Source organism: Jaculus jaculus, chromosome 5, assembly GCF_020740685.1.
Source record: "Jaculus jaculus isolate mJacJac1 chromosome 5, mJacJac1.mat.Y.cur, whole genome shotgun sequence".
Lineage (NCBI taxonomy): Eukaryota > Metazoa > Chordata > Mammalia > Rodentia > Dipodidae > Jaculus > Jaculus jaculus.
The window spans coordinates 55,257,844-55,313,663 of NC_059106.1; the positions used below are offsets into that span (position 1 = coordinate 55,257,844).

Here is a 55,820-nt window from a genome sequence, read left to right on the forward strand (position 1 = left end):
CCCCCGCGCGGCGTGGGTGCCGCGGGTGCGGGCGTGCCGGAGGCGGTGGCTCACGGGCGGGGGTCCTCCCGGGGAAACCCCGGCGGGTCCGGGGCGTCCCGGCGCTGCGGGCGGGCGGGCGGGTGGGCGGGGCGGGGGGGGGCCCGTCCACGTGCGGCGCCCCCAGGCGCGAGCGAGCGAGCGTGCGCACGTGCGGCGGCGGGCCGGGGACCCCGGTGCGGGCTCCGCGTCCCTCCCCGCCCGGGCTCTGATTGGCTCGGCGCCGTGACGGGCCGGCCCTCGCCCGGGGCGGCGGCGGCGGCGGCGGTGGCGGTGGCGGCGGCGGCGGGCGCGGGTGCCCGCGTGCGGCTGTGCCGCGTGTGCGCCGGGCGGCCGGGCTGCGGGAGAGGCAGGAGCGCGCCACGCGCGGCCGCCGCGGCCGAGCCCGAGCCCGAGGTGCGCGGCGCCGCCCGGCCATGGCCCCCGCCCGGGGCCGCCTGCCCCCCGCGCTCTGGCTCGTCACGGCCGCGGCGGCGGCGGCCACCTGCGTGTCCGCGGCGCGCGGCGAAGGTGAGCGGAGGAGGCGCGGTGGCGGGCGGGGCGGCGGCGGCGGGGGGGGGGGGCTCGGGGCGCGGCGCGGCGCTCTGCCCGAGGATCGCAACTTCCCGGCGGCGACCCTCAGCTCCGGGGGAGCGGGAGACAGCCCCTCCGGCTTGGGGACAGGGTGGCCTGGGGCGTGGGGCCACGGCCCGAGCGATCGGGGATGGGGAACCTGAGGGCTGGGGAGAAGGGACGTTGCACGGGGACTTGGGGACAGACAAAAAAACTGAGGATCGACGACGCTTGGAGCCGAGGGGACAGGACTGGAGGAAAGACAAGAGGTATGCAGGATAGAGGGGGACCGAGAAAAAAGGCAGGGCATAGGCTGGGGGACAGAGTGGAAGGCCCTGGGGGACGGGCAGGTACAAAGAATTGGGGATAAGGTTCAGAGGGCTGAAGGAAAAAGGGCTGGGGGGAGAGAGTGCCAAGAACCGAAAGTCAGGGGCCAGAACACAGGATAGATCTTTGGGGGAGATGGGAATGAGGAGCTCTCTTGGAGAAGTAAGGATAGCAATGGAGAGTCATCTGCCGACAGGACGGAGGGGAGGCTCTGGGAGATTTAGGCACGCAGGCCCCAGAAAGCAGGGTCTTGTCTGGGGTCAGAGGCAGGAGGCTCCATCCCTCAGTGTCCTGGAGGAGATGGCAGTGGGTCCGGGATGGACTGAGTCATCAGTTCCAAAAGGGTCCTGGGAGTGACTGCTGGTGAGCAGGGAACAGGAGAGCTAAGAGGGATAGGATACCAGGGGATGCCTGCTCACTCCGCCTTAGCCCCACTGGACACTCAGGTCAGCTCAGGAAGCCACGGGGTTCAAGCGCCCTCGCCCCTGGCCTAGACTCTACTGAGGAAGCCCTTCTGGCACCTGTGCCCCAGAGACTGGAGCTGCTTTCTGAGGCTGGAGCTGGTTTTCACCAGGCACGGTAAACTTCCAGTGGCAGGAGCTCTGGAATGAGCCAGGCTGCTCTCCCTTCTAAGCCCAGAAATCCCTCACACTCAGCTTAGGGAGTCCACCCTGCCCAGAAGCACTGGTGTGTAATCTCCAGGACTCCCCCACACAGGCCCAGGTCAGCAGAGACTCATATGCATGCATGCTACCTCCCTTTTACCATGACCTCCACTGTCATATACACACATGCTCAGAGAAGTACACACGTGATGCCTGCGATGCATGTAGATGCCACAGCACATACGTGGAGACCTTCATACTTGCGTTCACGCCCACTGAGGTACCTACACGTTCAGAGTCAGGTCAAATCCTAGTCTCCAAGCAAACCAGGGACAGAGAGGGGCTGTGACAGGGTGACTAGTGGGCAGGAGAGGTGGTTAGCGGGCAGGAGGGCCAGTTGGCTGGGTACCATGGTGAGATGCAATGTGTTCATCCCGAGGACATCAGGAGAGACGGGCGCGCGGGAAGGGTGAGCGGAGAACAGGGCTAGGCTAGAGTTCCAGAGCCCTGGGTTCCTTGGAGCTGTGGCCTCAGACTGGTTTTCTCAGGGTTGGCAGGGAGCACTATCTGAGGAAGCCCTCAGCAAAGCTCCAAGAGTCAGCTCTCCACCCTAAGTCACTGCCCCAACTTTTTTCTCTGAGGAGAAACCAGCACCTTCCAGAGTTGCTGGCTGTGTACCCCAGAGCCTCATGGGGAGGGAACTTGTCCCAAACTCCCACGCTGTGGACAGACCACAGGCCTCAGGCCTGAGCAAGGGGCTTACATAGTAAAGGGGCCACAGTTGGGGAAGGGACAGGTCTGGAAAGAGGCAGGCAGAAAGTCTGCCTATGGTGAGGGGGCATTTGCTATGGGCACAGCCCATGCCTATCTAAGAACTCCCAGTGCCCAGACAGGCAAAGGTCACTTGGGCCAGGGTTCCACATGGGACACCCAGGAGTCCTTTGTAGCATGTGCCTAAACTAGAGTCGAACCAGAACTGGCTAGGAAGATTGCAGAAACGCAGAGCGAAGACACCATTCCCAGCTAGAGCTCAGCGGAAGTGACAGTGCCCAGCCTGGCCAAGCGCCCATTGCTCACAGTGGCACTGCAGGGTGGTCTTGACACCTGCAGAGAGTGCCTGAACCCCACCAATCTAAAAGCCCCTTATGCTCCCTAGGGTGGATCGGCCTCCACTTTGGGGTGGTCTGCAAGGCAGTCGTGTCCTGGCTGATGATCCCGGCCACCCTGATTCTCTGGCCTCGCCATCACGCGCGGTGTCCTCAGGGAATGTGAATCAATTTAAGTATTAGTCTCAGCGAAATGGAATGGGGGAAGGTGACGGTGCTGGAGAGAAAAGGAATCGCATAACGCCTTCCACGGTCAGGCAGGAGCGGCTTAGGACTTATCCGTGGCTCAGCACGGGGAGGGCCCGCTTGGTTCCCCTGAACAGCCGGGGCAGGCAGGCTGCGAGGAACTGCCCATGGGTATCTTCCACATGAGGAAACAGAGGCCCAAGGGGTTGTGTGAGAGACCATGCCTCCCATTTTGGACCTGGGGGATGGCCCTGGCAAGGGGACTTGACCTTGTGGTCTGGCAGGGTATGAAGCAGGAGATCACCTGTGGTAACCATTCCTCCACTGTCAAGGACCCAGGCTGGGGCCAGGAGGCCCAGTGCTAGAAATCTATCCAGCTCAGATTAAACCTCCCACAGGCCTGACAGTCCCTGTGAGACACACCTCACTCCCACCCATGGAAGGGAAGGAGCCAGAGATGGGCCAGAGGGAAAGAAGGGGAGGAAAGGAACAGAGAAGGGTCTGGAAGGAATTGGAACAAACAGTCCTGGAATCCTATAGCCCTTCCAGAATCTGATGGGATCGACTTTTGGCTTATCTGTGGATTATCTGAGCCCCCAGGATGGCTAATGGGCAGCCAGCCACAAATACGGTGGGGGTTTCCCAGGGGAAGAACGGTCCCAGAAGGTGGTCCTGAAGTCAGGATGTTCCAGGGAGAGCACCCTGAGCGGAAGATACTCACTCAGGGTGCGCCATGGTTGGGGTAGGTCTGAGATGGACAGAGTCTTACATGCTGGAAGAAGGGGACTTGCCCAGAGACCCATATCTGGGATGTTGGCTGGGGTTGGGATGTCCCTAGGTGTCCTTTTCCCCACATCTCTCCAGAAGGGTCCCCGCTGGTCTGGGGGGACCAGCAGTGCAGGCCCCCTTCCCTCCCCCAGCCAGCAGGAGGAAAGAGCTTGCCTGACCCACTTTTCTCTCCATTGCCTGAGAGGAAGGGAGGGAGGGAGGCGGGAAGCCGCCTTCTCTCTGCCTGTGGCCCTGGTGCAGGGCTGGCTCTGGAAGGGGGACATTCCTGCTGTGTCCTCTGATCCCACCTGGCCCTTGGGGACCCCACGTGGAGCATGGAGGCCCCCCTTCTCCCAGGTCTGACAGTGTAGTGGGAGGGAGGAAACCAGCCAGAGCAGCCTCACTCCACAGCCCCAGAGGACACTTGTCTCCATCTTCAAGGGCCAGGCTCAGAGCAGTGCGCATCTCAGGCGAAGGACATCCTGCTGCCCCGGGGCGGGGGGTGGGGGGAAGATACCAGAGGCCCAACTTTAACCCTCTGTGACCTGTCCAGGCCCTGACAAGTGGGGTACGTGGAAGCCCATGGCGGTTACCCAGGGCAGAGAGAAAGGTGGGGAGCTGTGGACTCCAAACCAAAGGCCTCTGGTCCAGCTGTGGCCAGACAGATCTAAAGGACAAAAGGCTCAGAGCAGGAGAGAGATGTACCCCCACATGCAGACAGAGACAGTGGGGACTGGAGCTCTGGCTTCTGAGCAATTGAGTGCGCTTGCTTTGTGAGTGAGCTGGGGGTGGAGGGGGCGACACAAGGACATGGAGAGAGGTCAGAGGATTGGCAGGTACCATCTTGGAATCTGGCACTGCCACTCTCCCCCTTTCTGCCTGTGTAGATGGGTTACTCACCCTCATCCAAACCCCCAGGTCTTACCCATTTCACAGATGAGGAAGTTGAGGGTCAGAGAAGTGAAGGACACTTGCTGATGAGCGACTGTGACCCGAAAGGTGGATCCTTTACCTTGCCATTCAAAGTATGCAGGGTCTCCTGGGTGGGCCTAGGGTCTGATGCAAATTGGCCTCTGAGCCTTTACAGCAGAGCTCTTTCCCCCTGGGGCACTGTTCAGAGTGGCTACTTCTTGGGCCAGCCCTTCTGAGTGCCAACCCTCCCACTTCTAGTTCCCCAATTTCTCTGAATCTTTCCATTATTTGTGTGTGTGTGTGTGTGTGTGTGTGTGTGTGTAAGAGAGGGAGAGAGAGAAAGCCAGCTTGCCAGGGCCTCTTGCTGCAGCAAATGAACTCAAGACACATGTTCCACTCTTTATACCTGGCTTTACATGGGTACTGAGGACTTGAACCTGGGCCATCAGGCTTTGCAAGCAAGTAACTTTAACCACTGAGCCATCTCCCCAGCTCTTCTTGAATCTTTACTTTCTAAAATGGAACTAACTAACTAAGAAGCTGGCTGCTTCTTGGGGCTATGGTGAAGGTACCAGGTTGGTGGCACCAGGAGGCAGCTTCTACAGTCCTCCTCTTACTGTGCTCAGAGGCCCAGTAGGTGCCAGCCTCCATCATGGGGATGTTCAGGCCCATAAAACTGGGGCTGTTCTCAGATGGTAGCACTTGACAGGGTACACGTGGATGCCATCACATCCTTAGAGGTCTTGCTTAGAGTGAGACAGGGTCAGGGCACCTTCATGGAGCCTGGGAATGAACATCATCACCCCAGTCTCCTGAGGAGGAAGTGGAGGCTCAGGGAGAGGAAGGGGCTTGCCTAATAACACCAAGCTTTTAAGTAGCAGAACTGGGATTCCACTCTAGCCTGCAAGAGCCCTGGGCTCACCATCCCAGAGGCCCAACTTTAACCTGGCACATGGGCAGTGTGTGTCCTGGGATGTGAAATGGCTATTGCCCAAGAAGGCAGAGGAGAACTCAGGGAAGAGAGGGACATGGGAACTGATCTTCAAAGGACGGGGGAGCAAAGACTGATGTCCCAGGCAAAAATGGAATGGCCAGACTGGGCTGAGGCATCCTGAGCTGCTTGCTGGGAGCAGATGGCTGAGGGACCAGTGTGGTTGGCTTCAGCTGGAAAGAGGGTTGCTGGCCTGACACCCTCCTGTCGCTTATCTTGCAGTGAACTTGCTGGACACATCGACCATCCACGGGGACTGGGGCTGGCTCACGTATCCCGCTCATGGGGTAAGTGACGGAGCAGCAGCATTCCTTTGAGAGAGAGGCCAAAATTCAGACTCAGCAACAGACAGAGCCAGAGAAAGCAGCTACTCGGAGAGGCAAAGGAATTTACCCAGGGACACGGAGCAATGGGAGACAGGGTGGTTATTTCTTAATATCTTAGTACACTTGGGTCTTTGAGATTAACAGAATCAACCCTGGTGCTAGATTCCTAATACTTATTTGAGACTTTCAATTTGAGGATCCTCATGCCTGTGCCCCAGTCCTACAGATTCATTGGCCTGCCATAGTGCAGCCCCAGGTAGCTGCAAGTAATAAGAAACCAGGGCCAGCAAAGCTCTCGCCAGACCTTTGTCTCTTTGGACCCAGCCCCCTGCCTTTGGCTGCCTGGTTTTACCAGGGACTGTTTGGCCCAGGAGCCCTGGTTGCTCTCCGCTGTTGGAACCACTTGAAGCGTGCCAACTCTTCTGAACCATGTTCCCAGGCCTCATGTGATTGCTCGGATGACCCTGGGCCCAGCCCACCACCTCCTTGGGGCATGGGCCACAGTGACAGGACTGCATGGCCTCCACCCTCTGTTCTCTTTCCCAAATCCCAGGTGAGCCAGGAGCTTCGTGGGGACTGGCTCACCACCTCCCCTCCCCAGGTCTCAGTTTCCTAGTCTGTATAAAGGTAGGGGATGTGGTGACTTCCTGGGTTTGTTGAAGGGGATGGAGGGTGATTTCTGTGGCCTGCACAGGGTCTGGAGCCATCAGCAGCAGTGGCTCTTGACGTCCATGAATATTCCTATGAATGTGTTATGGAGGTTATCGCATTTAAGGAGCTCACAGGTGCACCTCTGTCCCTAGAGCACATGTGTATACTGTTTGTGAACAGGTTTGGCTTCCATGGCTGAAACTCTGGGCAGAGGCTGGTCATTCTAGTACCGCTGTCGGCAGTGGCAGTAGGAATTCATACCTGTGATGGGATTCGGTCTGGGATTTCGGTCGTATTTTTGTCTGGGGGCCTTTTGTGAGGCCTTTTGTGGCTGGGTCAGGATGGAGCCCCTCTTCCCTGTCTAGGGTCAGGTCCCAGACAGCAGTGTGCTGAGCTAAAGGGCTCCAGGATTGGACAGGGCCGACCCCAAGGCACCCAGAGTTCCCGATGAAGAGTTGAAAAGAATCCCTCTTGTGACCATCCAGTGCCACGGGACAGAGGATGTGTCCCTGGGACATCTCTTCTTCTGTTCCTCAGTGTCTGTCCCCAGGGGTGTGGGAAGGCCTGTGGTGGGGGCCCACCCATGGAGAACGTGGATCTCAGATCTGGTCTACACTGACTATACCTCCCCTGGGTCCTCACTGCTTAGAAGAGGCCCTCCTGGCCCCAGCTGGGCTCTCGGTGTCTCTGCCCTGCCCTCGATGCAAGGACTTGGTGTTTAGGGTAACAACTAACTGGAGTTGGGTTTGGGAGGCTCTCACCCCATGATGGAAGGTGCTTTGGTTCCTGAGGTGCTGATGCACGGCTCGGAGTCCTCTTGGGCATTCCAGTTTCTCAGTAAACTGTGACAACTCAGTTCTGTCTGAGCAGTATGTGTGTGTGTGGGGGGGAGGTTGTTTGCAGGGCACATGCAGGGGCCAACCTGGGGTGCCATGCCTTAGCTGTCATCTACCTCTTGTTGAGACAGGGCTGCACACTGGCCTGGAACTCACCGAGTAGGCTACACTGGCTGGCAGGCTCCCCCCCAGAAAGCCAACTGTTTCTGCCTTGCCAGCACTGGGGTTACAAGTGTAAGCTGTCATACCCAGCCTCTTTAACACAGGTCCTGGGGATCAAACTCAGGTCCTTATAATTCTGAGGCAAGTACTTTACGGGCTGAGGCCCTCGCAGAGCTTTTAGTAATTTGCGTCTCACCCCAGCAGCAGTTGTTGGAGGAAGGTAGACCCATTCTGCAGTGAGGCCACGGAGGCTCAGAGCAGTGAGGAGACCTACCGTCTTCAGACAGTGACGGTGAGCCAGGACTGTACCTGGCTCCCTCTGGAACTGGAGTTGCATGGAGTTTCGTGTGCCACCTTGAATAGTAAGGACTTGTGTGTCTACACTGAGGGCCGCAGAGATCCATGTTTGCTGAGCCCGAGAGCGGCTCTCCACGCCTGGGTCTCAAACCCTAAACCTGGAGCCCAGATGGGCCAGCAGGTAGAGAGGGCAAGTGGCCCAATCCAGGGACCCTTCTGCCTAACACAGGTTCCAGGTGACTGTCCAGCAAGGAGAGGAGTCTTTCAAACTGGCACTTGAGGCTCCGGGTAACCATCTGGGCTGTGTCCAGTAGCAGAGAAGCCCCCTCCGGTTGTCCAGCAGTGCACAGCTAAAAGTGTGGTTGCTGGGCACCCAGGACCAGAGCTCTGCTCAGTCTGTCAGAGTGGCTATTCAGGTCACTCCCTCGTCTCCACCTCCTTGGTTAGAACAGGACAATTAGAGCAATGCTTTGTGCAGTTATCTGGGGCCATCCATGGTGGGGTCACTTGGCCAGTGAGAATCTGGAATCTCTGTGAGGTCGTCTCTCTGCTCAGGCTCTGCCTTTCCTTCCTCCCCGCCCCCCCCCCCCTCGGGCTGTCCACCTCTTGCTTGTGAATAAGCAGCTGAGAGCATGCTCACATCCATATCTCCCATGGCCCTCGCTGTCCCCAGGAGTGGTGGACGAAGCCTGCATTCACGCAGGAGATTCGCAAGGCTCCGAGAGGGATTGCCGCAGACCCAGGGCTGCACAGCCCGTTGGATGTATTTTGTGCCAGGAAGAAAACAAGGCTGGGGACAGAGTGCAGGGGTCAGCTGTGGGGCTCCAGAGGCAGCTGGGGTGGAAGTGGACCCAAGTGGAGACAACCAGTTCTGCCCTTGCACGGGCTTCCAGAAATTCTGTTGCTTCTGGCAGAGCCAGGCCGCGGACGCTGGCGGAGTGGCTGAAGGAGACTCAGATCAAGCTGATTAATTTATCCAGGCCCCTGGCAGGGAACAGACAGGGAGCAGCTGGCAGGCTCTTTGGTGTTCCATTAATTGTGACAATGACTTTAACCCCAGATGTGGCATGATGAAGCTCAGGGCTGGGACTGCAGCGTGGGGTGTAAGGCATGAGCTCTTGCAAGCAAGGCTGTGCTCCCCAGGGCCCTGTGGACGGGGACCTCTCCCTGCTGGCTTTGCAGGCTGGGGACATGTTGGCAGCTCATTTGTGCCCCACTGGTTGAGTGTCTCCCCGTGCCAGGCCTGAGCTCAGCACTCTGCAGGCACTTGCTCTGGCATCCTCTCCAGCCTGGTGGAGATGGGCCTGTCCGTGGGTGCTGGCACAGAGACCACATGGCTCGCAGCGACGGGACCAGATGGAGGGGCCTGTGACAGGCAGGAAAGGATCTGGGGCACCCAGGGAAGGCCCCCACCCTAGCCCTTGTGGAGTAAGCTCAGAACCCCACAGACTGTAAGTGCGTCTTGAGGACGGGTCAAGTCGTCCTCCTGCTCTGTAAGCAACAGCTCAGGACAGATGCCCATGGAACAGAGGCCAACATGGACATCTGCCCTTAGCTCCACTAGTTCTTTGGGGCCCTGTGGACTCAGGCCAGTGTCTGCTCCCAGCCGGGGGCCATGCAGTGGTATGAACGAGGGAGTTGGGGGCTCTCCCTGCTCCCTGCCTGTGCCGGGTCCCTGCTTCACCCAGGGCCAGGCTGGCCAGGACACATGAAGGTGCCACACATGTAGGAGGCTTAAGGGGCACCTGGAAATTTTGCCTGTCTGGATTCCTGTTCAGGTACCTCAAAACCTTCCACCACTTTACTTGCGGCTGGGCGGCACTGAGAGGCAGGGAGCATTTCTGGCATCTATAATTCTTTGTGTGTGTGTATGTATGTACGAGTGTGTATGTGCCGACGTGTATTGCCATGGTGCACGTGTGTGTGTGTGTGTGCATACTTGCATGTGTGTGCCATGGTGCATGTGCACAGGTCAGAGGAAACTTCCGGGTCTCTTGCCACTGCAAACAAATTGGTCCGTGGGCTTCAGATTCTCCTGGCTCTGCCTCCCATTGTCATAGGCACATTGGGATCACAGATGCGTGGGCCACTTTGTGTGGGTGCTAGGGGAGGAACTGACCCCAGCAGGCTTTGCAAGCAAGTGTCTTTAACCAATCCCACTCTTTTTGAGACAGGGTCTCTGATTTGGTCTGGAGCTCACCAGTTATGCTAGTCTGATGAGCCAGAGAGCCAGGGGTCTTCCCTGTGTGGGATTATGAGCATGCAGCGCTATGCCCAGTATTTTTATGTGGATTCTGGGCATGGAACTCAGGGCAAGCGCTTTATCAGCTGAACTGTTTCCCTAACCCTTCTTTAACTCTTTTGTGCTGGTGGTAGGATAGAAACCAGGGCCTCACACATGCAGGGCAAGCAGTCCACCACTCTACACCCTGTTCTTTCTTATTGTGGTAAAATAAATGCACCATGAAATTAACCATCGTAACTATCCTAAGTGTACAGTTTGATGTCATTGAGTGTGTTTACATTGCAGTACGGCAATCACCGCCGTCTCATCCATTACCAAAATCTTTTCATGTTGAAAAGCTGAGATTCTGTACTCACTGACGGTGCCCACCCATCCTCCGCTCCCTACAGCCCACGGCCAGCCCCATTCTGGCTCCCGTCTCAGGATCTGACTAACCCAGGGACCTTACGCAAGTGGAATGGAATTATGCAGCGTCTGTCCTTTTGTTTCTGGCTTATTTCATTTAGCATAATGTCTTCAAGACTCGCCCAGGCTGTAACAGAGATCAGTATTCATTCTTTTTTAAGGCTGCGAAAGATAGCACTGAATCATGCCTGCCTATTTGTCTGTTGGTGGACACGTGGGTGGCTGCCATCTTTTAGCCAGTTGTGGGGTTTGCGTGTTTGTGGTATTGGGGCTCAAAGCCTGGGCTCTGCCACCTGCTAGGCAAGCAGTCTACCCTGAGTTGCACACCAAGCTGCCCACATCTGATGTTAGAAATAAGGCTGCTAGAAGGGGGTATAGCTCAGAGGTAGAGCATTTGACTGCAGAAATAAGGCTGCTGTGAATGTGGGCACACAGACCCTCTGCTCTGGGGTGCACACTCAGAATTGCTGGTTTGTGTGGTGACTCTATTGTTGGTTTTTCGAGGCGCCCACCATGCTGTCTGCCATGATGGCTTGTGTGGCTCTCACTGCCACTAGCGACGCATGATGCTTCCATGGTCCTCACACCCACACCAACACTTCTTTTCTTTTTAAAATATTTTATTTATTTATTCATGAGAGAGGAAGAGGGAGAGAATGGGTGCACCAGGGCCTCTCTAGCCACTGCAGACAAACTCCAGACACATGCACCACCATGTGCATCTGGCTTACATGGGTCCTAGGGAGTTCAACCTAGGTCCTTAGGTTTTGCAGACAATGGCCTTAACCACTAAGCCATTTCCCCAGCCCCAACACTTCTATTTCAGGGTGTGTGTGTGTGTGTGTGTGTGTGTATGCGTGTGTATGCATATTAATATGCCCATGTGTAGAAGCCAGAAGCCAACGTTGGGTGTTTTTCTCAGCCACTCTTTCTGCCTTATTTCATTTATTTATTTATTTATTTATTTATTTATTTTGAAGCAGGGTCTCGCTCTGGCCCAGGCTTACCTGGAACTTAGTTTGTAGCCCAGGCTGGCCTCGAACTCACAGTGATCTTCCTACCTCAGCCACCCCAGTCCTGGGATTAAAGGTATATGCCACCACACCTAGCTACCTTATTTTTAAAATTTTAAATTTTAATTTGTTTATTTGCACACGTGTGTGCATGGGGTGGGGTGTGGCTTAGACTTCTTTATACCTGATGTTCGGGCCACTTTTTTTTTTTTCATCTGGCTTACGTGGGTGGCTTAGGCCGGCAGGCTTTGTAAGCAAGCACTTTAACCATCTCCTAGGTCCCTCCATCTTTTTTTTTGTTTGTTTGTTTGTTTTTTTAGGTAGGGTCTCTCTCTAGCCCAGGCTGACCTGGAATTCACTATGGAGTCTCAGGGCTGCCTCAAACTCACAGTGATCCTCCTACCTCTGCCTCCCGAGTGCTGGGATTAAAGGCGTGCGCCACCACGCCCGGCTCCATCTTATTTTTTGAGATGGAGTCTCTACTGAACATGGAGCTCACCATTTCATCTAGACTAGCTGGCCAACAAGCCACAGGGATTCTCCTACCTTTGCCTCCCCAGAGCTGGGGTGATAGGCATGTAGCACTGAGTCCAGACTTGACGCAGGCACCAAGGTCCAAACTCAGGACCTTATGCACACACCACCAGCACCTGACCACTCGTGCTTCAGCTTTAAATATATATATAACAACCATCCGAATAGACATGAAGTGCTGTCTTCCAGTGGCTTTGATTTTATTTCCCCAGCGATTAGCGAGTGGTGTTGAATGTCTTTTCTTTTGTTATTTGACCATGTGTGTATCTTCTTTAGAAAAATGTCCATCCAAGTCCTTTGCTCATTCTTAATTGGACTGTTGGTTTTCTGTTGTTGAGTTGCAGGAGTTCTTATTTACTTACTTTAGATATTAATCCCTTATCAGAGATGCAGTTGGTAAACCCTCCCCCACCCCCCGCCTGCCCCACTTCCCAGCTGCCTTTCTTTCCTCTCTGTGTATAATGCCTGGTTTATTTTGGAATCACCCTTGTCAAGCCGGAGCCAGTGACAGATACCATCACTCTCAGTTTTCCCATGTCTTCGTACTGGCTTAAGTAGGACCCAGGCCAGCCTGAGCCTCCAAGCTTGGGTAGGAGGTTGGCCGACCTGTAGAAACACAGGACAGGTGACCTGTCCATCAAATGGTCACTAAGTAAGCAGCTAGGCAGAACAGGTAGTCAAGGAGTTAGGGTGCAACATACTGCCCCCACTTTCTGCCCTGGACTGGTCCCTCTGAGAGCTTTACTTGGGAGCTGGACTGGCCCACCTCTTGGGGCAAGTCCCCTCACCCTGGGAATTATGGGAAAAGCAGTACATAGGAGTAAAGGTCAGAGCCCAAACACCAGACAGGCCCGATGTGGTGTGAGCTCCAGCTCTGCCAGCAGTGCCCTGCCCCCGCAGGCCTGTCGCACACAGATCTGACCCTCTGCCTCAGACTGTGAGTCAGTACCATCCCCCCCCCCATGGACGGAACTTGAAGCCCATGTGCAGGGTGCCTGGCCTCAGGCAGGAATGCTCGTCCACCAGGGAAGGTCAAGTCTGCTCCCAGGACCTATATGTGACTTGCAGCAGGGGTCGGCAGCAGAGCGATGGGCGGCCTATGCCATAGCACGCTGTGTTCTCTCTGCCACAGTGGGATTCCATCAACGAGGTGGATGAGTCCTTCCGTCCCATTCACACGTACCAGGTGTGCAACGTCATGAGTCCCAACCAGAACAACTGGCTGCGCACGAGCTGGGTGCCCCGTGATGGCGCCCGGCGAGTCTACGCCGAGATCAAGTTCACCCTGCGAGATTGCAACAGCATGCCCGGCGTGCTGGGTACGTGCAAGGAGACCTTCAACCTCTACTACCTGGAGTCCGACCGAGATCTGGGCGCCAGCACGCAGGAAAGCCACTTCCTCAAGATAGACACGATCGCGGCCGATGAAAGCTTCACGGGCGCCGACTTGGGTGTGCGGAGGCTCAAACTGAACACGGAGGTGCGAGGCGTGGGCCCGCTCAGCAAGCGTGGATTCTACCTGGCCTTCCAGGACATCGGCGCCTGCCTGGCCATCCTCTCGCTCCGTGTCTACTACAAGAAGTGCCCTGCCATGGTGCGCAACCTGGCAGCCTTCTCGGAGGCGGTGACGGGGGCTGACTCGTCCTCGCTCGTGGAGGTGCGGGGTCAGTGCGTCCGACACTCAGAGGAGCGGGACACACCCAAGATGTACTGCAGCGCTGAGGGCGAGTGGCTGGTGCCCATCGGCAAGTGTGTGTGCAGCGCGGGCTACGAGGAGCGGCGGGATGCCTGTGTGGGTGAGCGCACCTCAAGGCTGGGTGGGCGGGCAGTGGGTGGCTCAGCCTGGGTGGGGCTTCTGGTGTGGGAGACGTCATCTGAGTGGAGCACCCCCGAAGATGAAAATGGTAGCCTCGACTGGGGGCTTACTGTCAGCTATTTCATAGGGTACCTTGTGTGTAGGTGGTGGGGCGGGAAGTGCCCAGACAGTGCCGTTGGTGGACATTGCCAAGGGGCACAGCCAAGGGTACGTAGGTTCGGAGTTAACATACCCTGGGCTAACTCATGTCAGACATTGTTCTATGCACTTCACATGTGTTACTTGTTCAAACCCCATCACCATCGGATGACGTAGGAGCTGTTATCCTGTTTTTTTAAAAAATATGTTTTATTTACTTATTTATTTGAGAGAGAGAGAATGGGCACACCAAGGCCTCCAGCCACTGCGCATGAACTCCAGACGCATGCGCCCTCTTGTGCATCTGGCTTACGTGGGTCCTGGAGAATCGAACCAGGATCCTTTGGCTTTGCAGGCAAACACCTTAACCGCTAAGCCGTCTCTCCAGCCCTGTTATCCTGGTTTTGTAGTTGCAAAGACTGTGAAGCACAGAAGTGAAGCTACCTGTGCACTGCAGCAGAGCTATGACTGGAACCCGGAAGTCTAGCTCCAGGCTCTGTGCTAAAAATCACCAGCTTTCTAGTCCATGACGTGGAGGGAAATGGAACCAGGGCACTGGGTGAAGGAGCACGGGAAGCAAGCGTGCATTGCGAAGGCATGTGTGTGGGGCCACCCTGGGAGAACAGTGTGGGCTTATCCTGCCGTTGATATCAGACCCAGGCTGCTTGTGTCTGGGAGGAACCTGTCTAGGGCCCCGTGAACACATAAAGTTCTGTTGGGAATAGCTGAGCACCTGGGCATTCTAAGACAGGAGCAGGTGGGGGAGGGTCCCAGTCTGAGTGCCACGCGCACGTGTGTGTGTGTGTGCTCACATGTGCTTGTGGTCCGTGTAAGGCCGTGCAGCCTGGCATGCTGGGAGCAGGGAGCCCAGCGGGAGGCTCCGTGAGCAGCAGCTGGTGCCCCAGCTGGCATCAGACTCAGCCTGGTTTCCCTCTGCCCTTCGGGGATTCCCCCAAGGGCTGGACACATGGTTGCTCTGCCACTAAGGAACAGTGAAGCCTGGCTGTGGAGGCCTTTGGGTTCCTGCCTGAGGAAGGGCTGGGGAGAGACTTTCCTATGTGGGGGTCAGAGAGGCTGAAGCCTGTCCCGTGGAGGCTGGGACTGCCCTGGCAACAAAGGTGCCCCCTCCTAGGCTTGTGTTGAGACCACGGAGGTCATGATGGCCACAGCTGAAAGGTGGGACCACCAGCCCTCAGCGCCCTTCCTTCGTCCCTAGGTGAAGGGCGTAGGGTGTGGGCCAAGCACCGGCCAGCAGGGGCCAGCTGGAGGTTGTCTTGCTCGGAGATCCCTGGGACCAGGCACTCCCTCCAGCCCTTCCCAGCTCTTCCCTGAGGCTCTGGTTTTCACAAGCCTTCCATCGCACCCTGACGGCCACACATCTTTACTTGCTCTGCACCTCAAGCCCCACGCACCTTCTGGGGCATCTGCCTGTCTCTGATTTGTTCCGTTTTCTGTCTGTCTAGGCCACCAGTCAGTCCACAACCCCCTCCCCCTGCCCCCGGGGTTCCTGTCACAGATACCCAGTGCTTCTCACCTGTACCGGCTGTCTTTACAGCCAGCCAGCATGCCCCTCCCACAGCTGCTCACTGACCACACCCATCCCGTTGTGAGGCAGGTAACACACACAGGTCTGTCTCAGTCAGGGAAACTGAGGCACAGGAGGACGCGCTGCCTGTTCCCTCCTGCGGCTGGCAAACAGCAGTCCCGGGACCTGAAGGCGGCTCAGTGTGTGGAAGCTTCCCCTGCTGGGCTGGCTCCCTCATCATGCCTCCTTGGGGCTGGGAGGGTAAGCCCTTCAGTGACAGGCGTCTGCCATGCACAGGGACTTCCATAAACACTGCATTCATCCCACTGAGCGCATTGGACAGTGGCAGGGTGGGGAGGGGAGCTCCAGGCACAGGGGTTTGGACAGGGCCAGGGAGGTCCCTGTGTCTGGGCAGTTCACAAGTTCCCCTCCTCACAAGAGCACTGTCAGCAAGGTGTCTCACCCCCAGTTCACAGACGGGGCAGACTGAGGCTCCCTAGACCTGCACAGCAGAGTGGGATCTGAGCCCAGGCCGCTTGCCCTCAGAGCTCAGGACTTTCTCTCCGTCCATAGAGCCGTCCTGTTATTTTGAGCAGGCAGTGACAGTGACGGCACAACACATGCCATCCCGGCCAGGCAGGTTGGCTGGTGACATCTGCGCGAGGCAGACTGCTCTGCATGCCACCAGCAAGTAGAAATCAGCCAGCCAGTCAGTCATCTGTCCCAAGTGACCTGTGGGAAGTACTCTGAGGTCTCAGGAGACACTTGATCTGCCTGTTTGGTAGGAAATGAAGTGGGGCAGGGCCTGAGCAACAGGACCTCGGGGGCCAGGAGATGCCAAGGCCATGCCCACTACCGGCTGCTGCCAGCCCATCAATAAAAAATAACAAGGAAATGGCAAGGCAAGGTTAGGGATGGCAGCGTATTTTGAGTTTTACATTTAAATCATAATACAACATAATTATGCTAGTTGCAGGATAATTATAGGTTTTATAAAAAATATTAATTCCGAGTGCACCACAGGCAGAGAGATGGGAAAGGGATACGGGTTTGAAGTCACATGTGGAGAGACGTTTCTCGGCCCCACCAGTGGGCCTCTGTGACTGTCTGTCACCCCATTTGGAAGGAGGACTACAGGTTCCAAACTCAGACCTTCTCACAGGAAGCTGGGATGCTGGCAGCCTTCCAAGGCCCGTTTCTGTGACCCCCCAGTTCTCCCCCATGACAGCCTGACAAGGGACGAAGTGGGCCCAGCCGGAGCTGGGAGCCACATGGGCCATCCTGGCCACTTGAGATGTCCTCACAAGCTTTTTATGGGGTCACCAGAAGCCTCTGAGCTCGGGGGCTGTGGCCAGTCCAAGGAACCCTGCTCCTTGCTGGGCTGGTCTAGGAAAACAGGTGAGAGGAAGGGCTGGAAGAGGGGTTCTGGTTTGTCCAGCATGAGCCCCTTCCTTCCAGTGGAGGGAGGGTCCAGAGCCCAAGGCCTGCTGTGGGCACTAGGGCTCAGCACAGTACCCTACTTTCAGGCTTTTTGTCTTGTCCTATCTTTTAAATTTCCCCAGAGCTCCCCTGGAAAGTGGCCAGCAGCCTTGGGTTCTGCACCTTGAGGCTGGAGAGCTCAAGAGAAGTCCTTCCAGGCCACCTAGCTCCTCAGAGGTCTCGTTCTGCTTGTTCTCAGGCCTCAGAGACTCATGGGGAAATGTCAGAACCATGCAGAGCTGGTCCAATTGACTAGTGAGGGGTAGTGGCCCAGAGAGGTAAAGGGACTGGCCCAGGGACACACAGCGTGGACTGTGGATGGATCTCCAGTCTCTGGCTCCCCAAGCAGGAAGTTCCTGACCCGGTGACCTTCCTTGTCACCTGTCCACACTTCTCCCTTCCCACAGCTCCTCTAGCAGTCTGCCCCTCAGAGTGGCAGCGGGGCTCTGAAGACCCACGGTCCCGCCGTCCTTCCTGTCACCTGGACGCAGAATATAAATCACCCACCGTGGCCCTAATCATCTTTCTATAAATATCAGAGACTCACTCTGAGGGGAGCAGGAACGACGAGTTCTTTTGCCTTCCTGCCTGTGTTTAAGATCTGATTTAGAATTAATTTCCTTTGGTCGTCCACAGGCGGACACCTTATTTGTCAAACCTCAAGCTCTGTGCAGGGGGGCAGAAAGGTGGCTAGGGCTGCAGGCAGCTGCTGGCCTGATAGGCAGCCTGGGCAAGGTGCCCTCCGGCAGGGACAGCAGCTCCACCTGGCCCGAGGCCGGCTGCCCCGCCCATGCAGGCTCCGGAAGCACCCTGGGTCACCAGGCCGGGCCAGACCCCAGCCTGGAGCACCTCCATCTGTCATTCCCAGCCCAGTCTCCGGGTCTCGGGGCTCCCTGAGGCCTGGTGATTAGTATTCTTATTAAAAATGATTTTATTGTCACTGTGTGGATTAATCTGGCCTTGACACGTGATATCCATATGGGTATTAGCTGAGTGGTAGGAACTGCGGACTGGTAGTGGCAGGAGGCATGCCACCTCAGAGCCCAGGAAGGCTGTGGAGAGGCACGTGGGGCACATGGGCTGTGGCTCTGGAGGGCCCACGCCTGGCTTTGTGTCACGGCTTGGCTGGAAGCAAGGCACTAAAGCTCCCCGAGCAGACTTCCTCTTCTGCCAAACAGTGGTGGAGGCTGGGGTGCAATATAGGGGTGGGTGGGCAGGGCCCTGGATTCAATCTCCAGCAACACACACACACACACACACACACACACTTACAGCAATCTGCCAGGCACTAGTCTGTCCTGAATCCTGCATCTACTCACGTGACCCTCCCTACAGTCCCAAAGTGACACTATTGCTGTCCCCATTTTACAGATAAGGAAACTGAGGTCCCATAACATGCCCAGTGTCACAGCCCATGTGAAGAGTTAGGTGAGAAAGGGACCCTGGTGCTCACAGTGTCTGCCTTACCCGCTGGGAACTCATGAGCTGTCGACGGTCAGGACTAGCATGGATGGCTGCCACGTAGCTGCCCTGCACAGTGTGCGTCACCAGGGTGTCCCTGCCTGCTTCCTTGTCTGTCCGTCTATGGTCTGGAAGCCTCCTGGAGCAAAGGATGTTCCTCTGAATTGGGGTTCTTGGTCGAGGGGCAGTAGAGATTAGTGAGGGAGGAGCAACCCAGCCCCTCCCCCCCAGCTCCGGGAGACAGGAACCCGCGTCACAGCGGTGGCACCATTGCAGGGCATGGCACGCGCGGGTGGGGGAGGGGAAGGATGAGCACGCAGAGGGCTCCGCTGACTGACTGCACCACCTCAGCGGGTCAGAGAGAGCCTGGGCCCTGGCTGTACCCCAGGGCCACCCTCTGTGCCCTGAGCCCAACCATAGTCACGCTTGAGCTTTATTGGGGGGGGGGTCCCTTGGAGTGAGGAGTACCTCAAAATGGGGGCATGTTGTCCCCAGTCTCACAGCCATCACACTCCTTCCAGCTCCACAGCCCCACGTCTTTGAAGTCACCTAAAGCATGGCCATTTTCCCCGGCTCCACCTCCTCACTCCAGGCTGTAGAATTTTAGAAATTAGCCTGGTCTGAGCTAGTATAATAAAGATCTGATCAGCATCAAAGAAGCGATGGTCTGAAATGACGAATTTCATGACGATTTCTCTGGAGGATGGAATTTTCTACAATGGGATTTAGTGTGCAGAGTCTCCACGGGCCCTGTGGCAGAGGCCTTCAGCCCGGCTGGGTGTCAGTGCTGCCCTGGGCTAGGTGCTGGGGGCCTTTGGGAAATGACCCCGTCCTGACCTTGTTGTTCCCTAGGGTCTGCCCACAAGGACTTTCCAGCCCAGATAAATACATACAGCTACTTTGTCCAGATGGAGGGAGGGGCACAGCCATGTCTCACTGTGTGATGTGGAGAAGTCCAGGAAGACTGAAATCAAGGGACAGTTGGGATGGATGTGGAAAGAGGAATTCAAGGGACAGACAATGGGAAGAAGATGTGCCAAGGCCCCGAGGCAGGAAGCAGCCTGTAGGGGTTCAGCCTGGGGTTCAGTGTGACCTGTAGATGAGTGGCAAGGAGGACTGGGGGTGCCAGGCTTTCTTGTTTTTTGTTTTTAATGATTTTGTTTATTTATTTATTTATTTGAGAGCAACAGATAGAAAGAGGAAGAGAATGGGTACACCATGGCCTCCAAACGAATATCAGATGCATGCGCCACCTCGTGCATCTGGCTTACGTGGGTACTGGGAAATTGAGCCTTGAACCAGGGTCCTTAGGCTTCACAGGCAAGTGCTTAACCGCTAAGCCATCTCTCCAGCCCTATCTTTTTCTTTTTTTTTTAATTATTTACTTATTTGCAAGCAGAGAGAGATAGACTGAGAGAGAATGGGCACGCCAGGTCCTCTAGCCACTGCAAATGAACTCCAGACACATGTGCCCCTTGTGCATCTGGGTTACGTGGGTTGTAGGGAATCGAACCTGGGTCCTTTCGCTTCGCAGGCAAAAATGCCTTAACCGCTAAGCCATCTCTCTAGCCCTGCCAGGGTTTCTTGTTTCGATGTCTGAGGGGTAGAGCAGGTAGGCAGTGATGGTGAGATACATGCACATTTTCCTCAACTTGTAGTTCTTCATAGGGTCCCAACCCGGCCTGGCCCTAAACAGTGGTTGAGAGATGGAGTGACTTCTCTGGCCGCTGGGTGTGGGGAGGCAGGCGGGCCTGGAAGCAGAGGTGACAGTGTGGCTGGGACTGGGAGGGATGGAGCCTGCATGTCCTTCCTTAGTCAGCTGGTCTGGAGAGCTTGTAAAGCAGAGTCCTGAGCCCTGGGCTCTGCCAACTTGGGGTCTGCAGTGGAGCCAGGAAGCTGTGTTTCGCAGAGATGGCCCTATGGCTGCAAGGTTAGGGACCCAGAGGTTTTGCTTGTGCCTCAGCACCCACCCACATTCTCCATCTGGCCGTACCTCTCACCCAACTCACACCCAGGGTTTGAGGCTCTCCTTTGTCTCAGCTATTAGACACCATACCCCAAGAACAAGTGTCCCGTGTCAGACAGGATTCGAGAAGCTCAGAGGTGGGGCTCTAGGGCGCCCACTTTGGGACTGGAGCTAGTAGTAATTGCATCCCAGCTCAGCTCTGCCCCTAGCCCACTGAGTGGCCCCAAGGAAGCCACACACCTCTGGGCTCTGATGCCACAGACCTGTCGCTGCGTCGTTGCCCTGGTACCCACCCAGTGGGGAGCTTGGAGGTGGCGGTGGGGAGTGGGAACCTCCCCCTGGAGGCCTGTGGCGGGGGAGCTCCAGCGAGTGTGAGTGTGCGCCTGCCGTCTGTTCCACAGCCTGTGAGCTGGGCTTCTACAAGTCGGCCCCCGGGGACCAGCTGTGTGCTCGCTGCCCTCCCCACAGCCACTCGGAGACGCCCGCTGCCCAGGCCTGCCGCTGTGACCTCAGCTACTACCGCGCAGCCCTGGACCCGCCGTCCGCCGCCTGTACCCGTGAGTAACACCTGCTGGGTCCCGCAGGGCTGAGGAGCCAGGTCTGTGGGTGGACTGGGGACATACGCTTCCACTGGGCCAGGAGCAGTCTGGGCTGGGCGGGGGAGACTAGGACACCTCAGGAAGCCTGACCTCTCTGAACAGACTCTCGTCATGTATCCCTGCCACCTGTCTAGGGACATGTTTCCCTCACTTCCTCTTCTCTCCAGAAGGCAATTTGAGCTGGGTGGCTTTAGTCATGTTCTGTCTTGGCAGTGATGCCAATGCCCCGGGGCTGGGTGGGCAAACTGAGGGATCCACTGGGGGATGAGGGTGGGAGTCAGAGCAACATTCGCCTCTGCCATTGTCCTAGAGGGGCCAGGGGAGCTGCTGAAGGCTGGGCACTGCCGTGCATGCGTGTGTGTGTGTGTGTGTGTGTGTGTGTGTGTATGAACATGGAGTGTGTGCCCCTGGGTGCTGCACGCAAGGATGGTGTGGCTGTATATGTCTGAGTTGGCAGATGCTCCCATCGACAGTGTCTGCATGCCTGAGTGTGCGGTGCACACATGTGTGACCCAGGACACCTGAAGGGACTCAAGCTTGAACATTTAGTCTTGTGGGCTCAGCTCGTACACATCCGGCTCTGCAAGCAAGCCTGTGCCTGGAGAGCAGGTGGTCACATGTATGCAAAGGACACAGGGCTGTCTTGGCACTGCTCCTCCTTCGCCCTGCCTCCAGCTGGCTGCAGATGTTCACGCTCTCCTGGCCAGGCGGGTCCACAGGCCACTTGGTGTTACTAACCCCTGCTCTCACTGCCAAAGGTCTATGGCAAATGGAACCCCTTCCTTCTCTCTCACCCACTATCACCACCCTGCCTTCCTCAGTGGTTCTCTGGTAGGGCACTTGCTGGGGCAGAAAGGATGGCTCCTGGGGTAAGGTGTGCCTGGCTGGGGGTCCTGGGCACTTGCCTGAAGCTGACAGGATGCTGGCTTTTTTCAAGCCCAGATTCGGTGCCTACAGCTCCTGGGCTTCTGGTGTCCCCCACCTTGAGCTTGGCCGCTCCTTCCTGCACACAGCTGGAGCCTGGGGCTTTGAGGTTGTGCCCTACTGGCCTCCAGAGTCCAGTGTTGCCAGCCTGGGATTCTGAGGATGGCTTGAGTTCCCCTCCATTCCCCCAGTTCATCCCCAACCCCCAAGAGGCCTACCCTGTCCCGTGAGGGGACTAACCCAGCTAAGGGCTATCTGCCCTTCTCTCCAGAATCTGTGCTGCCCAGACATGGACCCGCATGGCAGTGATGAGACAGGGCTGCTTGGTGCCCACAGCCCTGGGGACATGATGGGCTTCCTGGGGCTGCACTTTGTCCCACTTTTTTTTTTTTTGAAAAGTAGATTTTTAAAAATTTTTTATTTTTATTTATTTACTTGAGAGCAATAGACAGAGAAAGAAAGAGGCAGGTATATATATATAGAGAGAGAGAGAATGGGCATGCCAGGGCCTCCAGCCACTGCAAATGAACTCCAGACGCATGCGCCCCCTTGTGCATCTGGTTAACGTGGTCCTGGGGAGTCAAGGCTTCACAGGCAAGTGCTTAACTTCTAAGCCATCTCTCCAACCCCTGAAAAGTAGCTTTTTTTTTTTTTTCTGAAAAATTTATTTGCAAGAGTGAGGTGGATGAGGAGACAAACAGGATGGGTGTGTCAGGGTCTCCAGCCATTGCAAATAAACTCCAGATGCATACACCGCTTTGCACATCTGGCTTAACCTGGGTACTGGGGGATAGAACCTGGGTCATCAGGCTTTATAGGCAAGTACCTTAACCGCTGAGCCATCTCCGCAGCCCCTGTTCCATGTTTAACATTAGCACAGCCACTGGCTGGGAGGTGGGAAGGAGGTGGGAGACATGACCAGGCACTTTGCATAGTGGGGCTCTAGGACCACGGTGTCCCTCCAGCTCTGAGTACCCAGTGTCCCCCTGGCTCTGCTCCATGTGTGGGCTCAGGCTCCTGGACCCAGATGCTCATACCATGGAACCAACCTGCAGACAACAGCCTCTGTTCCTGGGAGCTTCCCAGGATGGCGTAGAAGTTACCTGATATTTTTTAAAATTTTTGTTCATTTTTTATTTATTTATTTGAGAGTGACAGACAGAGAGAAAGACAGATAGAGGGAGAGAGAGAGAATGGGCGAGCCAGGGCTTCCAGCCTCTGCAAACGAACTCCAGACGCGTACGCCCCCTTGTGCATCTGGCTAACGTGGGACCTGGGGAACCGAGCCTCGAACCGGGGTCCTTGGGCTTCACAGGCAAGCGCTTAACTGCTAAGCCATCTCTCCAGCCCAAGTTACCTGATTTTTAAGTGGCCCCAGATAGAATGTGACGACTAGGCCAGGCCCACCTCCACCTGTCGCCCTTTGTCCCCAGGGCCTCCTTCGGCACCAGTGAACCTGATCTCCAGTGTGAACGGGACGTCTGTGACCCTGGAGTGGGCTCCTCCTCTGGACCCAGGCGGGCGCAGTGACATCACTTACAATGCTGTGTGCCGCCGCTGCCCTTGGGCCCTGAGCCACTGTGAGGCGTGCGGGAGTGGCACCCGCTTTGTGCCACAGCAGACAAGCCTGGCACAGGCCAGCCTGCTGGTGGCCAACCTGTTGGCTCACATGAACTACTCCTTCTGGATTGAGGCTGTCAATGGTGTGTCCAACCTGAGCCCTGAGCCACACAGCGCGGCGGTCGTCAACATCACCACGAACCAGGCAGGTAGGCGGAGCAGCCCCTAGGCCCCTAGCAAGCTGGCCTCTCCAGCCCACCCTGAGATCAGAGCCCGACTTGCTAGGGGATGTAGGCGAGTGACTGCCTCTTTTGGGCCTGCTTTTCCACCAGGACCTGAGTAGGAACCTTTTTTTTTTTTAAAGCAGCTGTCCTCAAACTCACAGTGATCCTCTTACCTCAGCCTTCCAAGTGCTGGGATTAAAGGCGTGTGCTGCTACATCTGGCACTGAGTAGGGTTTCTTTGTGCCCTTAAAAAGCAGCATGTGTTCAGGGAGTGAGAGGAACCCAGAAAGCACAGCGGGTTGCAAGCCTGGGTTCCGTGATTTCCTTGCTTCGATCTCTGTCTCCTCCTGGGACCCATGGGTGTATCAGCACCTGCCTTCCCTACCACGTGAGATGAGAGAGAAGTGGGTGGGGGGAAGGAATGAGAACGTGCAGCCGGCAGCTGGCTTGCGGGCCAGTTCACTCGATGTCATCAGAAATAGATACCATCGTGATTTTTTGTCTTTGAGACTGTCTCACTCTAGTCTAAGCTTATTTCAGACTCACACTGAAGCCCAGGCTGGCCTTAAACACCCAATCCTCCTGCCTCAGCCTCCCAAGTGCTGGAATTACAGGTTTGGACTTAAATCCGGGTCTGTCTTACTTCCAAGTGACCAGCTTTCAGTGGCTCTAGAGCCTGCCTATCTGATGTCCCCAGGAAACCTCTCCCTGTCCCTCTAAACCCGCCCTACCTGACAGCATTTGGGAGCCACAGTACTGCGTGAAGCAGGGCTATGTGCCCTGGGCTCGGAGCCTGCCCTGCCACACAGATGATGGGGGCGGGCAGAGAACTCACTCGCATTCAGACAGCACCCAGGTGCGCCTTGTTAGTGCTACCAACCCTTCTGTTCTCACAGGACCTCGGGACTTCTTGGCTTTGCACATCAAACTCTGCAGCAGCATTTATTCACTTGTGAGCTCTGAGTGTGTGCATTCGTTCCCTGCCATGGGGAGCCCCCAGACATGCTAGGGCAGCCGGACACAGAACAGGAAGAACTGGGCAGCTGGGGCAGGTGGGGTACCTGAGGGTGTGGGCAGAGGTCCCCTGGGGCAAGCAGAGGGGTATGAGAGACTTGAGGCCTGGCTGAGGCAAGGGGGTGTTGTAGCTTTGGGGCTACTATTATTTTTTTTAAGACAAGGTCTCTCTGTGTAGCCCAGGCTGAGCAGACTCAAGACAATGCTCCTGCCTCAACCCTGCAAGCTGGGGTTCCAGGCGTGAGCCTTCGCACCCATCTGGCACTTCTGGTTTGGCTTTGGTCAGCTTGGTGTGTGACCTCCCGGCACAGTCAGGATAGCGCAGGCGACTGTGCGGACGCAGCAGGGGACAGAGAGGCACTTGTAGAGGCACTTCATATGGCTGGAGAACCCCTGAACTCTAGATGGGTCCGGCTCAGCTCATGCCCCTCCCTTGGGGTCCAGTGTGATCCCAGACAGGACGGGAGCCTCCAGCTCCTTCCTTAGACACACCTGAGTGCCTGCTCTGCCCAGGCCTCTGCTTGGGGGTGGAGGCCCGGGAGCAGCCAGGCATTGCTGGTGCTGAATGTGGTAGCTGCAGGCACGGACCCAGGGCGGCTGCTGGCTGTCCTGGAGTAGAGGCAAGGAGGGCCAGCAGGCTGAGCCGGGGGCTCCACCGAGGCCTGGGCAAGGGCTGGGCCAAGGCGTTTGCATGGCTCATCCCACACCTGACAGGTGGCCACTGTGTCAGCCCCGTCCCAGGTGGTGGTGATCCGGCAGGAGCGGGCCGGACAGACGAGTGTGTCCCTGCTGTGGCAGGAGCCAGAGCAGCCCAATGGCATAATCCTGGAATACGAGATCAAGTACTACGAGAAGGTTCGAGAAGGTGGGGTGGGCAGGAAGCCAGTGTGGAGGGCCATGGTGGCCTCACTGACCTCCTCTGTTTTGCACAGGACAAGGAGATGCAGAGTTACTCCACCCTCAAGGCTGTCACCACCCGCGCCACCGTGTCAGGCCTCAAGCCCGGCACGCGCTACGTGTTCCAGGTCCGAGCCCGCACCTCGGCAGGCTGCGGCCGCTTCAGCCAGGCCATGGAGGTGGAGACCGGGAAACCCCGTGAGTGTGCAGAGAAGGCAGGAGAGGAGGGGAGCCAGCTGGCCCCGTGCCAGGCTGGATTGTCCCACTAACTAGGGGCTGTCAAAGTCGTTTTTACAGGGAGAAACTTGAGGCTCAGAAAAGAAAAGTTATTTGCCCAAGGCCACACAGCAGGTGGCAGCCCTGGCACCTGCTGGCCTCTCTTGAGTGTCAGTGCGACCACTGCCAGTAAGGGACCTTAGGAACATCCCTCCATCATCTCTTGGGAGCTCCATTTCGTAGACAGGAAAGAGAGGGCCAGAATGCTACAGTGATCACCCTGACCCCCGGGGCAGCAGAACCCAGTTTCACCCCGTTTCACCCCTTCCCTACCACATGTGCACCTTGGGCCTGGGAGCTGGTCAGGTAAAATCCTGAAAGTCAGCAACCCTGGGGTGTGCTGCCCAAAGTTGGGGTTTGCTTAATCCTCGGGGTCATTCTGTGGCATTGCAAGTATGAGGGCCACTGGACTTTGAGGCTCACCCATTCACACACCCAGGGGAGGCAGCTAGGGTCTTTCACCTGTAGGATAGTGAGTGAATGCCTGCCTGGCACTGCTCTGTCCCTTGTGGGTCCTAAGTGCTCATAGGTCTGAGATCACCTTGACAGTGGAGGTGACAATCCTGTCCCCTCCATCCCCTTTACTGTGTGGCCTCAGGTAAGTTGCTTGAGATCTCTGAGCCTCCTTTGTGTGATAGCTGCATGTAGGGCCAGGGTTTCCCCGGAAGGGCTGTGGGGACGGTCCCCTGAGAACCGCACGCACGTGGCTCAGCTCATTCCACCCTGGTGCTGAAAGGGGCAGGCAGGACAGGAGGTCCAGCTCACCTACTTGGCCCAGGGGGGGCGAGAGCTTTTTGTCCCAGCTTACCCAGTCCCCAGGCGCAGCGGCTGGGTAGTCTGGTGCAGAGAGGCAAAGAGACGTTTGGTACAGGGTGGGCAGCGACGGAGGGATGGCTGGTGGCTGAAGAGGGCCTGGCCTTCCTGCAGGGCCCCGCTACGACACGCGGACCATCGTGTGGATCTGCCTGACGCTCATCACGGGCCTGGTGGTGCTTCTGCTGCTGCTCATCTGTAAGAAGAGGTGGGCGTTCCCGCCGCCCCACCCCCACCCCTCCCAGCCAGTGCTCCTACATGCCCCGGGTTGGCTCACTGGCAAACATACCACCTCATTGACCCAGTGACCCTCCAGTAAGGTAGAGATTCTGGCCTCGTTTTGCAGATGAGTACATTGGGAACCAGAGATGTTAAGTACCCGCCTAGTCACACAGCAGATGGGATGGGACGGTGAAACCGGACCTTCAAACCGGAGGTCGCCCTTGCAGCCTCTCTCTCCTCCCCCACTCTGCTCTCAAGGAATGGGGGTGGGGTGGGATGGTACCGAATATGGGTCCGGGCGGTGAGTATGCGACCTTGCAATGGATAGAGGCACCGAGGCCAGGGAGAGAGAGGGGTTTGCCAGGGTAGTATTGTAGTGTCTGCATTGGGAGCCTCAGCCTGGCTCCTCCAGCGAGTGTGGTCTCATGTGCTGGGGTCATGTGCGGACCAGCACACCGTGGCTGCTTTGTGACTCTCACGGCCGTCACAGTCCGTGGGTTGCGTGCCCGAGGACAGACACCCTCCCTCGCAGACTTGCCAAGGAGCAAGAGCCGACCAGCCAGGGAAGGGGGGGCCGCTGACCCACCCTCTGAATGTGGTCCGGGCTGGCCTGGCCCCAGCAGAGTGGTGGCTGTCTCCCGCAGGCACTGTGGCTACAGCAAGGCCTTCCAGGACTCGGACGGGGAGAAGATGCATTACCAGAACGGGCAGGGTGAGTGCGGTATGTGTGGAGGGCTGGGGACCACTGGACAGCCAAGACCCTCTCGTCCCGGAAAGGCACATGTGTGCCCACTCACTTGTGGGGGGGTTCATGCCCTCTTGAACAAGAACCTGTGCTACAGAGAGATTTTCAGGATCCCATAGAGGCCATAGGACACAAGGCAGATGTAGGAACTCCTCCCTTCACACCCCATTCCTGCGATTAATGTTAATCCTAACATTCATTCCTGCTGAGCTCAGTGCAGCCTCAGAATCCTTAACACCGTCTTTCTGGCACCGTTTTCAGACAAAGTTGGCACTTGTGAAATCTGTCTTTTCTTTTTAAAATCACATTACCACCCTCCGAGCAATTCTAAACTACCTCAAAGCTCTAGAAGCAACCCCAGAAAAAAACACTGACAAGCTCAGAACTCACTGGAGACCCAGACCCCAGAGCAGTTTCACAGCCGGCCCTGCTTTCACCTGGCAAGTGCTTGTGGGACGCCTGCCCTTTGCCACCACGTCCAGAGAACACCACACGTACCCCTGCTCTCCCCAGGGGATGCCAAGAGAGGGAATTTCCTCCAGCTCCCACTAAGGGACCTTCTCTTTGGCTCCTCAGCACCCCCACCTGTCTTCCTGCCCCTGAACCACCCCCCAGGGAAGTTCCCAGAGCCCCACACCTATGAGGAGCCAGGCCGGGCAGGCCGCAGTTTCACCCGAGAGATCGAGGCGTCAAGGATCCATATTGAGAAGATCATTGGCTCGGGTGAGCCTGGGGGCTGAGAGGGTGGGCCGTGTGGGGCGGGACGCAGAGCCAGGTCCCACCACCCTCCCCTGCCCCCCTCCCTTCGTGGGCTTCACAGGGGAGTCGGGAGAAGTCTGCTATGGAAGGCTGCGGGTGCCGGGCCAAAGCGATGTGCCGGTGGCCATCAAAGCCCTCAAAGCTGGCTACACGGAGAGACAGCGGCAGGACTTCCTCAGCGAGGCCGCCATCATGGGCCAGTTCGAGCACCCCAACATTATCCGCCTTGAGGGTGTCGTCACCCGAGGTAGGTGCTGAGCAAAGGCATCCTCACCCTGGGGACCCCCTGACCCCACACAGGGCTCGGGCTCTGTCCCCTGACCCATCTTCTCTGCCCCCTTGGCTCTGGTCCCACTGGGACCCTTATGGCTAGCCCTGCTCCTGGGTAGGTGGATGTCCCTAGAATCTCCTCTGCCCTGCTCTGCCCTTCCCTGCCCTCTACCAAGCCGGCATCATCCCTCCCCCACCCAGGCCGCCTGGCAATGATCGTGACCGAGTACATGGAGAATGGCTCCCTGGATGCCTTCCTGAGGGTGCGTGTCCATTCCCGCTATCCATGCAGGTGGGGTGTGTCCACCTTGCTGCCCATATGTGGGGGTTCAGTCTGCGTGTTAAAGAGATGGTGGCCCCAACCCCCCCACATCCCGTTACCCAGCACAATGGAAAAAGTTGGCTGCTACAAGCATTTGGTGACTTCTTAGCCTCTACTATGAAGGCCCCATTCTAAGGACCCCTGCTGTCCTCCTTCAAGCGGAGGCATGTCTGGGAGGCTCTCATACCACCTGGATCACTAGCTGGGAAGAAGTGGCCAGATATCCACCTCATACTGCCATGCGTTCTCTGGGTGATGTAAGGCATAGGACTTAACCTCTGTGGGCCTCCATTTCTTCTTCTCCGAAATGGGCCAACAGTCAGGCTGCTCCAGATGCCTCATAGGGTCTCTGTGGGTGCACAAGAGGCCCAAGGATACACCTCTAGGGACAGGTGCATATATAAACCAGGGGATAGTTTGCCCATCACAGAGTCACCTCTGCTTCCCAGAGAGTCAGTCACACAGGACAGATTCCCAGTCTGAGGCCAAGCTCTTTCCCAGAGCCCAAGCCATGCCTTGCCGTGTCCCTCAGCAGACCCACGACGGACAGTTCACCATCGTGCAGCTGGTGGGCATGCTCCGAGGAGTGGGCGCTGGCATGCGCTACCTCTCAGACTTGGGCTACATCCACCGCGACCTGGCTGCCCGCAACGTCCTGGTGGATGGCCGCCTGGTGTGCAAGGTGTCAGACTTTGGACTTTCAAGAGCGCTGGAGGATGACCCTGACGCTGCCTACACCACTGCCGTGAGTCGTCCCCACCTTCCCTCAGGCAGGGGCAGGGATGTGGGCAGGACTTCGCAACTGTGTCTAAAGCTTGGTGGAAACCCAGCCATGTTTTAGTATGTTCCACGGGGATCTGGGCTGCTCTTAGGGTCCTTGGTGGCGGACAGGGTTCTTCAGGACAAAAGTCTGGGTGTTGGTGGTTCCGCCCACCTGTCCCCAAGTGTAGCCTCCCCTACTGGGGCTGGGTCAGGATTCTGTGGAGAAAGGATTCAGTGGCCAAATGGGCCAGGAGAAGGTGGGGAGAAGGAGATGGAGAAGAACCAGGCTGTTCCCTGCGTTCCTTTGATGGTTCGGGCCCCACCCGGTGAATCCTTCACTGGGCATGTTACGAGCTGGGCCAGGCATCGTCTCTTCATCTTCCCAGTGGCTCAGGGAGGCAGACTTCCCTCAGAACAGGTGCCCTTAGAAGGAGGCAGACTGGGCAACAGGACCCCAGAGTTCTGCTCCCTGCCTTGGGCTAGGAGGGAAGGCCGGCCGGCCAGCCATCAGCGCTCTTGTGCCTGTCCAGGGAGGGAAGATCCCCATCCGCTGGACAGCGCCCGAGGCCATCGCCTTCCGCACCTTCTCCTCGGCTAGCGACGTGTGGAGCTTTGGCGTCGTCATGTGGGAGGTGCTGGCCTACGGCGAGCGTCCATACTGGAACATGACCAACCAGGACGTGAGTGTGGGACCCAGGAGGCAGCGGCAGGGCCTCACGAGACCGAGGACACAGCCCGATCCCAGCGCTGTGCCCTCTAGGTCATCAGTTCGGTGGAGGAAGGCTACCGGTTACCCGCGCCCATGGGCTGTCCGCGGGCCTTGCACCAGCTCATGCTGGACTGCTGGCACAAGGACCGGGCGCAGCGGCCACGCTTCTCTCATGTCGTCAGCGTCCTTGACGCTCTGATCCACAGCCCTGAAAGCCTCAGGGCCACGGCCACGGTTGGCAGGTACCTCGTGCCCACCTCAGCGCTGTCACCGCCTGTTGTTCTCCCCGACCAGTGCCCGGCTCAGGGTGAAACGTAATCGGGGGGCCTAAGGCGACTCTTGCCCTGATCTCTGAACCAGCCCCAGCCCTGCCCCCACCCTCCCAGTTGCAACCCCCCCCACCTCGGATGGAGGCTGAGGGTGTCCAGTGTCTTTGTCTCTGGGGAAGGCTGGAGCCTTAGCAAACCACTTACTGAACTCCCTACCCCTAGGTGCCCGCCACCTGCTTTTGCCAGGAGCTGCTTTGACCTCCGAGGAGGTGGAGGCGGGGACCTCACGGTGGGGGACTGGCTGGACTCCATCCGCATGGGCCGGTACCGGGACCACTTCGCCGCTGGCGGGTACTCTTCCCTCGGCATGGTGCTACGCATGAACGCCCAGTGAGTGAGGGACTCACCGGACCCCATGGGGCAGGGCCTGGGGGAGAGGGCGGGGAGCCAGAGGCAGGACAGTTCCATGGTGGGCACAGGATTAGGTGTCTTCCTGGCACCCAGCCTCCCAGGCCGCGCTGACTGATCTTCTTTCCTTCCTAGGGATGTGCGTGCACTGGGCATCACCCTTATGGGCCACCAGAAGAAGATACTGGGCAGCATCCAGACCATGAGAGCCCAGCTGAGCAGCACCCAGGGACCCCGCCGGCACCTCTGACTCATGGCCGCTTGGCTCTGGTCACGCTAGCTGGCAGAGGTCCTGCAGGGCCACCAAACAGTCAGGGGAACCCTAGGTCTCTTCTCATCTTCAGCTGCCTCTCGGGCACTAAGGAGTCCAGGGCTGTGCCGCAGAACCTAGAGTTTCATGGGCCAGATACCTGGAAAGGGACCCTGGATGCCCCAGGTGGTCAGGATCCCTGCCTTCATGAGACATGGGACCTTGTGTCTTGCAGAGCCTGAGTCCTCGACACCAGAGACCAACAGAAAGAAACATCACTCACCTGCTTCCGTGCGCGTGTGCTTGGGGGCGTGACCGTATGAGTGGCCTGCAGCAGAGGTGTACTGTCACAGATGAGAACAGTGTGTGGTTACCTGTCTGTGGCCCCAGTCAGGCCCCAGTACCTTTGTGAACAGGTCACCTGGCACGTGCTTTTCCATCAAGGCAGGAGCCACACACGTGTGACCATGTGTCACGAATGAGGTGTGTGTGGCAAGATGTGAGCAGGGACCCTGACCTGACGCTGCCTGGGTCCCGGTGCCCAGGTCCCATGTGGGGACCCGGCAGAGGCCCCACCTCCTTTCCCCACCCATGTCTGGAGGCTCTAAATTGCACCAGCACGAGGCCCATCAACCAGCCCACCTGGATGAGCCCACCCCTAGCTGGACTCAGGACTGGGCTTCTCTCCTACTTTGGGGGGGGCACCTGCAACCTCTGCCGGCTCCCCCTGCTGCTCAACAGGAAAACAGGGTTCCTGGCCAGTCTCTGGTCACCTTTCTCAGAAGCATCACCGCAGAGGGTTCAAGTTGCCCTCAGAGGGGGCTTGGCTGCCTGGCCAGGGCCAGGGCTATGGACTCCCGTGTCTGATGCCCTTCCCAATCTCTCACTGTCTCCCCCCCCCCCCACCGCACCCAACCATCTGGGCTGGATTCAGGAGCTCAGGACCCAACTTCTCAACCTCAGGCCCACCCATTCTTGTACCACCAGGGTGAGGCCTTGCCAGAGGTCATGTGACAACCAAGTTGGACCCATCCCCTCCTCCTGGCCCAGGTCCCTCCTCCCCCACACCACTCCACAGTGGGAAAGCTGGAACGGAAGGGGCCTGGGAAGCCCCTCCCCACTGGCTGACCCTCCCCGCTTACGGCCCACCAGGGTATGTAAATATGTTTTTTCTACCATGTCAGAATATTTTTTTTGTCACTCCTGACAATGCAAAAATGGTCTTCAAAGCACATAAAAAGCACCCCGGGTGAGAAAGCCCCCATCCCGGGGAAGGCAGGCCCAAGGAAGCCAGCCCCCAGAGGGAGGGGCGGCCCACTCCCCGCCCCTGCCGAGCCCCGCCCCCAGCCCGCACAGCTGCGGGGCGTGGAGACACCAGCACTGAGCCCCCTCCCTCCTGCAATAATTCGGGGGTCTCAGCCCCGCCCAGGTGCCGTGGCCAGCTCTCGCGCCTCTATATATTATAGTACTATATAGCCGAGCTGCCCTTCCTTCCTATGGAAGTGGGAAACAAGGTCAGGACACGAGCAGGGGACTCTGTCTTCCACCCCACCCCACTCCACCCTACTCACCTGCTTTCTGGGCTTGGGATCCTCAGGCACAGCCCCCCTCCCCCCACCAATGTGGAGTCCCTCTCAGGGCTCCCGCTGTCTGCCTCTCTGTGGTCCCCATCCCAAATCTGGAAGTTACCTACAACGAGAATAAATTCTGCCTCATCTTTGTCTGTGTGTCTCACGTTTTCTGTCTGTCCCAGTGAGGAAGGAGTGGCCTTCTGCTAGGCACCTGCCATGCACCCCACACCCTTAGCTTCCTCCAGCTCTTCTGTCCCTGGAGGTGGGAGCAATGCGCCCACTTCAACCCTGGTGGGGGGGGGGGGCGTCTCATGAAGGTTAGCCTGCCCAAAGCTATGTCTGCAGTACTAACCAACGTGCCTCATCGAGGTCTGGCTCTCAAACTGCAGGTGGAGCTCAATGCCCAGCTGAGGCCTCACAACTGGACAGTGCTCTGTCTAAGTCTTTGGGGAGAAGAAAGACACCCCCCTCCAGAGGAGAAGTAAGGCAGAGTTCATGGGAACGACTTTCTGGGGACTCTGGGGCATGGAGGGAAGAAGTACCCACTAGTCACATGCGGGAGCCCATGACAGACTGCTAGGTCAGAGGGTGGGGGCAGGGCACGGTGGCATCACATCTGGGCAGTAGTGTGTCCACTTGGGATCAATACTGGGGCATTTGAGGAAGGTGCCCTGAGGTCATTCAGAGATGAGCAAATGGGTTGGAGGGATGGCTTAGCAGTTAAGGTGCTTGCCTGCATAGCCAAAGGACCCTGGTTCAATTCCCCAGAACCCACGTAAGCCAGATGCACAAGTGGGGCATGCATCTGGACTTTGTTTGTAGTGGCTGGAGGCCCTGGCATCCCCATTCTCTGTCTGCCTCTCTCCCTCTCTCTCAAATAAATAAAAAATTTTAAGTGGTTTCCAGCTGAGGGAGGAGTCTGCTCTTGCAAACCTCACAGGAAGAAGGTGGGAATGCAGGAGTCAGTCAGCAGGGCACGTGCGACGCTCCTGCCAAGTCGCAATAGCACACAAGCCCCGTGTAAAGTCAGATTGGTTGGATTGCACTCCCACGGCGTGTCCCCTGAAACTCCAAACCCAGTTCCAGGTCCCGCTTCAGAACGCCTGCTTTCCCTAAGAGAAAAAGCCCTTAACCACTTCCTTTCCTTGGACCCTATTGAACCCCTACCGTGGGCCACAGTGATGAATGACACAGAGCTGTCCCCATCTTCAGAGGCACCAGGACGACCAAGTGACGTTATACAGTGCACAAAAGAGGTCACTCAGGGGGATGCATCCAACTTGCCTAGTGTCCAGGAAACGAGAGGCACAGAAGGGTTAGAGGAGGTCAGGTGGCCAGGACCGTCACCAAGGGCTTCCTAGAGGAAGAACGTGTTAGTTAGCTTTGAAGGGTGCAAACAGTCCGCTGGCAGCCCGAGAGGAAGGCGTGGAATGTGGAGGGGGGAAGCAAGCCGCGTACCCTGTGGGGAGCCTCGCCGTGGCAGAGCTGCCTGTCCCTCCAGTTTAAGCTACATGGTGTACTTTCCCTGCAATGTGACAAGGCCATTCCTAAGTGTATACGGAGGAAGAAAGAACCTCGAGGGGTCAAGATGATTTTGAAAGGGAAAAAAGGAGAAGGAGGGGGAAGGAAATTCACTCTAGCAATTTCCGTAGCTGTCATAAAGCTGCAATAGTTAAGATAGTTAAGATTTCATTCCAGTCAGAGACCAAGGGATAAAAGAAGAAAGCCAAATACACAGGGGAGCTTGACCATGGTGTGATCCAGTTAAAGGATAATGTTAGAACAATTGCATAGCCTATAGAAAAAAGGTAAAATGAACCCTCAGCTCACGCCACTCAAGTTACGGTGTTAAATGTGGAAAGAAAAATATAAAACTACGAAAGAAAACAAAATAACTTTATGATGTTAGAGGACAAAACAAAGAAGACAAAGGATAAATAAACAATAGAGGGATGGAGAGATTGCTCAGCGGTTAAGGCACTTGCCTGCTAAACCTAAGGACCCAGTTTGATTCCCCAGTGCCATGACAAGCCAGATGCACACAGTGACACATGTGTCTGGAGTTTGTTTGCAGGGGCTGGAGGCCCTGGTGCATCCATCTTCATTCATTCATTCATTCATTCATTCTTTCTTTCTCTCTCTCCTTGCAAATAAATAGAATATTTGTTTTGTTTTGTTTTGTTTTTCAGGGTAGGATCTCACTCTAGCCCAGGCTGACCCTGGAATTCACTATGTAGTCTCAGGGTGGTCTCAAAATCACAGTGATCCTCCTGCCTCTGCCTCCTGAGTGCTGAGATTAAAGGTGTGCACCACCACCCACCATGCCCAGCAAATAAAGTATTTTTTAAATAAAATAAATGATAAAGGAAATGATGATAAGGTTTGTGTCACTAAAACCAAGAATGTCTACAGACCAAGAAAAAGTGCATGTCAGGGTTTGATGGAGCATGCCTATAGTCCCAGCGCTCAAGAGACTGAGGCAGAGCCAGATGTGGTGGCACATGCCTTTAATGCCAGCATTCGGCAGGCAGAGGTAGGAGGATCACTGTGAGTTCAAGGCCAGCCTGAGACTACATAGTGAATTCCAGGTCAGTCTGGACTATAGTGAGACACTACCTCCCAAACCAAAAGTAAACAATAAAAGAGAGAGAGAGGCAGACTGAGGAAGGAGGATCACAAGTTCAAAGCCAGTCTGACCTACAGTGAGTCTAAGACCATCCTTGGTTACCCAGAAAAACCACTGCAAAATAACAATAGCAATGATGGTAAGAATAATTAGACCTCAAACTTAGTATGTAACTAAGGATGACCTTGAGCTCCTGAACCTCATGCATGCCTCCATTTCGTTTTTTTTTTTTCCAGAATTATTTATTTATTAGAGACAGAGAGAGAAAGAGAGTGAGAGAGAGAGAGAGAGAGAAAATGGATGCATGCCAGGGCCTCCAGCTACTGCAAAGATACTCTAGATGCATATGCCACCATGTGCATCTAGCTTATGTGGGACCTGGAGAATCGAACCTGGGTCCTTAGGATTCACAGGCATGTGCCTTAACCACTAAGCCATCTCTCCAGCCCATGCCTCCATTTCTTGAGTGCTGGCATCACAGGTGTGTGCTACCACACCTGGCTCAGAAACACAGAGCAGGTCTATGACCCAGGCAACTGCCCCACTCATGTGTGCCTGCTCTAGGTTAGGATCTCTCTGTGAGACTTGGGACAGGAATCTTTGTGTAGGTGATTCATGGAGGAGTCGTTCTCAGGTGGAAGAGAGCAGAGATGCAGCTGGAGCGGAAGACAGGCTGAGCCATGCAGCATTCTCTGCAGGAGATTAACACCGGTGTGATCCCCTGAGGTGAGTTGGAGCTTGGTAACTTGACAGCTGATCTGCCTGGAGGTGAGAAACCTGACCTTTTCTACCCTCATGTTAGTCAATCACTGGCTGTAGGCTACGCAAGAATTCATGGATCCTTCACCCTTCCAAGGAGGAGCTGTGAGTTCCCAGCAGCTGACACTCACAGTAGCTGGGGGGCAGATCCCCCTACAGATAAAAGATACCAGGGTAGAGGATCAACAGTGACTTCAAAGCTTTATTTATTTATTTTTTGACAGTGCTGGGAATTAAACCATGCCCCTAAGAATGCTAGGCAGGCGCTTTGTGATTGAGCTCCACCCTCAGCCCCACCAGCAGTGATTTCTACTTGCATGCAAGAGGACACATGTCCAAGCTTATCCAGCACATCTACAATGTATTTAAAAAAAAGTAAAGAGGGGTTGGAGAGATGGCTTAATGGTTAAGGTGCTTGCCTGCAAAGCCTAAGGACCCAGGTTTGAACACACACAAGCCAGATGCACATGGGGGCATGTGTGTCTGGAGTTTGTTTGCAGTGGCTAGAGGCCCTAGCACATCCATTCTCTCTCTCTTTCTCTTTCTCAAATAAATAATTTTTTAAATAAAAAGCAAAGAGGTCAGGCATAATGGTGCACACCTTTAATCCCAGCACTTGGGAGGCAGAGATATGAGGATTGCTGTGAGTTCGAGGCAGGCTGAGACTACATAGTGAATTTGAGGTCATCATGGGCTAGAGTGAGACCGTACCTCAAAAACAAAAGCAAACAAACAAACAAAGGTCTGGAGAGATGGCTTACCAGTTAAGACACTTGCCTACAAAGACAAAAGACCCAGGTTCAATTCCCCAGAACCCACATAAGGCAGATGTACAAGGTGGCACATGCATTGGAGTTCATTTGCAGTGGCTAGAGGCCCTGGTGCACCCATTCTCTCCCTCTCTCTCTCAAATAAGTATATAAATAAAAATAAAATATTTTTAAAAAGCAAAGCAAAGGGCTGGGGAGTCTACAGCCACCACCCTGAATGCACCTGATCTCGTCTGATCTCAGAAGCTAAGTAGGGTCGAGCCTGGTTATTACTTAGATGGGAGAAGGGGTGGGGAGAATGGCTCAGCAGATTAAGACACTTACTTACTTGCTCTACAAATCTGTCAAACCAAGTTCAATACCCAGCACCCACATAAAAGCCAGATGCAGAGTGGTACATGCATATACAATCCTACCACACCTATAGCAATGGGAGGTGGAGCCAGGAGAATCCTGAATCTCATGGCCCAGCTAGACTGGCCTTCACAGTAGCAAAAAGCAACAAGAGAGACTCTGTCTCAAAGAAGGTGGAAGGAGAGGACCCACACGCCAAGTTGTCCTCTGACCTCCACATATGTGCAGTGGTAAGCACACACCCATACACACAGCATGCACACCAACCAATTAATCAATAAGCAAAGAGAAGATCTATCCATAGGAAAGCAGAAAAATAACTTGGCTTTGTAGTACCGTGGAAAATCTGCCTCAGTTAAAATGAACGCGCAGATTGACATGTGTCAACACAGGCATGTGTTCCAGGAGTCATTATGGAAAGTAAACGACAGAAATATGCACAATGTCATGTCATTTATGTAAACCTTAAAAGTACACATTATGATGGGGCACATAGGTTTTGAGAGGCTGAGTGTATACTGACAACACAAAACATTTGGGTCAGATAAGCCTGGCTTCAGCACAGCGGTATTTATCATAGTTCATCAATTTTCTTCTTAAAAAGGTAGGCCTCAGGGCTTGAGAGATGGCTTAGCAGTTGAGGTGTCTGCCTGCAAAGCCAAAGGATCCTGGTTTGATTTTCCAGGACCCACGTAAGCCAGATGCACAAGCGGCCCATGCATCTGGAGTTTGCAGTGCCTGGAGGCCCTGGTGCACCCCTTATCTTCCCCCCTTTCACTCTCTCAAATAAATAAATTATTATAAAATTATAAAAAATTGCAAAAAAATTATATATATATAAAGTGTTATTTCTAGGTAGGGCTCACTCTAGTCCAGGCTGACCTGGAATTCAGTCTCGGGGTGGCCTGAAATTCATGGTGATCCTCCTACCTATGCCTCCTGAATGCTGGGATTAAAGGCATGCACCAGCACGATGGCAAATAATTTATATATATATTTCAAAAAGGTAGCCTTCAGAATCCTACGGAAAGAAGTTACTAACCTTGATGATGAGCGCATATAAGCCTGCTACATTATTTTCTGTTTTTATCCTCTGTAGGGTGAGATATCCTTCTTATTAAAAGTAAAAATATTTAGGGGGCTGGAGAGATGACTCATTGCTGTCCAAGCATGGTGACCTGATCCCCAGAACCCATTACGGACATGGTGGTGTGTTTGTAATCCCAGTCCTCCTACAGCAAGACGGGAGGTGGAGACAGGAAAATCACATGGAAGCTGGAGGAGCAGCTAGGCCGGTGCACCCAGCTCCACACAATAGACCCTGCCTCAAGCAAGGTGGAAGGTGAGACCAACACCCAAGCTTGTCCTCTGACCGCCACACACACTGACACGCATGCTCCTGCACTCACACGTGCACAACACACCCACACAATTTTATTTTTTTTTAAAAAAACATAACTAGCAGGGCCTGGTGGTGCCCAGCTAAGATTCCAGCTGAGAAGACTAAGAGAGGAAGGATCATGCCCAGGCTGTATCTAAAGAATCCCCTCAAAGAAACAAGAAAAAGCAAACAAAAACCACACAAGGAAGACTAATTCTACCTCCCAGTCAACTCTTCTGTGAACCCACTGCTGCTTTAAAAATAGCCTTTGCTAGTCAATAACACACACAGAGAGAGAAAAATTTTAAGGGCTGTCCCAGGAGGAATAGGGTTTCAGAAACAGCTCAAAGGGGGCTGGCACTGGACAGATGGCTTAGTGGTTAAGATGCTTGCCTAGGAAGCCTAAGGACCCAGGTTCAATTCTCCAGGTCCCACGTAAACCAGATGCATGTGGTAGCACATGCGTCTGGAGTGGCTAGAGGCGCTGGCACACCCATTCTCTCTCTCTCTCTCTCTCTCTCTCTCTCTCTCTCTCTCTCTCTCTCTAATAAATAAAAATAAATCTTGAAAGAAAGAACTCAAAGAGTTGAGTTGGCCACGTGGACCCCACCAGCTGCTCTGTCCAGGGTGCTGGACTCCGCAACAGGCGCTGTCCAGGGTGCTGGATTCCCCTGGAGGGTTCTGGGTGCACTGCACCTGATCAGCAGGTCTGAGCTGTCTCCAAAATGTACTCCAAGTGAGAGGGCACATCTCTGTGTCCTGAACCTCAAATCCTTTGTGGAAGCCTCTTAATGACTCTCTATGTCCATTCGCCATCCTCATAATCCCAGCCAAAATGGAACTTTAAAAAACATAAACTGGGTGTGGGGAGGCTGGAGAGATAGATGGCTTAGCGGTTAAGGTGCTTGCCTACACAGCCAAAGGACTCAGGTTCGATTCTTCAGGACCCACACTAGCCAGATGCACAAGGGGGAACACACATCTGGAGTTTGCAGTGGCCAAAGACCCTGGTGCACCAATTCTCTTTCTCTCTCTCTCTCTTTTCCCCCACCTATTTCCCTCAAATAAATAAAAATAAAAAATATATTTAATTCTCTTTTCAGATGGCAGTGACCTTGGGATGACTCAGAAGGCATCACAGTGCTGGGAAGAAGTGACAGGAGTGCTCAGCACTGCAATATCTCTATCACACCTTCCAAGTCTCAGGGTCTATTGCGGAAGAGGTGGCAGAAAGAATGTAAGAACCAAAGGAAGGGTAGGACTCCTTACAACGTGCTTCTCCCAGACACAAAATGGCCTGGATATCCATGACCTCACAGCGTCTGACACTACCTACACAAGACCATCATAATAGGAGGAAAAGATGATGACGTCAAACTAAAAGAGAGACTGATTGAGATGGGGAGGGGGTATGATGGAGAATGGAGTTTCAAAGGGGAAAGTGGGGGAAGGGGCATTACCATGGGATATTGTTTACAATCATGGAAGTTGTAAATAAAAAATAAATTAATTTTTAAAATATATATTTAAAAAACACAAACCAGATCATGCTACATCAGGTTGCCATCACTTCTAAAATCATTTTCTGGCTACCAACACCCCACACAGCCGGCTCTGCTCCTCTCCCACACTCACCCCACTATCCTCCCCAGTTGACACCTTTCCTTTCCTGTCATGTTTTGACCCTCAGGCCCTGAATTCCCCATTCCCTCTTCCAGAGATGATGTTCCCATCTGTGAAAGACTCAGCCCCAGGGTGACCATCTGAAGATGTCCCCTCCTTGAGTCGCTGTTAGGTCACCCCACTCTCCCCTCCAGAGGAGTTATCTCATGTATATGTTTATTGGACTTGTTTACTTTCTGCCCCAGATACCAGTATTCTCTGAAGAAGCAGGTTCCTCATCTAAATTACTCAGTGCCTTAACCCAAGCAGGTAGAAATTGATGTTTGCTGAGTGAATGAATGAATGCTTACCGAGCATCTCTTCTGTGACAAATCCCATGCTTGGGTCTGTGATTTCTAGAATAAACAATATAATCCTTGCCCCCAGGACACTCACAGACTAGAGAGAACATAGGCACCAAATCAGAGACTCGGAAGGTTGGAATAATCCCCCCTTGCTCCTATTAAAGAATTAGAGGGGGCTGGAGAGATGGCTTAGCGGTTAAGGTACATGCCTGCGAAGCCTAAGGACCCAGGTTCAATTCTCTGGGTTCAATTCACATAAGCCAGATGTACAAGGTGGCACATGCATCTGGGGTTTGTTTGCAGTGGCTAGAGGCCCTGATGTGTCCATCCTCTCTCTCTCTGTAATAAATGAATAAATAAAAATAAAATCTTTTAAAAAAAAGAATTAGAGGGCTTCAAAATCATCAGATTGTTCATTTCACACCCCTTGGTTCTTACTTAAAGTATCCCCAGACTTTCCAGGGAGATCAAGGACTTTACCAAGTTCACACACCATCAGAGGCATAGTTTGTGTCTCACTTCAGGTCACCTATAGGCCCATAGTTTGCATTTAAAAGAAAGCCCTGAGAAGGTTTAGAGAGATGGATCAGTGATTAAAGGTGTTTACTTGTAGAACCTACCACCCCTGGGCTCAATTCCTTAGCATTCATGTAAAGACAGATGCACAAATTGGTGAATGCAACTGGAGCTTGTTTGGAGTTCCTTTGCAGTAGCCAAGAGGCCCTGGGGCACCCATTCTCTTTCTCTCTATATATAAAGAAAGGAAGGAAGCCGGGCATGGTGGCCCATGCCTTTAATCCCAGCACTCGGGAGGCAGAGGTAGGAGGATTGCCATGAGTTCAAGGCCACCCTGAGACTCCCTAGTGACATAGTGAATTCCAGGTCAGCCTGGGCTAGAGTGAGACCCTACCTCGAAAAACCAAAAAAGAAAGGAAGGAAGGAAGGAAGGAAGGAAGGAAGGAAGGAAGGAAGGAAGGAAGGAAGGAAGAAAGGGGGACAGAAACTCCTGAACTAGCTTTGAGTCCCCTCCTGGCTGCTGCGTACCCTTCTAGGTACCACCAGCAGAATGATAGCAAATTTCCCAGGGGAGAAGTTTGAGAGGCAAAAGGAAAGGCTCTGTCTCAGGGTACCTTCCCCTTTCATCAGAGAGTGCCTATACTGTCCCTTTATGATACCATCTCTTTGGAGCAAGCTTTGCCCAATTTGGACCCCTGAGCAAACAGAAACCCATAGAAGAATGGCTCCTGGGTCCATCAGTGTGAATGAAGTTTACTCAATCCCTGACCCAGCAGGGGCATGGCAAGCAGTTGAGAACATGATAAAAGAGCTATCCCAAGAGCCAGGTGTGGTGGCTCACATCCATAATCCCAGCATTCATGAAGCTGAGGCAGGAGGATTGCTATGAGTCTGAGGTCAGCCTGGGCTACAAAGTAAGATGTTCCAAAAAAAAAAAAAAAAACCAACCAACAAGCTGGGCATAGTGATTCACTTCTATAATCCCAGCACTCTGGAAGCTGAGGTAGGAGGATCATCATGAGTTCAAGGCCAGCCTGAGTTACAGAGTGAGTTCCAAGTCAGCCTGGGCTGGAGTGATACCTTGCCTCAAAAAACAAGTGAGGTATCCAAGGCCACAAGCACAACATTATTGTCTGGTTCCACTGATCTCTGCCTTCATCACTGCTCTAACTCTAGAAGACCCTGAAGGCCATTCAGTGTTCAGAGCTCCCTGAACACAGGAAGTCAACCATGTATAACTTCCGCCCCTCCCTCATCCCCTGGGGTAGTTCCAACCCACACTGCAGATCTCAACCCACTCTGCCCCCTCCCCTAGCAAGGGTTAGATGCCCCTTTGTTGAGGCTGCATGGAGGACCTCAACAATGAAAACGTGAGTGGGAGGTAGAATTTGTCTTCCCTGCATGGTTCCTTGTCACTTATATTGTGACAGACCTGTCACTTTCCCTGTGGAGCAATGAACGATGGAGCCATGGTATCTCATGCCTAACCCAGGCCTGGCACCTGGCTGAATCACTGGGTGGCAAACACACCAGCAAAGCAGCCACAGTGGGGTCCCAGGTCTCTACCCTGCCATGGGTTCATGTTCTTCATTCTTTCCTTCCATGTGAGTTTGAGGGTACCATGGATCTTCTCTGGGCCTTACTTTAGTCATTCTCATTGCTGGGACCAAATACCTGACAAATATCAGCCTGAGGAGAGAGAGAGTTTATTTCAGCTCACAGTGCCAGGTTATAGTCCATCGTGGTGGGGAAGGCATGGTGGCAGGAGGTTGAAACAGCTGGTCATGTGCAGTCCATGCTGAGAAGGCAGAGAGTGATGAATGGAGCTGCTCAGCCAGCTCTGCTCTTCTTATACAGTCCAGAACCCCAGCATGGACTGGTACAGCCCACACTTAAGATGACTCTTCCTACCTCAATTGACTTAATCAAGACACACTCTCCCTCAGGTGACTCCAGGTCCAGTTGAGTTGTCAATCAATGTAAACCATCACAGGCCTCATGTCATAGTCTATCATGAGGCTGCTATATACATCTACCCCACAGGCTACTTGTGAGAACCACAGGGCACCATGAGGCTGAAATGCAGGGGGTAGTGCCTGCTGTTTGCCACTGTTGCTCGAGGTCAGTGGCAGATGGCTGTGAGGATTATGATAACAAAGCCATTGGTGGGTTGTGTGTGAGGATCTGGGAGCAGGAATGGGCAAAAGGCGCAAGGGACCAAGAAATCCCACCCACAGGACAGTCATTGTCATCCTTCTTCCATGTTTCATTCCCCACTGAGGTGGTGACCATGACTGTGGGCTGGTGACCTCTCTCAGCCCATCCCATTGCCAAGGTGCCTCACGAGGACCCATCGCCTTCTGCATGCAGGAAGGGTCAGTGGCTGGCATGCGATCTGAAGTCCTTGGAGGGTTTGTATTTCCATGTCTCCCGTGTTGGGCCTGATGGAAGGTGATGAATAAAAGATGGAGTTGGGGGGGGGGATCCTGCGGCTTTAAGAGGAATGTGATGAGCATTAAAAGTGAGGAGATTATCACAGAAGCTTCTCTCTGAATACCAAAAATGCAAAATAAACCAGAAAGCCACCTTCGTGCTTCAAGGAGGCATGTGTGTGTTGTGTGGGGGGAGATGTATGCATGCATGCCCTTTCTCCAACATAATTCTCCAGGACAACTATGTGCCTACTGAGCTGCTGAGAGCAGGAATCACTTTGCCCTATGGAAGGATCTTCCCAGGGAGTGTCCATTCACAGAAGGTCAGCAGTGCACTGGGTCGTGCTTAACACAGCCATTCAGCCTTTCTCCCAAGCATCCCTCCAAGGCCAGAGTCTCAGCTCTGTGCTCAAGCAAAGCCAAGACTCCAGAGGATTACACGCTGTGCACTTTAACATTAAATTTATTCTTCCCACATCACAGCTAAAGAAACTGAGGCTGGGCTGGAGAGATGGCTTAGCAGTTAAGTGCTTGCCTGTGAAGCCTAAGGACCCCGGTTCGAGGCTAGGTTCCCCAGGTCCCATGTTAGCCAGATGCACAAGGGGGCGCATGCGTCTGGAGTTCGTTTGCAGAGGCTGGAAGCCCTGGCGCGCCCATTCTCTCTCTCCCCCTCTTCCTGTCTTTCTCTCTGTGTCTGTCGCTCTCAAATAAAATATAAAAAATAAAAAATAAAGAAACTGAGGCTCAGGCAAGTGAAGGCTCTTGTCTCCAACTTCAAGTCCAAATTGCTTTTCTCCCAACCCGCTAATTCTCTAGGCTTTTTTGCTGTCCTGGCTGAAACCAAGACACTCAATCGATTGTTGCACAGTTATTCAGCACGTCCATCCTGTGGCCAGAAACCTGGCCTATCATCCTGTCACCAGTTCTTTGCCTCGCCAGAGCTGCTGAAGCTAGACCTGAGAGGCTGGACGCTGTCCTTGGTGCTGAAGCCATTCCTGCAGGCATCCATCTCCAGGGCCTGGGTTAGGGCAGTCTCTTGCATTTAGCAGACTGTAAATTATTGCATATGAGATAACTCCAGGGACTGAGGCAGAAAGGCATAGTTCTGGGAGGTGATTTTCATGCCATGTTGAATATGGGCCTGGAATACCCAGACCCTGGCCTCGTTGACTGAGCAGCTTCTCCAGAGCTTCAGGGGCTCAGGGATCTGGGAGTCTGATTCAGCCCAGGCCCTTTCTCAGAGAAAGAAAGGATGACTGTGTCTAGGGGTAAGGATATCAGAATGGAATGGGGTCTGCAAGCCATGGCTTGGCACAGGGGATCGTAGATTTAATAAATCCAGGTGAGAATGTGGGAGCAGCTCCAATCCTTCTGTCTGTGGGTCTCTTGAATCTGTTCTGGAGAAACAACTTGGGCTAGTTCTTCCCAGAACTGGATAATGGATGCCCTGAGAAGACAGATTTGAGCTCCATTAGAACACTTTTCTTACAGTTATGGATCCTCATGAGGGTTTGCCTTGTCTCAGAAAAAGATGCATTTCTTCTTTATTATTTTTTAAATTTATTTATTTGAGAAACAGAGGGAAAAAAGAGGCAGATAGAAAATGGACATGTCAGGGCCTCCAGCCACTGCAAATTAACTCCAGATGCATGTGCTACCTTGTGCATCTGGTTTACATAGGTTCTGGAGAATCAAACCTGGTTCCTTAGGCTTTGCAGGCAAGTGTCTTAAACGCTAAACCATCTCTCCAGCCCTTATTTTTTTAAAATTTATTTATTTGAGAGAGAGACAGAGAGGGATGGAGGGAGAGAATGGGCGTGCCAGGGTCGCCAGCCACTGCAAACAAACTCCAGATGCATGAACCACCTTATGCATCTGGCTTACACAGGTACTGGTGAATTGAACCTGGGTCCTTTGACTTTTCAGGAAAGCCACCAATCTATCTCTCTAGCTCCCTGTTTGTTTTAAAAAAAATATTTGTATTTGGCCTGAAGAGATGGCTTAGTGGTTAAGCGCTTGCCTGTGAAGCCTAAGGACCCCAGTTTCAGACTTGATTCCCCAGGACCCACATTAGCCAGATGCACAACGGGGTGCACACATCTGGAGTTCGTTTGCAGTGGCTAGAGGCCCTGCTGCTCCCATTCTCTGTCTCTCTCTATCTGCCTCTTTCTCTCTCTCTGTCTGCCACTTTCAAATAAATAAGTAAAAATAAACAAAATATTTGTATTTATTTATTTGCATGTGTGTGCATGCACACAAATGTTCAAGTGCACCAGGCTCCCTTGCTGCTACAAACTCCAGATTCATGGGCCACTTTTTGTTTCTGGCCTTACATGGGTACTGGGGACACAAATTCTGACAGATAGACTTTGTAAGCAAATACCTTTAACAGCTTGGCCATTTCCCCAGGGCCCCCCCGGCCCCACCCAGGTGAGCTTCTAGACCATAAAACCAAATGTCCAATTTTTCTAGAGTCCTCATGACAGCAGACCAGACCCAAGAACAATGGGTGGAAAATACTGAACACCTACCATGTGCTGGTCACACACACACAGGCAGAGATGTCATTGGTTGTGTATGACAGATGAGGAAGCTGAGGCTCAGAGAGGGCGAGCCACTTATTTGTGGTCCCAAAGCTGGAAAGCAGTCAGACTGGATTTAAGCCTGTGCATCTGATTCCAGATTCCAGACCTATGTTGTTAGCTCAGCACTATGAAGGCTCCCTGTACCAAGCTGGGCGTAGGCATCCTGGCCCTGTTCCAGCTACCACAGATTCCTCTAGCTCCCTTAATCCCTTCCTAGGTTGAGTTTTAAAGAAGAAATGAATGAAAATGGATGAGGCACCAGCCCAGGGTGTGGGACCTGAAGCTCAGCACTGATGTTTCTTTCATGAGGGTTGGGAGTGTTTCCCACTTGCAGCAGCCTGGGGCGGCCATTGTCTGTAAGTCACTTAGACCACCTGCCTGCTGGCTCTGAGGGCTCTTCAGCCCACCCCACCATCTGCTGTCACCTTCTCCCTCTATGTTCCCCACAGCCCAGCCCAGTTCTCAGAGGCCCACCAAAGTCCAACTCCCACCTCTGAAATGGCACAAGAAGCTCAGGCCACAGAATGCTCCCCTCTGCCTCCTGCAGTGAATTCCGATGTTGCTTCAGCAAGGGATCCAGGGATGAGGGAAGCGTCAACCTCACAGGCCAGCCCTGAGTGTGGAGGCCTGGAGTTCAGCCCTCCTGCTCTTTGCCAACACTCCATAACTAACATTGCCACAACCTCTGCCACTGCACCCTCCACTGCACAAATTTGAATGGTAGTCTTCCTGGTCTTGCATTCCAATGACACCAACTGAAAAGCGAGAGACAAAAAAGCCCAGAGTGGTGGCTCATGCCTGTAATCCAAGAACTAAGGGAGTTGAGGCAACAGAATTGCTGTGAGTTAAAGCCAGCCTGAGCTACATAGTGAGTTTCAGGCCAGCCTGGGCTACAGAATGAGGCCTTCTTTCAAAAAAGAAAAAAAAAAAGAAAAGAAAAGAAAGAGCCAGGAGTGATGACACACGCCTTTAATCCCAGCACTCAGGAGGCAGTGGTAGGAGGATCACCATGAGTTCAAGGCCACCTTGAGACTACATAGTGACTTCCAGGTCAACCTGGACTAGAGTGAGATCCTACCTCAAACAAACAAACAAACAAAAATATATATAGGCAAATGAAAGAGAGGAGATTAGGATCAAAATTTGTTATGTACAATAATGAAAATTGCCAATAAAAGTTTTTTAAGGGACTGGAGAGATGACTTAGCCGTTAAGGCACTTACCTGCAAAGCCTAAGGACCAAGGTTCAATTCCCCAGCATCCATGTAAAGCCAGATGCACAAAGTGGCACATGCATCTGGAGTTTGTTTGCAGCAGCTGGAGGCTCTGGTGTACCCCTTCTGTCTATCTTCCATCTCTTTCTGCTTGTAAATAAATAATATTTTTTAAAGTTCTTTTTTTAAACTGGAGCTAGGTCTCACTAGATAAAGCACTTGCCATCCAAGTATGAGTACCTGAGTTTCAGCTCCCCAGAGCCTGTGTAAAGAGTCTAACAGCTGCAGCGCCAGTGTCTGTGTGCCTGTGTGGAGAAGGGAGGCAGAGGGAGGAGAACCCCGGGCTAGGCAGCCTGGTAAACACAGCTCCGAGTGAAATTGTCCTCTGACTTCCACATGTGCACTATGACGTGTGTGCACCTGTACTCACACACATGGACACACATATAAACATGTTATACATGCACATACACACACACACACACACACACACACACACACACATAAAAATACAATAATGAATAAAATAAAAACCAAAAAGAGATGCTGGGAGTCAAGGTAGTGGGAGGTGATGCCCCATTCACTCCTGAGAGGATACCCCTACCCTCCTCACCTGTCATGTTGGAGTGGCGTGTAAGGGACAGAGGTTCTGATGACCACAGCTCCAACCATTAAGGGTTTGTCTTCGCGAGTGCCACCAGCTGAGAGCCAGGTTTGAGTCTCTTAAAAGCTGGGTGATGTGGCTCAACCCCAAGGGACAATGGTTTCTTTTTAATTTTTTTTTCTTTTTAAAGTTTATTTGAGAGAGATAGAAAGAAAAGGAGAGAGAGAGGAAGATAGAGAGAATGGGAACACCATGCCAAGGCCTCCAGCCACTGGAAACAAGTTCCAAACACATGTGCCACCTTGTGCATCTGGCTTACATGAGTCCTGGGGAATTGAACCTGGGACCTTAGGTTTCCCAGGCAAGTGCCTTAACTGCTAAGTCATTTCTCCAGCCCAGTGGGTTTTTTTTTTTTTTTAAAAGCAAAGCTTGGGTGTGGCAGGCTCACAGCCCAGCCAGGGTACACTGGGATGGAGCCACACCCTCAGGGCACTTGTAGGGAAAAAGGTGCCACCTCTCCTGTGCTTTCCCATCTCTGAGGCCCATCTGTTCTGCTAAGTGAGGGAAATAATAGAATCTCCCGCACAGACTTGGAGCCAGGATCAGATGGGGCAAAGCTGGCCGGGAGATGGGGCCACAGCCCAGTAGGCTCCCTCAGAGCTTCCTGACCCTACAGTCTCTGGGACGGAGACCTTGAGCTGGGTTTGAGCTTCTGCTAACAGCTGGGTCCAGGTGACCACAGGGCTTGCAGGCACTACCCCACATCCCCCGGCCTCAGAGCACTCCAGCCTCCCTGCCTTGCGTGCCAGATGATGCTTTGAGGCTGAGCGGGGAGGGGAGGAGGCCAGGAGGCCTGAGACCCAGGGGAGCACCCCGCACGCCAGTCTCCCTCACGCAAGGGGCTTGGCACGCAATGCAATGGCAGCTGCCAGGTCCTTCCCTCCCGCTAAGAGCATCTGGGGGTGGGGGCTCTGCTTCAGCCTCTGCCCCAGCTGCAGCCTCCACGCCACCCCCTGTCAGACGGCCCGTCCACCCAGCCTCTCACCAGACACACCGCTGCCTGCCTCACCCTCGACCTGCTTCTCAGTTGTCACTGGGCCGTCAGTCTGCTTGTGGTCAGCACAGGCTGTCCATCTGTTTCCTGTCCTCTCTCTGCTGGCCTTCCTCTATGCCCATCAGGTCTGTCTGTCTGTCCTCTCAGAGGCACCTTCAGTCCATCTGTATTCCATCCTCACATCCGTCTGTCAGGCTGGCTATGGGTGAAGGCTCCTCTGATTGGTTGGGCTGGCTGTGCATTTATCTTTCATCTGGTCTGTCCACCTGGCAAGCAGGAAGTCCTCCCCTCTGTCTGCATATCACCTCTCTCCTCACCTTCTTGCCCCTTGCTCTCTGCTCATTTCTCTCATGTGGGAGATGGACCTTGTGGTCCCCAAAGTCACCCCTCCAGGTGGGGACCAGCAAGTCAGGGCAGGCAGCCTGGTGACCCTGTAATCTCCCACCCCAGCCTCCATGGCGGAGTCTCCTTCTCTCACCAGCTCCAGCTTCCCCATTCCAACCCCTCACTGTGAGAGCAAGATTCAGCTAAACGAATTTGGGGAAGACAAGGTTCAAATTAATGGTGAAAATAAGGTCTTATGATTCCATTTCAGTTTTATTCTTCGACTGATTTTCTCCATTAGCACAGAGCAGAGAGTGAGTGCGCTGCTCTCCGCTGTCTTTATGGTAATGCAGGTTAATGTCTGAGTTTGAGGAGCTCAATTAGCAAATTCATGGACAAGGGGTCTGTTCGCTTCTCTTGTGAAGCCTGGTGATTCATTAGCCACAGGAGATACTGGATTTCACATCCGCATACAAAGCGCCAGCCGCAGTTCTCCAAGCTTGGTGCCTGGCTCGGAATGGGTGTGCAGGGAGCCTCCAAGTCTCTGTTCCCTATTCCCACCACAATGCTTGGCACAACGGAGGCTCTCAATCTTTGACACTCAGCACGGGGCATGTGTTAGGTGTCTCTGAACATTGAATAAATCAGTTCATCGTTTTGCTGTCAGTGCCAGGAACAAAGGATATGCATTTCACATTCACTGAAGAAAGCCCTGTGCCTAGCTGAGGATTGCCGTATGCTCGATGGTGCACCAGTGTTTGCTGACTGACTGATGGACTGATGGACTGACTGACTGACAATGAGCAAATGAGTGAAGGTTGTTGGTCTTCAGTTGTCAGGCCGCACAGATCCAACATTCATTTCAAGGAGGGAGTTCCAGTCTGGAGATCCTGGGGCTGGAGAAGACATGCCAAGCTCCCACTCCTAGTCAGGAACTGACTTCAAAATAGGCTAGGCGTGGTGGTGCACGCCTTTAATCCCAGCATTCGCGAGGCTGAAGTAGGAGGATCACTGTGAGTTAGAGGCCACCCTGAGACTACATAAGGAATTCAGATCAGACTGCGTTAGAGCAAGACCCTATCTCAAACAACAACAACAACAACAAAAATAGGGCTGGAGAGATGGCTTAGCAGTTAAGGCACTTGCCTGCAAAGCCTAAGGACCCACGGTCAACTCTCCAGATCCCATGTAAGTCAGACACACAGAGGCGAGGCAAGCACGAGGTGGCACGTGCCCACTAGGTGGGGCAAGCATCTGGGGTTTGAGTTCAGTGGCTGAGACCCTGGTGGGCCAATTCTCTCTCTCTCTCTAAAAAAATAAAATAAAAACAATGTGTGTGTGAATGAATGAATCCCATGCCCACGCAACAGGGCAACCATCTCCCATTTGGCATGCTTCTACCTCCAGTTCCACACCAGGGTACTGCTTCAGGCTTCCCCAGAGCCCTGTGGGGAAGGTACCTACCACGCCCACTGCCCTTTGTGGGTGGGGAGCACCCCTCAAGGGAAGTGGCTCCCCCCCACCGCGCCTCCGGCAGGTAAGGAAGGGAGGGAATCCGATTCTAGCTCAGCCGATTTTGCACCTGTGCTCCTGACTCCGCCCCAGGCCCCACCCCTTCTACCCGCTGTACCCTGTTGAGGCAAAGCTTGCCCACAGCCTGCCAGCCTCCAGACCAGCCCGGACTGACAGGTTCCCCAGTGCCAGGCACATGACCCAAGCAACCAGCAGGGTCACCTCCCGGGGCCAGAGCCAGAGCTGTGACAGCTAGACTGAGAAAGGGCCGGCCAGGGAGATCTAGGGCAGGCTCTGGACAGCCTCCGTGCCCCTCCCGGCGAGAGCTCATCAGTGTCAGTAGAGGCCTTTGAGTGACACGAGGTTGACACTGGGTGAACAGCCTGGCGGGCACCGCCTGTCTCTCCCAGAAAGCGGCTCTGGTGGGAGGGATTGTGGCAGGAGAGGCAATGTGACAGCCAGGCCTGAGAGACCAGTCCATGTGCCCTCCTCCGAAGGGTTGAAGAGAACAGACAGGCCCATCTCACACTGAAGGCTTTGAAAGGCAGTTGCCAGTGTCCTTGGCAACTCACAGACTCCAGACACTATGCAGACACTCCACGGGTACTCGACATAGGGAATCGCCCATTGCACAGTTAAGATAGTCAGAGACTTCACTATTTTTTTTTCTTTTTCTTTCTTTCTTTCCTTTTTTTTTTTTTTTTCAGGGTAGGGTCTTACTCTAGCTCAGGCTGACCTGAAATTCACTATGTATGTAGTCTCAGGGTTGCCTCGAACTCATGACGATCCTCCTACCTCTGCCTTCTGAGTGCTGGGATTAAAGGCGTGCACCACCATACCTGGCTATGAGACTTCACTCTTTAATTTTTTTTTTGTCCTATTATTTATTTGTGAGCGACAGACAGAAAGAGGCATACAGAGAGAGAGAGAGAGAGAGAGAGAGAGACAGAAAGAAAGAGAGAGAATGACTGCACCAGGGCCTCCAGCCACTGCAAACAAACTCCAGATGCATGCGCCCCCTTGTGCATCTGGCTTATGTGGGTCCTGGGGAATTGAGTCTCGAACAGGGGTCCTTAGGCTTCACAGGCAAGCTCTTAACCACTAAGCCATTTCTCCAGCCCAAGACTTCACTCTCAAGAGCCTCCCTGGAAAGATGTAAGTTCCATGCAGGTGGCTTTGCTTTCTAGAAACTTCCTCCTTCAGCCAGGGAAGGCAAGAGGAAAAAAGCCTCAGGCCTATCAGCCCAGGGACAGGCTCAGTAGTCTGTTTCTACCATGGATTCTTAGTATGTGATCTTGGGCAAGTCATTTAACCTCTCTGATCCTGAACTACGACCTCCTTATCACCGAGGATCCTGGCCTCCAGGTGTGACAGGAGTATCCTGGGAGGCTGACCCTCAGTGGCCCTCTTCCCTCTCTGATTTCCTGGGCTGTGGAAGATTTTCTTACTAAAATGGCACTGCCTTGGGTGAGGGGATAGTGGCACATTCCACAAGGCCATCCACTGGTGTAGAGTGGGGCAGACCTGGTGAAACCCTCATCCTCCATGGGGAAAACCAGATGATTAGTAAGGGAGGTGACTTGCCCAAGGTCACATGGCCCATTAGCATCCTAGGAAGATTCCCACATAGCTGCCTCAGAGGTAGATATTCAAAAACATTTAAGAGTTTTACCTTTGCCCCTTGTTTTGGGTTTTTCTTTCTTTCTTCTTTTTTTCTTTGAAGTGGAATTGCACATTGGGGTTCTTAAAAACTCCTTTTTTGTCCTTTTAAACCACACACACACACAAAAAGCAAACTCAGTCTAGAGGACCCTGAAGACAGAAATGGCATCACAGCTTCCTCTCGCCAACCCCTGGAGACGCAGTGGCTGTCTCCTTGTGTCCCCAGTGGCTGGCACCGTTATGAAAAGGCCCGGTGGGGGGACATACTGGACCAGCTGCTGCATAAACAGCCAAAGACTTCAGACAGACTGGAAAATCAGGCGCCACTTCAAAGGCACCCATGACAGGCAGCAGCAGCAATGGGAGCATGGAGGTGGCCTCCCCTGACGACCAGCCGCCAGCAGGAGGCTGGACCACAGCTCTGTTCTCGCCGAGAGGCAGCAAGAGGCAGGCAAAAGGATGGAGCTGCCTCCCCATCAGAAGAGGTTGTTGCAATATTTGTCAACCAGCAAACGCCAAGGGGCTCAATGTGCTGCAGGGTGAGGGAGATGCAGGGTAGGAATTGGGGACAGAGGTCAGACCCTTCCCACAGCCAGGCTATACTCTCAGGGCTGGGAAAACTGGACACAGTCAGGTGCCAGGAGCCCAGGGTAGGCCTGCCTTCTGTGATAGGAAATACTATAGGGCTCCAGCTGATTGGGGATCCCCTGGGGTATGCCAGGCAGTGTGTGGGCACAAGGCACATGGGACCAGATGGTTTTGCCCCCTTCAGATGGAAAGACTAAATGCTTGGCAATGACCATGCTGAAGTGTGTGCATAGGTAGGATGTGTGTGTGCATGTATGCAGATGTATACATCTATGTCCAAATACATGTGTGTGTACACATATAGGTGTGCATGCACCCCAATGCCTATGTCTTTAAGGAGCATCTATTTTATGCTCACACCTGGTTGTGGGGGTTCCTGGATTTACTCCCACACCCCATCTCCGGATCCATTTCTCCCTCCCCTCAGAGGGAACATGAAGCAAGACCACCTGGATTCCAGGCTTGGCCTATCCTTCCCTTCCTGCCACGTGACCTGAGACCCTCTCCAGCCTCCGGGAGACATGCCACCATCACCAGCCTCCCTCGAGAAGAGAAGGACGGTAAAGCATGGAGCTTGGCCTGGCACATACCAGCTCAGGTGGGGTCAGGACCCTTGGCCTGACACACACCAGCCCAGGTCAATACAGGACCCTCCTCCCTCCCCGCCCCCCATGTGCCCCTGTTTCTGTATGGTAGAGATGGTGCCACGTATCTCCAACGGGACAGTTAGGATCAAGAGTGACCTGTATAAGGGTGGGTGGGCTTGTCACTCACTGGATGAGGGATGTTTGTCATCTGAATGCTTCATGCATCCTCATGAGTACTCACTAACTGAACAGGGAGGACCCTGGTGTGCGCGTGTGTGTTTGACATTTACACTAATCTCATGAGTTCAGCAAAATGGCTTTCCACAAAGGCATATGCCATGAAACCATCACCCACGTCACACTGTAGAGCATTCTGGCCACCACCGTTTCTCCTCTCCCCATTCATCCTCTTCAGTGCCAGCTAGAAAAGCCAGTTAGGTTGCAGGAGGTGAGGAGGCTGGATGGACGAAGGGTGAGAGACGGGGCTCAGAGATGACACGGCAGAGGTGGCACGGGGCACGGGCAGTGGGATGACGCTGGCTGTCACAGGAGGCTCCGAGCCCGAGGTCTCAGGACGCCCCTACTCTAGAGCTTCACACCGTGGGAGGGAGATGTGAGCTTGTGGTCACGTGCACCTGGGGGCTGGGGGCTGAGCCGGCCCGCATTGCTGAGACGTGGGCAGCTGCCGCCCCGGCCCTTTGATGTGACAAGAGATGGAGACACACACATGCCCGACAATTAATTAATTGTGACTTTCAGTGCTCAGCGGCCGCTTCCTATTGATGTCCTCCCGTCTGGAGTGAGGGAGACAATTAAGAGGGAGCGCGGCGGCTGTGGCTAATTACCGCAGAATGAGAGCAGGAGAGAGCCGTGCCTTTCAATGTATTAAACTCTCATCGCCACAACCCCTCGCCCTGCCCGCTGAGATCCAAAGGGGCGCACTCTGCAGCCGCACCCCCGGCTAGCCCCTCACAGAGGGAGAGAGCGCCGCAAGTCACGACCATCTCATTGCCAAGGAGGACCTGCCCCGCCCCCACCGAAGACGGGGAGCCAACATCATGTGAGCAGACAGAGGTGTCTGGGGAAGCTGGAGGCTTCAGTGAAAGCCTGGAGGTGTCCACCCCTGCCACACTGCAAAGAGGGCGTGAGAAGCCAGCCCCTCTGCTGGCAGAGGCCACTGTGCACCCTGGGCTGGACCTCAGGGGGCACCTACAGGATTTTTGCTGCCTGCTCTTATTGAGGACCTGCAGATTGAACAGTGTGTTCCTTCCACTTTACAGAAGTAAAAGCCTACACTCAGAGAGGTGAGACTAGTCGCCATGTGCCGTAAAGTCCCGGCTCGGCTCTCTCTAAGTCTCTTGGCACATGTTGAGGGTGTGGTGAGCAACATCCCTTCTGTAGCCCGTGACCTGGAAGTGATGTTCCTGACACAAGGGACCCGGTGGGCATCGGGATTTTTCTCAAAGCCACACATCCTGCTGGCCCTGTGGGACTGGAAGTCTGGCAAACTGTCCATGCCACCCATGATGGGGCCACTGAAGGAAACCCCAAGATGAGTCACTCACTAAAGGCCAGAGGGAGCAGGCTACCCCTGAGCCATTGCTTCCGTGACAAGCTGGAGGCTTTCTGGAGAGGAAGGCTCTAATCCTGCCTTGTTCCCAGAGATACTAACCTCAGCCACTACCTGAAGGGACTGCACAGTACTGGAAGGAGTGGGACAATGAGGGGCGGCTGCAGCCAGCTGAGGTTTAAGGTAATCAGAGACCCAGATAAGGCACACACAGAGGCTTGGACGCTCCCGAGGCCTTGGGAAAGGGAAGGCTTCCCAGGGAGGCAGGGCAGCACTCTCCATGGGCAGCTCACTCGACATGAGCCTGGAGGAGCAAAGGGCTGGGGACTACAGGATCAATGAGGGCTTGCTTGTTGGTAGGGACTGAGAAAGTGGAGGCAT

The 55,820-nt window shown here is 54.3% G+C and overlaps 1 protein-coding gene across 3 annotated transcripts; it reads left to right on the forward strand.

Annotated features, from left to right (window-relative positions):
* Nucleotides 1–455: 455 nt before the first annotated feature.
* Epha8 (EPH receptor A8) lies at nt 456–33,086 on the forward strand. 3 transcript variants are annotated; one of them, XM_045151116.1, is made up of 17 exons: nt 456–549; nt 5,709–5,773; nt 13,088–13,751; nt 20,742–20,897; nt 23,297–23,632; nt 25,392–25,516; nt 25,594–25,756; nt 26,762–26,855; nt 27,514–27,581; nt 28,191–28,337; nt 28,435–28,620; nt 28,845–28,906; nt 29,498–29,710; nt 30,258–30,407; nt 30,488–30,678; nt 30,928–31,095; nt 31,249–33,086. In XM_045151116.1, the coding sequence occupies exons 1-17, from the start codon at nt 456–458 to the stop codon at nt 31,361–31,363; spliced, it is 2,997 nt and encodes a 998-aa protein (XP_045007051.1). In that variant the 3' UTR covers nt 31,364–33,086. The 3 variants fall into 3 exon arrangements, with proteins under 3 accessions (XP_045007051.1, XP_045007052.1, XP_045007053.1); XM_045151117.1 differs by having other exon boundaries at nt 29,501–29,710; XM_045151118.1 differs by lacking the exons at nt 30,488–30,678; nt 31,249–33,086 and having other exon boundaries at nt 30,928–31,079.
* The last annotated feature ends 22,734 nt before the right edge of the window (nt 33,087–55,820 follow it).

Coding starts and splice junctions, on each gene's coding strand:
- Epha8 (XM_045151116.1), top strand. CDS start 456: ATGGCCCCCGCCCGGGGCCGCCTGCCCCCCGCGCTCTGGCTCGTCACG. Junction 26,856..27,513: donor CTGCTCATCTGTAAGAAGAG/GTGGGCGTTCCC, acceptor TGTCTCCCGCAG/GCACTGTGGCTACAGCAAGG. Junction 27,582..28,190: donor GCATTACCAGAACGGGCAGG/GTGAGTGCGGTA, acceptor TTGGCTCCTCAG/CACCCCCACCTGTCTTCCTG.